Genomic DNA, 72,089 nt, shown 5'->3' with positions numbered 1-72,089 from the left:
GTGTCCCAGCCTATCTGCAAGAGCCTGCCCTGTCTATACCCCTGCCCCAACCCACAGGGTCATTCCAGGCTACATTCAACCTTTCCATCCAGGCAGGTCTACCCCCCCACATCCCCCACTCGAGCCAGGACCCACATCTTACACACCGGTGCGTTCTGTCTGTGCGCCTGACTTCATTCCAAGTAGGCCGCTTCCAACCTTTCGCCCATCCCACCCACACATCCTTTTGCCCCAACCTGCTCTGTGCGTTTCAGACATAGAACAAACAAAAGAAGCCCACGTGCGTGCTCAGATCTCATGGCAAATACACAAACAACATGGGAGATCAGACAAGTGTCTCCTCTCCAAAACCTTACCAGTCCTGTGGAAATGTTTACCAATGAGAATTACCTAGATGAACCCCAGGACATAAAGATTTAAAAGAACAATCATAAGCTTCATCAAAGAATTCAAGGAATGAAAGAAGACAAAAAGAAATGGGTCAGTGAAACCCAAGAGAACTTAAGGAGGATAAATGCCTAAGCGCTGTCCAAGAAAACAATGTGGCTAGCAGGATGGCTCGGTCATTTAGAGCACTTGCTCTTCCAGAGGACCTGGGTTCAATTCTCAGCACCCACATGATGGCTCACAATCATCCTTCCCGTCACAGAGAATCCAACGTACTCTTCTGACTTCAGAGGGCAAGAGGCGTGCATATGTACGCTGTAAAAACACTCATAAAATAAATCTAAAAAATGAAAACACACACGCACATGCACACATGCGCACACATACGCAACACACACAAACTCACTCCACCCAGCAGCTGACTCATTCAGATACAGACACCTCTGATGGAGTTTGGGGGCTCTTATGGAAGAATAGAAGGAAGGATTCCTGGCCCCAAAGAGGATAGGAACTACCCAGGAAGACCAACAGAGTCAACTAACCCTGGATGGACTCTTGGGGCTCTCAGGGTCCAAACCGCCAACCAAAGAGCATACACAGGCTGGACCTAGGCCTCCCTGCTTGTACATATGTATCAGACATGCAGCTTGGTCTTCATGTGAGTCCCGAACAACTAGAAGGGGGTGGGGGCTGTAGGCATAAATATTTCGCACCTATTCTAATAAACGTTCAGCCTCTCCTCTTGCCCACCACCCGCCAGAAACAGTGGAAGGGAAAAGGATATGGGGGAAGTGGACCTGTTCAGCGATTGTTCTTTGGGGGGCGAGCTCAGTCTTCTTCGTCAGCAGTTCAATCCTGTAGCAAACACCAAATACCGATCAACAGCTGCACTCCAGGCCTCTCACGCACAAACCAGCAGCTGTAGCTCAATCCTGAAGAAACCACAAGGCTCGCCCACCGGCTCAAGGCCACTGAAGCCTCAAGAAACCTTGGGAACCGCACAAGCAGTTCTTTGGTGAGTTTCTCTCAATGGCCACAGTTGGAGCTCAACGATACTGTGTAAGGCGAACCAATACGAACTGTAGTGAATGAAGAAGACTGAAGTGGAGCGAAGCAAACCAGTGCTCCAGCTTCCACTGCCTGTGGGGTCAGATTTATACTCCTTCCTCACGAGTCCTTTCACCTGTGTCTGCTTAAGCAGGACATCTTTACACCTGCGTGCCCCAGCAGACCATCGTTTGACATAACTGGCTTTACAAAGAAATTAGAAGTTTCCACCTTAAGGGGTTGGGGATTTAGCTCAGTGGTAGAGCGCTTGCCTAGCAAGCGCAAGGCCCTGGGTTCGGTCCCCAGCTCCGGAAAAAAAGAAAAAGAAAAAAAAGAAGTTTCCACCTCAGGGGGCTATCCCAGAAGCTTTTGCCTGTGCATGGCATATGTCCTCTAGCTGGACTAGCTTGTCTAGCCTCAATGGGAGAGGAAGAGCTGCAGAGACTTGAAGTGTCAAGATGGGAAGGAGAGATACCCATACCCAGGATGGCCCCCACCTGCTAAAAGGAGAAGAGGAAGAGGGCAGAGGGGAGGGATTGTGGAGGGGGTGACCAGGAAGGGGCAGTGAGCAGGATATAAAGTGAGTTAGAAAACAAATTAAATTAAATTAAAAAAAATACAAGCATAAGGCTGATGACAAACCTAAGAAATGACACGTACAACCTAGAAATTGTATTAAAGAAATAAAAACATTGAAGAAAACTCCAGTTTAAATTGGAATTGGAAAACCCAGCATAGAAAACCCAGAGGAGGGAAATGTCAGGGCGGGAAGGTGGGAAGGGGTGGGTGGTTGGGTGGGAGAAAGGGGATAGCATTTCAAATATCCAATAAAAATATCCAATAAAAAAAAAAAAAAAAAAAAACATGGTAGAGCGCTTGCCTAGGAAGCGCAAGGCCCTGGGTTCGGTCCCCAGCTCCGAAAAAAAGAACCAAAAAAACAAAAACAAAAAAAACAAAAAACAACAACAAACAAAAAAAAACTCAAAGGAAAGTCTTAAAAGTAGAATGGATCAAGCATGAGATAGGTTAGGAGGACTTGAAGATAAAGGAGAGGATCTAGATCAAGTTAACAAGAATATGAAACACATACACACGCAAACTCACACACATACTCACATACATATATACACACACATATACACTCACAAATACACACATATACACAGATACACACACATACACACTCACACACATATATACACACAAATATACACACACATACACACACACTCACACACATACACACAACTCATATACACACACATACACACATACACATATACACACACATATACACACACTCACATACATACACACATATACATATACACACACTCACACACATATACACTCACAAATACACACACACATACAGATACACACACATACACACACACTCACACACATACACACATACTCACATACACACACATATACATACAACTCACACACACATACACACATTCACACACATACTCACATACACACACATATACATACAACTCACACACACACACGCCCTCACACACACATTCACACACATACACACATACACACACATGCACTCACACATACATACATACACATGCACTCACACACACACATACTCACACACACATATACATGACAGGTAGTAAGAAGCACACACAAGTCTAAGAACCCATAAAAAGACAAAACCTTCTAATTGTAGGCGTAGGTGAGGGAGAAGCATCCCAAGTCAATGGCATAGACCTGCTCTTCAACAAAATCATAGAAGAAGACTTTCTCAAGCTAAGATACACCAATATAATCACAAGAAGCATAGAGAACACCAAATAGACAAGACAAGAAGATGAAATCCCCATGACACATCACAGCTAAAACAACAAATATGCAGAAAAAAGAAAGTTTGTTGAGAGCTGCAAGAGATAAAATACAAATTATATAAAAAGAAAACTCATCGGGTCTGGAGAGATGGCTCAGCGGTTAAGAGCACTGACTACTCTTCCAGAGGTCCTGAGTTCAAATCCCAGCAACCACATGGTGGCTCACAACCATCTGTAATGGGATCCGATGCCCTCTTCTGGTGTGTCTGAAGGCAGCTACAGTGTACTCATATACAATAAAATAAAATCTTAAAAAAAATAAAATAAAATAAATTTATAAAAAAGAAAACTCATCAGAATAATGAGTTTGGTCAGGGTTGTTCAAGAGACTCCCAAAACCTTATTGCCCACATCAATTGCCAATAAAGAAATGCCTCACAGAGCCAGTGGTGGTGGTGCAAACCTTTAATCCCAACACTGGGGAGGCAGAGGCAGGCAGATCTCTGAATTCAAGGCCAGCCTGGTCTACAGAATCAGTTCCAGGACAGCCAGGGATACACAGAGAAACCCTGTCTCAAAAAAAAAAAAAGAAAAGAAAAAGAAAAAAGAAAAACAGAAAGAAAGAAAGAGACCCTGTTTTAAAAAATCAAAGAACAGGGGGTTGGGGATTTAGCTCAGTGGTAGAGCGCTTGCCTAGGAAGCGCAAGGCCCTGGGTTCGGTCCCCAGCTCCGAAAAAAAAGAACCAAAAAAAAAAAAAAATCAAAGAACAATAATATTAATAATAAACAGAAAAGAGAAAATGCCTCACACAGACTTGCCTACAGGTCAATCTGATGGAGAATTTTTTTCTCAGTTAAGGTTCCCTCTCCCCAGTTGACTGTAGTTTGTGTCAATTTGACAAAAACGAACCAGCACAGAGAATAAACAAAAGCAAGCATGGCCAGGCTAAAAGCAGTGAATGTGGCGGGTAAATCACGACAGCTGCTGGTGTTGTCTCCAGCATCGCAGAGCAATACTCATGGAATCGCTGGTGTTGGAGGATAGCTGCTACTGCGTGCTGAGCTCCGTGAAAGGCCGAGTCACAGAATGCTGTCTACAACATGACCCCTGCGTCTCGGGCTGGAGGAACAGGCATTTAAGGAGATATTCCAAAGATACCAAGAAAGTGAAATGCTAGCAGATCTCTAGGGTGAAGTATGGTGGTTTGAAGTAAGACTACCCATCATAGGGAATGGCCCTACTTGAATGAATTAGAAGGATTAGGAGGCTTGGCCTTGTTTTGGAGGAAATATATGGAGGAATATCCCACTGGGGGCTGGGATTTGAGGTTTCAAAAACCCATGGGAGGCCTAAGCGCTCTCTCTCCCTCTCCCTCCCCCTGTCCCTCTCCCCCTCTCCCCTTCCCCTCCCCTCTCCCATGCATGTGTCTGTTAAGTTCACTAAACTTTCTGTCAACTTCACACAACCCTAAGAGAAAAGTTCAGTCGAGAGCATGCCTCCATCAGATTGGCTGATAGGCCAGTGTATTTAACAAGCATTTTCATGTTAAATAGTTGATTCTAGAGACTTCAGCTCACTATGTGTGTTGTCATCTTTGGGCAGGTGTATAAGAAATTACACAGCTGAGCAAGCCATGAGGAGCACGCCTGAAAATGGTGTTCTCCCTGGCCTATGCTTCAGCTCCTGCCTCCAGTTTTCCTGCCTTGGACTGACCCACTTTATGGTAGAGCTAAGCTGATAGAAACCCTTTCCTCCATAACTTGTTTTTGGTTATGGTGTTTATCACAGCCTTAGAAAACCAAACTAGAGGTTGGTGCATGATGGCACACGCCTTTATTCCCAGGACTCTAAAGTAGAGGCTGAGGGTTGGGGATTTAGCTCAGCGGTAGAGCGCTTGCCTAGCAAGCTCAAGGCCCTGGGTTCGGTCCCCAGCTCCGAAAAAAAGAAAAAACACAAAAAACAAACAAACAAATAAAGTAGAGGCTGACAGATCTCTATGAGTTCAAGGGTAGCCTACTCTACACAGCCAGTCACAGCTAGTCTGTCTGAAAAAAAAAAAAGAAAAGAAAACTAAATTAGAACAGCATGGTTACCAGCACACTTTAGCTGCATATTGTGTGACTGAGTGTGGGTCTCCATTCTCCTCAGAATCATTGGCCACCTGTCCTTGAGGACAAAGGGAGAAGAGTCCACTTTAGGAGTGCCCTTGACTGGAGAGATGGCTCAGTGGTTAAGAGCGCTGACTTCTCTTTCAGAGGTCCTGAGTTCAAATCCCAGCAACCACATGGTGGCTCACAACCATCTATAATGAGATCTGATGCCCTCTTCAGGTGTGTCTGAAGACAGCTGTGGTGTACTCATATATAATAAATAAATAAATCTTTAAAAAAAAAAAAAAAAAAAAAAAAGGAGTGCCCTTGAGTACGAATGGTAATAATGACATACCAAGACCAGCTTCAGGGTGACAGATTAACTTTACTTGAGGCGAATCAAAGGTTTGCCATTTGGGGGATGAGGGGCTAGGAATATCCAGGGTGGGCAAAAGGTCATTGGCCAAAACCTCAAGTACTGAGATGCCTCATTAGCGGTGAGGCATTCCAAGACTCTCAGGTGCAGGCCGAACGAGTTCTTATCAGGAGAAAGGAAGTTGAACCTGTAACCTTAACAAAGGATATCTGACATTCCACAGGTATAGGGTGGGGCATCTGGGATCTCTAGGAAGCCTCACTGACAAAGGGAGTCCACTTTTTTGCACCAGGGTCAGGGCCTTCATGTAAGGTCAGACTTCGACCTTAGCAGCAGGACAATTGTTTTCTAACTTCCATGTGTACGCTGTGGCATGGGTATACATGCATATGTATATGTGCACACATATACACACGCTCACAGATTTAAATAGGTAAGAACAAGATATTATGGACGTCAGACTAAAGTTGATATAAATACTGGCTCTGACCCTAGGCCCATTATAGAAGTGAGAACTGGAATATTTAGGAACATTTCTTTCATTTTTTTTTTTTTGTTCTTTTTTTCGGAGCTGGGGACCGAACCCAGGGCCTTGCGCTTCCTAGGTAAGCGCTCTACCACTGAGCTAAATCCCCAGCCCCCATTTCTTCCACTTTTTGATAAAAAATTATTTTTGCCTAAGTTAGCCAATGTTTTCTTCCATGTGTAACATAAGATTTGTTAATAGTAGCTAATTTTGCATCTTAATAATTAAAAAAGATATTAAGAACTGTGTAAACTCAGCTAGAAGAGGAATTAATGTATCCACAGGTAAAGAAAGAGATGTGGCTCACTCTCTGGGAGTAAGGCTACTGTGGTTTTGTTTGAATTAAATGAAATATGCAGCATGTGGCAGAGTTGAGAGTTTTTTTTTTCTTTACCCAGAAGCCAATTAAGGAGGATTTTAAAAGATATAGATGAGTGTCAGGTTAGTTCTGTGGCACTGAACTTACTATCATGAGATATACAATGCCTGGTGTCCTACAGTCGATGTGATCAGCACTATTCCATTATTAGTACAGAGTGACATCACTCCTCCTCTACTAGCTTTTCTCTTTTTTAAAAAGAGGGAACCTTGGCAAACCCAAAACCGAAGGAGTTTTATAAAGTAACTGGCCATGATTCTTCAAAGCTGTCAAGATCCTGGGACAAAGAAAATACTGAGGAACAGAGGAACAGAAGGGATAGCACCATTACCGAAAGGTATGTAATTGCGGTTCCTCTGCCTGGCCAGGTCGGTGGGCCCAGAGCCCAGCTGATGTGGAACCTGTCCCCTCTGCCAGAGCTCCATTTTCCTTCCTGTCTGCCCCTTCACCAGGGCAGGATCTGCGGGCCTGCTCCCCTCCCTCATCCCACAGCCTGCTTGTTTCCCAGGAGGTCTACGGTAACCAAGGACACAGAGGTCTGCTGTGACCTTCTGGTCTGCACCTTCATCTGCAGCTGGGGCAGATCCTGCCCCTGGAACCCAAAGCCTGCCTTTCTCCCAGGAGGTCTGCCCTAAGCAGGAACACAGGACCACCCCCCCCCCCAACCAGAGACAGCACTATCTGCCTCCCAGGAGACCAGCTCTAACCCAGGTCACAAAGCTCCACCTGCCTCCAGTCTGAGACACCCATGCCAGTTAACACCAGAGATAACCAGCCGGTGAGAGGCAAGTACAAGAACATAAGCAACAGAAACCAATGCCACTTGGCATCATCAGAACCCAGTTCTCCCACCATAGCATGCCCTGGATACCCTAACACACCTGAAAAGCAAGATTCAGACCTAAAATCCCATTTTATGAAGACAATAGAGGCCTTTAAGGAGAGTGTAAATAACTCCCTTAAAGGAATACAGGCAAACACAGTAGAAGTCCTTAAAGAGGCAACAAATAAAACCCTTAAAGAAATACACGAGGGCTGGAGAGATGGCTCAGTGGTTAAGAGCACCAACTGCTCTTCCCGAGGTCCTGAGTTCAAATCCCAGCAACCACATGGTGGCTCACAACCATCTGAAATGAGATCTGATGCCCTCTTCTGGTGTGTCTGAAGATAGCGACAGCGTAATCATAATATATAATAAATAAATAAAATTTAAAAAAAAAGAAATACACGAAAACACAATCAAGCAGGTGAAGGAATTAAACAAAATGGTCCAAGACCTAAAAATAGAAATAGAAACAATAAAGAAATCACAAATGGAGGCAATCCTGGAGATAGACAACTGAGGAAAGAGATCAGGAGCTACAGAGACAAGCATCGCCAACATCATACAAGAGATAGAAGAGAGAATCTCAGGCATAGAAGATACTATAGGCAATACTGACACATCAGTCAAAGAAAATACAAAGGATAAAAGCTCCTAACCTGGGGTTGGGGATTTAGCTCAGCGGTAGAGCGCTTGCCTAGCAAGCGCAAGGCCCTGGGTTCCGTCCCCAGCTCCGGAAAAAAAAAAAAAAAAAAAAAAAAAAAAAAAAAAAAAAAAAAGCTCCTAACCTAAATCATCCAGGAAATTCAGGACACAATGAAAAGACCAAATCTAAGAATAACAGAAAGAGAAGAGTGATAAGATTCCCACCTCAAAGGACCAGAAAACATCTTCAACAAAAATCATAAAAGAGGGGCTGGGGATTTAGCTCAGTGGTTAGAGTGCTTACCTAGGAAGCGCAAGGCCCTGGGTTTGGTCCCCAGCTCCGAAAAAAAAGAACCAAAAAAAAAAAAAAATCATAAAAGAAAACTTCCTTACTCTAAAGAAAGAGTTGACCATAAATGTACAAGAAGCCTACATAACTCCAAACAGATGGGACCAGAAAAGAAAAATTTCCTGTCACATAATAATCAAAACACCAAGTGCACAGAACAAGAAAGAATATTAAAAGCTGTAAGGGAAAAGGGCTAGGTAATATGTAAAGGCAGACTTAACAGAATTACTCCTGACTTCTCATCAGAGACTCTAAAAACCAGAAGATTCTGGAAAGAATTCATCCAGACCCTAAATGCCAGCCCAGGCTACTATACACAGCAAAACTCTTAATCATCATACATGGATAAACCAAGATATTCCATGACAAACCAAATTTAAACAATATCTTTCTACTAATCCAGACCTATAGAGGATACTGGAAGGGAAACTCCAGCACAAGGAGGATAAATACACCCCAGAAAACACAAGAAATTAAACATCTCACAGAAAACCCAAAAGAAGAGAAACACACACACACACACACACACACACACACACACACACACAGCACCACCTCTAACAACAAAAATAACATCAACTAACAATCATCGGTCTTTAATATCTTACATCATCAATATATTCAACTCCCCAATAAAAAGGTACAGACTAACAGACTGGATACCTAAACAGTATCCAGCATTTTGCTGCATATAAGAAACACACCTCACTGACAAAGACAGACACAACCTCAGAGTAAAGGGCTGGAAAAAAAGTTTTCCAAGCAAATGATCCCAAGAACAAGCTGGAGTAGCCATTCTAATATTTAATGAGGAAGACTTTTAACCAAAAAGTTATCAAAGAGATGGGAAAGAACCCTTCATATTTATCAAAGAAAAAATCCACCGAGAATTAGTCTCAATTCTGAACATTTATGCACCAAATACAATGACACCACATTCATAAAAGAAACTTTACTAAAGCTCAAAACACACATCAAACCTCACACATTAATAGGGGGAGTCTTCAACTCCCCACTCTCACCAATGGACAGGTCATTGAAACAGAAACTAAATAGAGACACAGTGAAACTAACAGAAGTTACAAACCAAATGGATTTAACATTTAGCTACAGAACATTTCACCCCAAAACAAAATAATATGCCTTCTTTTCAGCACCTCATGGTACCTTCTTCAAAACTGACCATATAATTGGACAGAAAACAAGACCCAACAGATCAAGAATATTGAAATAATCCCATGCATTCTATCAGATCACTATGGACTAAGGCTGGTCCTCAATAACAACAAAAACTACAGAAAGCCCACATATTCATGGAAACTGAGCAACTCTCTACTCAATGATAACTTAGTCAGGGAAGAAATTAAAGACTATAGAATTCAATGAAAATGAAGACACAAAATACCCAAACTTATGGAACACAATGAAAGCAGTGTTAAGAGGATAATTCATAGGACTGAGTGCCTTCATAAAGAAATTGGAGAGATACCCTACTAGCAACTTAACAACACAACTGAACAGAAAGAAGCAAACACACCCAAGAGGAGAAAATAGTCAAATACAGGCTGAAAGCAGCCACTTAGAAACAAAGAAAACATCACAAAGAATCAACAAAGCCAAAAGCTAGTTCTTTGAGAAAATTAACAAGATAGATAAACCCTTAGGCAAACTAACTAAAGGGCACAGAGACAGTATCCAAATGAACAAAATCAGAAACGAAAGGGAAGAGATAACAGAAACGGAGGAAATTTTAAAAAACCATCAGATCTTTCTACAAAAGCCTATACTCAACAAAACTGGAAAATCTAGCTGAAATGGATGATTTTCTAGACAGACACCAGGTACCAAAGTTAAGTCAAGATCAGGTAAATTATTTAAACAGTCCTGTAACTGCTAAGGAAATAGAAGTAGTCATTAAAAACCTCCCAACCAAAAAACCCAGGTGAGGGGCAGGGCATGGTGGGAGGCACTGGAGAGATGGCCCAGAGGTTAAGAACACTGACTGCTCTTCCAGAGGTTCTGAGTTCAATTCCCAGCAACCACATGGTGGCTCACAACCATCTACAGTGAGATCTGATGCCCTCTTCTGGCCTGCAGGCATACATGCAGGCAAAATACTGTATACATAATAAATAAATCTTAAAGGGGGTGGGGATCAGAATTCTACCAGACCTTCAGAGAAGAGCTAATACCAATACTCCTCAAACTATTCCATAAAGTAGAAGCAGAAGGAACACTATCTAATTCATGCTATGAAGCCTCAGTCATTCTGATACCTAAACCACACAAAGACTCAACAAAGAAAGAGAATTTCAGGCCAATTTCAGTTATAAATATTGATGCAAAAATACCCAATAAAATTTCCACAAACTGAATCCAAAAACACATCAAAACATTCACCATGATCAAGTAGGCTTCATCCCAGGGATGCAAGGATGGTTCAGTATATGACAGTTCATTGACATAATGCACAAACTCAAGAAAAAAGTCATGTGATCATCTCATTGGATGCTGAGAAAGCTTTGACAAAATACAACACTCCTCCATGTTAAAAGTTTTAGAGGGTTGGGGATTTAGCTCAGTGGTACAGCGCTTGCCTAGGAAGCGCAAGGCCCTGGATTCGGTCCCCAGCTCCAAAAAAAAGAACCAAAAAAAAAAAAAAAGTTTTAGAGAGATCAATCAGAATTCATGGCATATACCTAAGCATAATAAAAGCAATATATAGCAAACCAACTGCCAACATGAAATTCAATGGAGAGAAACCAGAAGCAGTACCACTAAAACCAGAAACAAGACAAGGCTGTGCACTCTCACCCTATATATTCAATATAGTACTTGGAAGTTCTAGCCAGAGCAATCAGACAACGAAAGGAAACCAATGGTATACAAATTGGGAAGGAAGAAGTCAAAGTATCACCATTTGTAGATGACATAATAGTATACATAAGCAACCCCTAAAATTCCACCAGAAAACTCCTAAACCTGATACACAACCTCAGCGAAGTGGCGGGATACAAAATCAATTCAAACAAATCAGTAGCCCTCCTTATACAAATGATCAACAGGATGAGAAAGAAATTAGGGGAACAAGACCCTTTGAAATAGCCACAAATAACATAAAAATTTTGGTGTGACTTACCAAGCAAAAGATCTGTGTGACAAGAACTTCAAATCCCTGAAGAAAGAAATCAAGGAAGATGGAAAGATCTCCCATGTTCAATGGATTGGCGGGATTAACGTGTAAAAATGGCCATCTTTCCAAAAGCAATCTACAGATTCAATGCAATCCCCATCAAAATTCCAACTCAATTCTTCACAGACTAGGAAAGGGCAATTCTCAACTTCATATGGAAAAGCAAAAAACCAAGGATAGCTAAAGCAATGAAGAACTTCTGAGGGAATCACTATCCCTGACCTCAAGCTGTGCTACAAAGTAACAATGATACACACACACACACACACACACACACACACACACACACACACACGGTATTGGTACAGAGACAAACAGGTCAATTAATGGAATAGAATTGAAGAACCAGAAATGAACCCACACACCTATGGACACTTGATTTTGATAAAGAAGCAAAAAACACACAGTGGAAAAAAGTAAGCTTCTTCAGTTAGTGGTGCTGGTCTTTTTCTTTTTCTTTTTCTTTTCTTTCTTTTTTTTTCCGGAGCTGAGGACCGAACACAGGGCCTTGCACTTGCAGTGGTGCTGGTCTAACTGGAGGTCACCCTGTAGAACACAAATTGACCAATTCTTTTCACCTTGTATAAAGCTCAAGTCCAAGTGGATCAGGACCTCAACATAAAAGCAGATACACTGGATCAAATAGAAGAGGAAGTGGGATAGATCCTGAAACTCATTGGCGCAGCAGGAATTTTTCTGAACAGAACACCAATGGCTCAGGCTCTAAGATCAACGATTAATAAATGGGACCTCGGGGCTGGAGAGTTGGCTCAGCGGTTAACAGCGGTTAAGAGAGTCCTGAGTTCAAATCCCAGCAACCACATGGTGGCTCACAACCATCTGTAATGGGATCTGATGCTGTCTTCTGGTGTGTCTGAAGACAGCTACAGTGTCCTCATATATAATAAATAAATAAAGTCTTTAAAAAAAAAGATAAATGGGACCTCAAAAAATTGAAAAGCTCTGGGTTCGGTCCCCAGCTCTGTAAGACAAAGGAAACTGTCAATAGGACAAATTGGCATCCTACAGATTGTGAAAAAATTCACATGAAGCCTGCATGGGTCTGACCTAAGTCCTCTGCATATGTTATGGTTGTGCCACTTGGTGTTCTTGTGGGACCCCTAATGGCGGGAATGGGGTCTGACTCTCTTCCCTGCTTTTGGGACCTTTTCTGTCCTACTGGGTTGAACTGTCCAGCCTTCGTATAATGGAATGTGTCTAGTCTTTTCTTTTTTTTTAATTTTTTTTTCTTTTTTATCGGAGCTGGGGACCGAACCCAGGACCTTGCGCTTGCTAGGCAAGCGCTCTACCACTGAGCTAAATCCCCAACCCCAATTATTTATTTTTTGTATGAGTGCTCTACCTGCATGGACACCTGCAGGCCAGAAGAGGGCATCCGATCTCATTACAGATGGTTCTGAGCCACCGTGTGGTTGCTGAGAATTGAACTCAGAACCTCTGGAAGAGCAGGCAGTGCTCTTAACCACTGAGCCATCTCTCCAGCCCCGAATATGTCTAGTCTTATTGCAACTTGATAGGCCCCCTGGGAGGCCTACCCTTTTCTGACCGGAAACAGAGGAGTAGTGGATCCCAGAAGTGGGAAGAAGGAGAAGGAACTGGGAAGAGAGGAGGGAAGGGAAACTGGAGTTGAGTTGTAATACATTCTTAAGAATAAATAAGTAAAAGAAAGAAAAATAAATATTTAAAAACTAAAACAAAGCAAGATACTTCATCGAGGTACTGTGGATGAAGTTCTGTTGCTTGCCTAGCATGCTCAAAGTCTCTCGGCTCAATCCCCAACACCATATAAAGTGGTCACGGTGACAAACATACACAATCTGGCAGAAGACTATAGCAGGGGTATCAGAAGGTTAAGATCATTTCAGGGTACATGGTGAATTAGAGGTCAGCTTTGGCTATACAGGATCCTGTTTCAAAAAGAAAATAAATTTTGTTTAGATGCCAAAAATCTAGATGCCTCAAGGTGCCTTCTAGGAAAGGCTATCAATCCACGTGAACCTGGAAGCATGATCCACATTCTTCTGGGCCCAAATTTGTTCCTTACTTTTGTTTAGATTAACTCCTTTGAAATTTCCCTTTATTCTATTTAAATATTAATATTTTATTCAAACCTTGTTATGCCTTTTGTTTGCCATATTTATAAAGAGCATGCTTTCTTTTTAAAAAAAATTTATGTGTCTACTAGGCGACAATGTGAAAACTTTTTTCTTTTCTTTCTGTTTGGCAAAAATAAAGTAGCTGCGTCTGGTGGTTTGAATGGGAATGGCCCTCATAGACTCCTGTTTGAATGCTTGGACCACAGAGAATGTCACTGTTAGTAGGTGTGGCCTTGTTGGAGTGGGTGTGGCCGTGTTATAGTGGGTGTGGCCTTGCTGGAGGAAGTGTGTCACTGTGGGGTTGGTCTTTGAGGTCTCCTTTGCCTAAACTCTGCCCAGTGTGGAATCAGAGACTCCTTCTGCTTGCCAGTGGTCTCCCGCTGCCTTTGGATCATGTCTCAGCTCCCTCTCCAGCACTGTGTGTGTCTGGATGCTGCCATGCTTCCTGCCATGACAATAAGAGATTAAACCTCTGAAACGGTAAGCAGCCCCAATTAAATGTCCTTTATTAGAGTTGCCTTGGTCATGGTGTCTCTTCACAGCAATGAAACCCTAACTAAAACTCCTGTACCCAGACTGACCTCAAACTCACTGTGTAGCCTCAAATCACACCGATCCTCCTGCCTCAGCGTCATAAGCACTGGGATTACAGGCACGAGCCATCCACCACTCCTGGATCTGAAATGCATTTCTTTGGTTCTTTTTTTTCGGAGCTGGGGACCGAACCCAGGGCCTTGCGCTTCCTAAGTAAGCGCTCTACCACTGAGCTAAATCCCCAGCCCCCCCCCCCTTTTTTTTTTAAGGAGAAGACTTTGCAGTCCAGTCCAGGTTATTTATTTCCTTTGTATACATTAGGCCATGAATTCGTATGGCATGGGCTCCAGCAGCTCAGGCTCCTTCCCATTAGTCCTCACAAAGTGGGCTTCTCTGGGTGGCGCAGGCTGGCGCTTCAGCTGAACCCAGGTGCCCTTCTCTTTGGCTTCCTTTTTCTTTTGATCGTTCTCCTTCACCCGATTCAGGAAGCTGTCTCTGCTCTTCGAGTGCTTGATGTACTCAATCCGCACATTGATCCTCTTGGCCAGAATCTTGCCTTTAACTTGCTTGTTTACAATGATGCCCACGGCATGCTGGGTGACATTGTATACTCTTCTGGTTTTGCCGTGGTAACACTTATGGGGCATTCCTTTTTGAACAGTGCCCATTCCCTTGATGTCTACAATATCATCCTTCTTGTAGATTCGCATGTATGTGGCCAAAGGAACGACTCCATGTTTCCTAAAAGGTCTAGAGAACATATACCGAGTACCCCTCCTCTTTCCTTTTGTGTTTGTCATTTTGGCGAGTTCCTGGAAGATGGCTGTCCCGGCGGAAAGGAAGCTGAAATGCATTTCTTATGGTTGGTCGTCATCAAAAGGCATACAACCAGGTGAGGAGCAGCCATCACTGTGAAATAGCTCTGTGCAGTCTGCTCCTTCATCCGTCTTACTGAAGGAACAGACTACAAAGAACTAAAATGGCCTCAAGAATCCTATTGTAAAAACAAGTTATATAGGGCTGGAAAGATGACTCATCAGTTAAGAGCGCTTGAAGGGGGGCTGGAGAGATGGCTCAGCGGTTAAGAGCACCCGACTGCTCTTCCAGAGGTCATGAGTTCAATTCCCAGCAACCACATGGTGGCTCACAACCATCTGTAAAGAGATCCGATGCCCTCTTCTGGTGTATCTGAAGACAGCTACAGTGTACTTATATATAATAAATGAATAAATTAAAAAAAAAAAAAAAAGAGCGCTTGAAGGAACCTGAGTTCTGTTCCCAGCCCCCATATCTGATGACTCACAGTTGCTTGTAACTCAGGCTCCCGGGGATCCAGTGTCTTTGGCCTCTGTGGGTTCTGAGTTCATTCGAACCTATCCACATGCAGACATATCCACCCACACATGATTAAAAATAATAAATATAGTGGGGCTGGAGAGATGGCTCAGTGGTTGAGAGCACTGACTGCTCTTTCAGAGGTCCTGAGTTTAAATCCCAGCAACCACACGGTGTTTGAGATCTGATGATGCCCTCTTCTGGTGTGTCTAAAGACAGTTACGGTGTACTTATATATAATAAATAAATAAATCTTTTTAAAAAAATAAATACAGCCAGACATAATGGTGCACATATTTAGTCTAAGCATTTGGGAGAGGCAGGTAGATCTCTCTGACTTAAAGCCCAGCCTGGTCTACATAGCTAGTCCCAGGCCAGCCTGGGATACATAGTGAGATCTTGTCTTAAATTTTTTTAAAGATTTATTTGTTTATTTATTATGTATATGAGTACACTGTTGCTGTCTTCAGACACACCAGAAGAGGGCATCAGATCCCATTACAGATGGTTGTGAGCCACCATGTGGTTGCTGGGATTTGAACTCAGGACCTCTGGAAGGGCAGCCAGTGCTCTTAACCACTGAGCCATCTCTCCAGCCCTTGTCTCAAATTTTAATTAATTCTTTCTGGTTGTGTTTTTTTCTTGAAACAGGGTTTCTGTATGTAAAAGAGCCCTGGCTATCCTGGACTCACTCTGTAGACCAGGCTGGCCTCAAACTTCATAGAGATCCGTGTACCTCTGCTTCCCAGGTGCTGGGATTAAAGGCATGTACCACGATGCCCAGCAAAAAGTTTTTTTTAGAGTTTAAAATAAAATAATCTAGGGGTTGGGGATTTAGCTCAGTGGTAGCTAGGCAAGTGCAAGGGCCTGGGTTCGGTCCCCAGCTCCGAAAAAAGAAAAAAGAAAAAAAAGAAAAAAAAAAGAAAAGAAAATAATCAAACAGCAGTTATTGCAGGATATTTGATCACACTGTGAACACTGAGATTGTGTTATTTACAGAAAAAAACTGCAGACTCTAAGTGGACTCTGGCTTAGGTCTTGCATTTATAGATCCATAGATCCTCTCCTTTCCTCTCTTGGTACCTGTATAGATGTCCACCCTATGCCTTCCCCTATTTCTCCCCACAGTGATTTCTGGCAACAAGAAGCCACCATTTCAGGAAACCTGCTTTCACTTTCCTTGTCTACCTATGCCCCTCTAAGTCTCCTTCAGTGCATGGCTCTGCTTGCTGTGCAAGTATGAAAACTGGAGTTCAGATACTCAGAGCCCTAGTTAAAAAAAAAAAAAAAAAAAAAAAAAGGACACGAAATGTGGTGCCAGGAACAGGCAATCCCAGAACAGACAAATAGATGGGACAGATAGGACAAGACAGTCCTCTGCTCCTCAAGGGCCAACTAGCTGGGTACACACAGAGGTGAACCAGAGACTGCCCTATATAAGGTAGAATGAGAGACACCCTTGTTGTTGTAAAATTATAAAAAATAAAAGCTGTCTTTTATTCCGCTCTAGGTCTGGAACTGTAATGCCCAAAGATATCTGCTGGATATCTTAATTCTCAGTCAGCAAAGCCTCTCACCCGCTCTGCTCCATCCCATATCACATTGCTGAAGGCCTCTCTCTGAGCCTGGTAGCAAACTCTCTACCTATCTAGTTCCCAAGGCAGGTTTCCATGCCAGAAATACACATCCCAACTCTGTGGCAACCCACACACTCTCCCAAACTCAATTCTCCACAAGAAAGAACACACAACACAATAACTCTGATCCAATTGATAAGATATAATTGCCCACCTAGACATACAAAGTCCTATACACATCCATCCCTTAAGAACATTCATAACAACCTGTAAAGGTGCAGCGTGGAGTCTTAACGTCAGCCTCCATGTTCTCTCTCAGTACCTTCTCCCAGTCTCCTCCTCCTCCTTCAAACTTTTCTCCCGCCCATCCTTCCTTCTCGTCCAATGACAGGCCTCCTTCTATCTTGTGCCTGCCTCACCTGTGACATCATCCCACACACCCTGATTGTCCCCTGACTTCCTCATGTATGTGCATCTTGTGTTCATTCATATTCTCTTTCTCTCTCTCTTCTCTCTCTCTCTCTCTCTCTTTCTCTCTCTCTCTCTCTCTCTCTCTCATGCAAAGAAATACTAATTCTCTTTGTTCTCTATGAAAATTATCTTGGATATTTTCTGTTCTACATCATTTACATTTCCATACAAATATGAGATATTCACTTCAAATATTCACTTTCAATTTTCTTTTATTTAAAGATTTATTTTAGTCATAGACATGCATGGTACCTGTGTGTGGTTATATGCCCATGCATGCAGGTGCCCTGAGAGGACAAAGGTGCCAGATCCCCTTGGAGTTAGAGTTACAGACAGTTGTGTGCTGAGAACCCAACTTGGGTCCTCTGCAAGATCAGCACGCGCTGTGAACGAACTGCGGAGTCACTCCTCCAGACCTTCTCTGTTTATTTACGATTTATCTTTATTGTGGTGAGACGGCCCAGCAGTTAAGAGTATTTGCTGCTCTTCCAGACAACCCAGGTAAGCTGGCGGTACAGACACCTCTGCGGGCTAAACACCCGTATACATAGATGTTTTTAAGTTACTTAATGATTTTTTTGAGGTTATAATGTAATTGCATCATTTCCATCTTCCCTTTCCTCATGCCAAGTCTCCCATATGCCTCTTGTCTTAGTTACTTTTCTTTTTTTTTTTTTTTTTTGGTTCTTTTTTTTTCCGGAGCTGGGGATCGAACCCAGGGCCTTGCACTTCCTAGGCAAGGGCTCTACCACTGAGCTAAATCCCCAACCCCTTAGTTACTTTTCTAAAGCTGTAGAGAGGCATCGGAATTTAGAGCATCATGGACTCTAACTCTGGCAGCAGCAACAGCTGAAAGCTCAGATCTTAATCCTCTGAGGAGGCCATATCTCTTTTTTTTTTTTTTTTTTTTTTTGAGGCCATATCTCTTAATGCTTCCCAAATGATTCACCAACTGGGAGTCAAGTGTACTCAAACATATGAGCCTATGGGAACCATACTTTTTCAAATCACCACCCCTCTTTGCTTTCTTTCAAATTTATGACCTTTGTAACATTAATTGTTGCTACATGTATAAATGTGTGGATATATATATATATATATATATGTATATATATATATATATCATATGTTTTTTGTGTGTGTGTGTGTGTGTATAAACTTGTATGGTTTCAGGGATGACCATTTGGTATGGGACAACCAATTGGTTTGCCCTTCCTTCGGGAAGATTCGTCTTCCCACCCAGCATCCCTTAGTCCCCTGTAGTTGTGTGGAGTCGAAGGCTTGTGGCCTTTCCCTCCTCCCCTTCAGAGAGTCTGTTGCTGTTCTTGTTCAGCTCTTGTTTAGGAACTCATGTTAGTAAGACTTTATGGGTACGACCTTTCACATTCCTAGAAGACACAGACTCAGGACGAATTCTGTGTTGCTCCGGCTCTTAGAATCTTTCCCGCCCACTTTCACAGTGATTCCTGAGCCCTGGGTGCTGCACGTCTTGTGTTCTAGATGTCCCACTAGAGTTGGCTCCACAACTGTGCATTTTGATTGGTTGTAGTTTTCTGTAATGGTCTCCATCCATTGAAAAGAGAAGTTTCCTTTTTTTTTTTTTGTTCTTTTTTTTTTTTTTTTTTTCGGAGCTGGGGACCGAACCCAGGGCCTTGCGCTTCCTAGGCAAGCGCTCTACCACTGAGCTAAATCCCCAACCCCGAGACGTTTTCTTATTAATGGATGAGGACTACACTCACCTGTGGGCATAAGGACAATTATTTAGAATGCACTTAGGGCTTATGGTGGTTTAATCAAGTGTTGGATGTAGATCTCCTCCAGGATCCATGACTTCATTAGCCCCATGTATTTGGCTAGGTTTCCAGTAATAGGCAAGATTCCCTTTTTGTTGACCAGGTCTTAAGTACAATTAGAGAGCTGTTGGTTACTGCCATGATGTGTGTGCCACTGCTGCACCCTTTCAGCTATTGTAACCTGTTGTGGTGGTTCACAGGTCGCACACCGTAGAACTGCCAATTGTTTCCCTCCATTAGGAGCTTGAATGGTGAGTTCTAGTACCATGGTTGATGGTCCTCAGATGTGGGTCTCCCTGCTCTCGTAGATTGTCACTCAATATGTGGGCAAAGGGAACAGAGACAGCGAATGGGGTGTTTGGAAGCCCTGTGAGGACCAGCTGCCAGGAGGCAGATCAATTTTATTTAGGGTGATTCAAGGTCTATAAAGTTTTAGGGTAAGAACATCCAGGATGGGCAAATGTCATTGGCTGGGGGCTTAGGGCACCAAAATGTCTCATTAGCATGGGGAAACATTTCAGGAATCTCAGGTGCTAGCTGAACAGGTTTTATCTACAGGAGAAAGGAAATTGATCCTGTAGTCTAATTGTGGCTACACGACATTCCTCAGGTAGAGACATATATGTGGGGGTTTTGAATTCCCCCAGACAAGACGAAAGAGAAGGCCTGCTAGTAAAGGAACTCCCTCATTACACACGGAGCCGTAGAAGGCTATCCAATCATGGCAGACTTCAACATTAATTGGCAGGGTTTTCCCACACTCAGAGAGGAAGTGTTGATGTCAGTTCCAGCTCAGCGTGCTCTGAGCCCTGTCTCTGAAATACATGGTGACTTCAGCAACAGGAGCCTCTCAGAGGCAGCCAAGTACAATGGCTATAGGCATAACGTTTTGGCAGTCTCTTGAGCAAGCCTGTTTTGGTTTGGGGGCGGCTAGTTTTTGGCTCTTGAGGGAAGCACTTCTGCTCAGATGGGACATTTTCACTTAAACTAAACATGTGTATTTATACACCGACTTAAGTATATTACAGGTCGTTTCAGTAGGTGATTACTATGATGCCTTATGACTTTTCAGATGTCTTTACTCTTATTTTACCCTCGTTCTGTATTTACGTCCCTCTTCCCTCCTTTTTTTTTTTTCCTTTTTCTTTTTTTTCAGAGCTGGGGACCGAACGCAGGGCCTTGCGCTTCCTAGGCAAGCGCTCTACCACTGAGCTAAATCCCCAACCCCCCCTCTTCCCTCCTAATTAGAGGCTCCTCGATCCCCCTGTCCAGTCACTGTGCTCTGCTGCGTTCCTCTCTGTTGCTCTCCGTCCTTTCAACCTTGGCAATTGCCCCTTGTTACTTTCCTGTTTCCTGCAGTTACTCCGGGGCAATGCAGTCACATCTGAAGATTTGGAGATTAGGAGTCTCCAAAGAGAGGGAGCATGCAATCAGTTTCCCTTCTCTATGGGCTGATTAAGCGTGTTGTTTAATTTTCAAGTATTTGGGGATTTCTTCAATGTCTTTCAGTTATCGTACTCAGTTGTAGTTAAAATTTACTTCAAGACCACGATTGAAATTCTACCTAACTATGAGAAGGAGGTGTATTCTTCATTTCCCCCATGTGATAGTATGTATATGTGAGAAGATTGAATTAGCTATAAGTTTCAGTCAAGCCTTTTGTAGCATTACTGATTTGTTAAAAATTATTTGCTTGGGGTTGGGGATTTAGCTTAGTGGTAGAGTACTTGCCTAGCAAGCGCAAGGCCCTGGGTTCAGTCCTCAGCTCCAAAAAAAAAAAAAAAAATTATTTGCTTGCATGAGTGTATGATATGTGGGAGCTGGCATGCACATGTCAGGGTGTGTGGAGGGCAGAGGACGATGTCTGCAGTCAGTTCTCACTCACTACCTAATGTAAGGCAGTGTCTCACTGTTTGGGTTCCACTGTGGATGCTGTACCCTGGATTCCACAGTTATGGCCTGCATGCTTCTCGGCAGTTCCATTTCTGCCTCCCATCCCCCTGGAAGAAGGGTGGGATTACAGATGCATGCGGTCATACCCCTGCTCTTCTCTTCTTTCAATGCGGGTGCCAGACAGAGATCAAACCAGCTCACGGGGTTTCCATGGCGAGCACTTGTACCCACGGAGCCCTCTCAACAGCCCCTGGTTTTGTTATCTCAACTATAATTGTTAAGTTTTGTTTCTTCTTTCATTTGCCAGTTTTGGTTTTTGTGCGTAAATCTGTCGTTTTAATTCACACACACAGTAACTGCATTCTCGTTACAAACCGACCACTTACCCTAATAAAATGTCTGCCTACAATAATTTCTTTGTCTTGAAGTCTGTTGTTCATATCAGATTTATTAATGGTTTTTAATACACCGTTTGGTTTGATGTTTAGATAATGAAATATCCTAGCCTTGAAAAGAATTGTTGCTTACCGAAGTTTTTGTAAGATTAGTGTTTCTGTGGTAGAGTTTTCCATCCCTATGGCTACAAATTGTCATTTATTTGATAAGTACATCTTGAATTTTTCAGCGAGCATACAAACTAATATTTTATTGTCCTACTTTCTTTTTTTTTTTTTTTTTTTTTTTTTGGAGCTGAGGACCGAACCCAGGGCCTTGCACTTGCTAGGCAAGTGCTCTACCAGTGAGCTAAATCCCCAACCCCATTGTCCTACTTTCATTCACATAGATCATTGTAATTTAAGAAGTATCTTAAGGGCTGGAGAGATGGCTCAGTGGTTGGGAGCACTGACTGCTCTTCCAGAGGTCCTGAGTTCAAATCCCAGCAACCACATGGTGGCTCACAGCCGTCTATAATGGGATCCGATGTGCTCTTCTGGTGTGTCTGAAGACAGCTGCAGTGTACTTATATATGATGGATGAATAAATCTTTTTAAAAAAAAGTATCTTAAAACAATATATAATTGTTTTTAAATCAAATTTGATAAACTTTTTTTTTCTTCTTTTTTCTTTTTTTTGGAGCTGGGGACCGAACCCAGGGCCTTGTGCTTGCTAGGCAAGTGCTCTACCAGTGAGCTAAATCCCCAACCCCTAAACTTTTCTTTTGATTAGCATATCTAACATACTTAAGGTTTCCCTTATCCTTCCTGAACTGTGCCAGGGATTGGCACATCCAAAGCAGGTGGTCTACCACTAAGCTATATTACTGTCACGGCCCTGAACTTACATTTAAAATAAATTCATGTTAGATGGTGGTGAACAGGCCTTTAATTCCAGCACTCTGGAGTCAGAATCAGATGAATCTCTTGAGTTTGAGGCCAGCCTGGTCTACAGTTCCAGGACAGCCAGAGCTACAAAGAGAAACTCTGTCTCAAAAATAAACAAGGGGCTGGAGAGATAGCTCAGTAGTTAAGAGCACTGACTGCTCTTCCAAAGGTCCTGAGTTCAAATCCCAGTAACCACATGGTGGCTCACAACCATCTGTAATGAGATCGGATACCCTCTTCTGGTGTGTCTGAAGACAGCTACAGTGTACTTATATAATAAATAAATCTTAAAAAAATAAGCAAACAAAATAATTTTGTGTGGGTACACTTAGCCTCCTATCTTGCGGACTGTTGGATTTGTTTCCCTGTGTGCACATGTGCGTGCATGCATGTATATGAATGCAGGAGCCACTGAAGGCCAGATGAAGATCTCTTGGAGCTGGAACGAGATACACCAGGCCCCCAACACAGGTGCTGGAAACTAAATGCGGGTCTTCTGAATGCATTGTCCTCTTAATTGCCAAACTATCCATGTAGGCTCCACTGTTTGGCTTTTATTTCTTTCATATGTTTTGTTCTTATCTTTCCCCTCCCCTATCTTTTAATTATTTGGGCATACTAAATATTCAAATTCCTTATCAGATGATGAGGAATCTATATAGAGTCTTTATTTTATAAGATTAATGTTTTTTTTCCAGGATTTACAAAGTTCATCATCATGTTGTGTGTAGGGGCTGGGAAGGGTTAGACAGTGTTTCTCTGTGTCCTAGAACTCACTCTGTAGACCAGGCTGGCTTTGAACTCAGAGATCACATGCCTCTGCTTCTTGAGTACTGGGATTAAAGGCATTTGTCGCCACTGTCCAGTCAAAGTTCTTCTTTAGGCTACTCTATGTCTAAATAATAAGACCTCGTGTTTAATTATTTTTTTAAAAAAATTTTGTAAAAGTGTATTTTAGATTGATTTTTTTTTTCCTTTTTAGGTATATAACTATGCTGTCTTCAGACACATCAGAAGAGGGCATCAGATCCCATTACAGATGGTTATGAGCCACCATGTGGTTGCTGGGAACTGAACTCAGGACCTCTGGAAGAACAGTCAGTGCTCTTAACCGCTGAGCCATCTCTCCAGTCCTTATGTTTATGAAACTTACACACCAGTCTGTTTTCATGTTTGCGTCCTATGCTGTGGTTTACACAGTTCATCTCCACATTCGGCATGACCCCTGCAGTGTGTTGTCATTTTCTAAAGTTTGTTCTGTTTTCAGTGTGTGTGTGTGTGTGTGTGTGTGTGTGTGTGTGTGATATGCACATGTGCACAGGTACTTATAGTGCACAGAAGAGAACGTTAAACACCTAACGGTGGAGTTTCAGTTGCTTGTAGGTCAATTGAGCTGAGTTCTGGACACCAAACTCAGGTCCTCTGGAGAGCAGTGCATACTTCTTTTTTTTTTTTTTTTAAAGATTTATTTATTCATTTATTATATATAAGTACACTGTAGCTGTCTTCAGATACACCAGAAGAGGGCATCGGATCTCTTTACAGATGGTTGTGAGCCACCATGTGGTTGCTGGGAATTGAACTCAGGACCTCTGGAAGAGCAGTCAGTGCTCTTAACCACTGAGCCATCTCTCCAGCCCGCAGTGCATACTTCTAACCACTGAGCCATCTCTCCTACCCTGTGGGTAGTTTTGTTTTTGTTTTTTTTGTTTGTTTGTTTGTTTTTTCTTTCTTTTTTTTTTTTTTCGGAGCTGGGGGCTGAACCCAGGGCCTTTGCGCTTGCTAGGCAAGCGCTCTACCACTAAGCTAAATCCCCAACCCTTGTTTTTGTTTTTTAATCTGAGTATCTTCTGAGAGAAGTTTAAAAATGAGGAAAGTACTATTTTACATCATCATATTTATCTCTTCTGGTATTTTAATCCTTTCTTCATTTATTTTTCTTTAATCAGGTATAATTTTTTTCAGCCTAAAATTGTTTTAAAAATTCTTAGTAGACCCTATGTATTGATATTGGTAATGAAATGCTCTGAGCTTCATTTGTTTGAAAATGGCTTCATTTCCCTACATTCTTTTTTTTTTTTTCCTATTTTCTTTTTTTCGGAGCTGGGGACCGAACCAAGGATCTTGCGCTTGCTAGGCAAGCGCTCTAACACTGAGCCAAATCCCCAACCCCTTTCCTCTACATCCTTGATGATTAATATACAGTTTAATGTTTTCCTTTTTTAAAATTTGCTTTTTCTATATGTCTCTTCCCCACGCTGTGCACGCGCGCGCGTGTGTGTGTGTGTGTGTGTGTGTACATACATTTGGATACCCAGAGAAGCCAGAATAGGACATCAGATCCCCTGAATCTGGATTTACAGGTGGATTTGAATTACCAAATCCTCTGGAAACAGAAGGGCAAGCACTTCCAGCTCCAGGATTTCTTTTTCTCCTGTCACTGTCCACGTGCGATCCTGGGTGCTCTGACTCACAGTTTCTCATGAGATGTTAGAGGACATTTTTCCCACTATTCCCCCACAGAATGCATATTTCTTCCTCTGGCTGCTTTTCAACTGCTTTCTTGTGACTCCATTTCAGTAGCTCACTACCATGTCCCTGGCATGTTTGAGTTCACTTTTTCTTTTTAGGGCCTCCGGGGATGCTTAGATCTGTGGGTTTATGTTTTGAAAATTTGGGGTGTGTGGGGTGGGGTGGTGGTGACGTTTATTCATGCTGTGACCATCATTTAAGTGCTTTCCTACCAAATACATCTCACCTGCTATCCTCAGAGCTGAACTTCAGGTGCAGTAGCTGACCCGATCCTGTCAGCAGGTCACTGACAGGCCATGTGTAGCATTTGTATAGGATGGTCCTATAGACTCCTATATATTTGAAGGTTGGTGGACTGTTTAGGAACAATTAGGAGTGTGGCCTTGTTGTAACTGGGTGTCTTAGTCAGGAGGATTTCTATTCCTGTACAAACATTATGCCCAAAAAGCAAGTTGGAGAGGAAAGGGTTTATTCAGCTTACACAATCACCTTGCTGTACGTCACCAAAGGAAGTCATGACTGGAACTCACACAGGGCAGGAAGCAGGAGCTGATGCAGAGGCCATGAAGAGATATTATTTACTGGTTTGCTTTGCTTCCCCTGGCTTACTCAGCTTGCTTTCTTATAGAACCCAAGACTACCAAGCCCAGGGATGGCACAACCCACAATGGGTTGGTTCCTCCCTCCTTGATCACTAGTTGAGAAAATGCCTTATAGCTGGGTCCCGTGGAGGCATTTCCTTGACTGAGGCTCCTTTCTCTGTGGTAACTTCAAGCAGCTTGTCAGGTTGACACACAGAACCAGCCAGCACGTTGGGATTACGCTTTTGTCTCTCTGTCTCTGTGTCTCTGTCTCTGTCCCTCCTGCTTCCCACCATGATAATGAACTAACCTGAAACTGAAGGCAAGTTGTCTTTTATAAGTTACTGTGGATGGACATGGTGGTATGAATGCCTTTAATCTCCACCCTTGGGAGACAGAGGCAGGATGGTTTCTGAGTCTGAGGGCAGTCTACAAAGCAAGTTCCAGGACAGCCACAGCTAGAGAGGGAAACCCCGTCTCAAAAAGAAAAAAAAAAAAAAAGTTGTCTTGGTCATGGTGTCTCCTAATAGCTACAGGACAGTGGCTATGTTAACAATTCAGGCTTTTTGTCATTTTGGATCCAAGGCCATATGTTCTGTTTAATGATTTTCTTGTCGTGTTTTATCAAACCTATCTAGTGAAATCTTTAATTCATACATTTTGGTTTTGGTTGCTAGAATTTCCATGAAATTTTTTTATATTTTTGATCTTTTAAAATATTTTATTTATTGTATATGAGTACACTGTAGCTGTCTTCAGACACACCAGAAGAGGGCATCGGATCCCATTACAGATGGTTGTGAGCCACCATGTGGTTGCTGGGAATTGAACTCAGGACCTCTGGAAAAGAGGTCAGTGCTTTTAACCACTGAGTCATCTCTCCAGCCCTATTTTTGATCTTTTAATTCTCTCCCATGTTTTCTCTCACAATATTGTCTCTCCCTTACAATAGCTGTGACTAGAATAGTAGGTTTTTCTGGTGTTAAGACAGGGTTTCAAAGGCTGGCCTTTGATTTTACTGTGACTGGGAAAGACCCTAACCTTGAACTTCTGATCGTTCCTCCTCCCCATCCGGAGGATCAGGGTGCAGATTTGTGCACCCTGCTGACTTGTGTGGTGCTGGGGACAGAATGGAGGACTTTGTACACAGTGAGTACTGTCAGCTGAGCCACATCCCCAGCTCCTCCATCATCTTTTTTTTAAAGATTTTATTTATTCATTTTATATATGACGAGTACACTGTAGCTGTCTTCAGACACACCAGAAGAGGGCATCAGATCCCATTACAGATGGTTGTGAGCCACCATGTGGTTGCTGGGATTTGAACTCATGACCTTTAGAAGAGCAGTCAGTGCTCTTAACCGCTGAGCCATCTCTCCAGCCCGCTCCTCCATCATCTTAATGTGTTTCTATTGAGTGATTTTCTTCTTGGCTATAGATACTTCCTTTTCATATCTATAATTTTGAAATTATATTACACTGTGACATGTGAAGTTTTTTTTTTAATTTTTTTTATTTATTCATTTATTATATATAAGTACACTGTAGCTGTCTTCAGATACACCAGAAGAGGGCATCAGATCTCTTTACAGATGGTTGTGAGCCACCATGTGGTTGCTGGGAATTGAACTCATGACCTCTGGAAGAGCAGTCGGGTGCTCTTAACCGCTGAGCCATCTCTCCAGCCCGTGAAGTTTTTTTTAACTAATCATTCCACTAGTTTACATCTCATGATATCGCACTTCCAGATTACGCCCTCCGTCAACACCCCCCCCCCCCCAGGATTTTTTGTTTGCCTTTTGGTTTTCTGAGATGGTTTCTCTATGTAAATTTAAGTGCTTGTTTGTGTGTATGCAAGTGAGTGAAGGCACTGAGGTAGGGCAAAATAACTAAGTTATAGGACTTCTGTGGTGCCCAATGTGGATACTGGGAACCAAACTGGGGCTTCTGTAAAAGCACAAGCACTCTTCTACTGAGCCATCCTCCAGCCCATTTTTATCTAGTTATTAAAAAAACAAACAAACAAACAAAAAACAACAAAAAAAACCCCAAAAACAGCCTCTTTGGGACTGGAGAGATGGCTCAGTGGTAAGAGCACTGACTGCTCTCCCAGAGGTCCTGAGTTCAATTCCCAGCAACCACATGGTGGCTCACAACCATCTGTAATGGGATCCGATGCCCTCTTCTGGTGTGTCTGAAGACAGCTACAGTGTACTGACATACATTCAATCATTTTTTTAAAAATAAGTTTATATGAGACTTTTAAGCTATGTTAGAGTGGATGTAGAAAGAAAAATCTTTCATTACATCCTCCACAGGTTCTAGAGCCTAGGGTTCAGCAGGGATCTGTACCAAAGAGGGTTTATAAGGGTATGTGTGTGTGGTGACTTGGAATGGAGGTAGCAATCAGGATGTAGAGTGAGTGAATGTATGCATAAATGGAGGATAGCCCAGTAGTGGTCGGCGCCTTTAGAGGTTTGGTTTGCTGCACACACACACACTGGGTAGTGCAGAGCTGCCTAATGTTAGGACTAGATTAGTCCTTCCCATAAAGTGAGGTCGTGGAGGCATCAGTCCGGTGGAGTAAAGACCATCTACCAGCCCTAAATGAGACAGGGTAGTTCAGCTCTTCTTCCTTGGACCGGCCTGCTGGGAGTCTCAAATGTACAGTTTGGCCAAAGACTTGAGGTTCCCAAGCTGATTTCCTTAATACCTCCCTTCTTGGTTACCTGCTCCACAGGTTCTAGAGCCCAGGTACCCCGAATAGAGTCCATCTTGTGCCTTGCAGTCAGCTGTGCTCAGAGCATGGCTGTCAACAGTCCAGAAACGGGAATAACCCCAAGGCTTATGGGCCACCTTGCCAGCTTTTGAGCGCCATGGTTCTGCATTACCAGTATAACTAATACTTTAAATGATGTTGTAGTATGGTTTAGGGATGATGTGATAGTAATATACTAAACCATAACTTGTAGAGATGGTCATGTGACTAGTCACTTTTCAGGGCTGGGGATTGAAATCAGGGCTTCCCTCACGCTGGCCACTCCCCCTCCAAGCCTACCTTCATCTTAGTCTGTTCAAATTGTACCTCTTTAAGCTTACAGAGTACACTAAGGTATTGTGACAAAGTAGTGTTTTTTTGTTTTTGGTTCTTTTCGGAGCTGGGGACCGAACCCGCTTCCTAGGCAAGCGCTCTACCACTGAGCTAAATCCCCAACCCCGTGACAAAGTAGTGTTAACTATCCCAGGCACCCAGAAGCATATGGGACATTAAGAAACTCCTTTTTTGATCATCGCCCAGCCTACAATACAGACACAACCAGACACATGCATCTTGCTTATCCTCAGGCTTAGGACACCCATCTTGATATGTATATTTTAACACACATGGTATTGGCTTTCCTGTTTCTAAGGCCTACACAGGTGTTCCAAAACCATCTAGCCGTTCTCAGCAGACGCAGCAATAAGGGAACCAGTCACATTTATACAACCTCTAGCCTCCAGGCTGCATAGAATGAAAACTTACTGGTTATCTACCTCAACTGTACTCACCCCCGGAGAAAATGCTGAAGTAAACACTGCCATCTACTCCTGTCTGGGACTGGGTTGAGGGGCACAGGATTACTGAACACCCCATTTGTAAAAGCCTGGTCCTGCTCCAACAGCTGTAGCAGAGACTCATGCGTGCACAAGTGACAAGGTCTGGATGCTCATATGGGCCTGAGTCAGCAAGCCAGCTGGCGCCTGGTGTCAGCTGCTTCCTGGACAGTCTTTAACCTTCTGCTGAATGGAGGTAACCCTGCCAGCCCCCAGCCCCACACCTTATTAACTCCATGGTAGAAGCCAGATGTCTAATTCCATTCCTCTGAGGCTCCTTTTGATGAAGTTTAACCCAAGTGCTGTTTTAAGAGGTGGAGATTCGGGGGTTGGGGATTTAGCTCAGTGGTAGAGCGCTTGGCTAGGAAGCACAAGGCCCTGGGTTCGGTCCCCAGCTCCGAAAAAAAAGAACCCCCCCCAAAAAAAAGTTTAAAAGAGGTGGAGACTCATAACCTTCCTGACAATGGCTCAGATCTCACAATTTAAAATGACTTGGTTTGTAATCAATCTGCACCTCTATTGTTTGTTCACTCCACACTGCGGTGCATTTCCACCTCATTAGATGTTTTCCACTTAGAGCTATCAATGTGTCCCGCCATCCTATGGTAGTATAGTGGAATGTCCGATATCCTAACTGTATATGAAAGCATAAGTAAGTTTGTAGTAAATTTAAAATAGAAACAGCAGACCAAGGTTAGCCTGGTGTACAGTAGTAAGAGTCTCTAAAACAAAATTCCATAAAACATGAAAATTTAATTCTCCAGCTGTTCTCACTTAATGGTTTGTAATCTGGGGTTCGTGTAAGTCCCAGAAGCCATGGGATTCACTTGCAGGTCAATGACTTACTTACCTATGGTGCAGGAGAGAGCCAAACCACTTGGAACTCAGAAGCACCAGGTGTCTCCATTCTATCCTTTTTAAGTGCTTGGGCGCAAACCATCCCCCCCCCCTCCCCCAGCTAGGAGGCATTCGATTCTACCTGAGCAACACCCCACCCCCTTTTAAGACTACAGAATAAAATTGTACTTGAGTGACAGGCATGATGGCTCATGCCTGTGAATGCTATTAGCTTACACGAAGTCACTTCCTTTCATGGCATGGTGCTGTATGCCTAAACCCAGTACTGGGAGTTCCCTGGCTAGTCCACCTAGTGCAAGCTTCTAGTTCAAAGTAATAAAGGAATCTACCTCCTTCTCTGGCCTCTGCATGCAGATGTGCACACACAGCTGCTTTAAATACTAGCATCTGGAGTGAAAGTTCATGCTCTTGTTCACAAAACTCCCATCTTCTATTATGCTGCCAAGACCCTAGTCTTTTCCCTAGAAACCTTGTACCTAACATCAAGCTTCAGACTATTATTATTTTTTTTGGTTCTTTATTTTTCGGAGCTGGGGACCAAACCCAGGGCCTTGCGCTTCCTAGGTAAGCGCTCTACCACTGAGCTAAATCCCCAGCCCCCAGACTATTATTGTATGACGTTTACACACGAATCAACTTACCCAACTCTTGCCCACAATAGCTCCAACATGTTTTATAGCCACCACTCTTGCCTGACCTCAGATATTTTGTGATTTTACTAAGACAGCAAGCAAAGCTACTCTTAATAAAAACCATGTTATATGATGCATAGTGTATCTGTGTGCTGTGTACCCTCAAGAACCCATTCCCCAAAGCATTTTAGCCATTAAATTCAAGCTCAAAATAAACCATAAGTCAATCAGCTCAAACAAAATTGTAAGCGTTACCATTTTAGTAAACTATAATCTTGCTCCAGGATGTAACTTCTCTGCTTAATCCAAACAGCAATATTCCTGGGCTGGGTTAAACAGCCTTTCACAAGATCCTACTGATAACTATTTTGATTCAGCATTCCTTTGCAACTACATTTTAGTCCCAGTCTGCAGTTTTAAGACACAAAATCTCCCATTAATACCTAAGAATTGAAGATATTTCAAACACTTAAAATCCCATTCTTCAATCTGGTAAGATCCTAAATTTTTACAAGATTTATCTGGAGGTATGCTAGCTACAAGGGGCCTAAGGCATCTGTTCCTACACAGTTAGGGATTACAGGAAGCTAGGAGCCTTTTTTTTTTTTTTTCTATTTTTCGGAGCTGGGGACCGAACCCAGGGCCTTGCGTTTGCTAGGCCACCGCTCTACCACTGAGCTAAATCCCCAACCCTGGAGCCTTCTTTCTTAAGGGCTAAGTCATTTTCCACTCCCTTAATCCCAGCACTCACAGGTAAAACTGAGAAGCTAGTCCAGTCTACAAAGTGAGTTCCAGGATAGCCGGGGATATAGAGGTAGTTGGATAGGTGTGCTGGGCTTGGTGGTACATGCCTTTAATCCCAGCAGTTAGTAGGCAGACAGGATGTACTCTGGATTTGACACGATTCTGGTCTAGACAGCAAGTTCCAGTTAGGTAGTGTTAGACAGATCAGATCTCAAAAACAAAAAGCCCTCACACTCCAAAAATTTTTAAAGGGGGGTGTGGGGTGTGAGAGGTTTTGGAAATTGGATAAGAATATTAGCAGATACAATTTAGGGCATTTGTCTCTCAAACTACCAAACACCTAAGCATTATATTAGTCACAAATAACAGTACACACAAGACTTATTAGATACTCACGTTTATGTATTTATACTAAAGCTGCAGTACCTGCATTCACTGCCTGCCTTATTTCTGTAATAATAAAAATTACCATTATTATTGGACCCGAGAACACTTAAACAGTCCTCAAAACACTGAGTGAATTGGGCCTCCTTTGTTAAGCAAAGGACTTGAAAATCATATTTAAATTATGAACAGGCAGTCCTCATCCATGGCACACATGTGATTTCTTCTCTCATTCTACACTTTGAAGAGAACTTGTTGCCCTTGAAAGACCTGGATTTGACTTCCAAAATTAACATGGCAGTTGACTAAAATCTACAAAGCTCCAGATCCAAGAGATTCAGGGATTCTGACCCACCACCCCCAGCCTGTATTCAAGCACAAATTAATGGCACTTACTGCCCTTTATCTTATAGCTAAGAAAACTTAAGATTAAAACTGATCTAGAATTTGAATAACAGTATCTCAACACCCAAGTGGAAATTTAGTTCAACTTGTTACTGTTACATTTAAACTAATGTGACTCCTGTACATCTGTTACAGTCAACAAACCCCTGTCTTGCTTTTAGAGACCAACTGGCTTTTCATCAAAATGCATCCTGGAGATAATAATAAACAATACAGTGGAAGTGAAAACTACCTCATAAAAATGGTCTAAATGGAGTCTAGTTATGAAAAACATCAGCCTGCGCTTTTCTGAAGTACATTTACTCTGTTTGGCTGTCTAGAAAGACACTGTCATCTTGAGCTACATAGAAGTCCGGAAAACCCACTTGAAGGCAACAGCAAAGTCCCCACCCAGGTCTGAATCCCAGCACTGTATCAAGGTAGCCTTAGCAGAATTTCTGCACATGGATCCTAAAGTAGTAAGTAGCACTTATCAAACACCCGTGTGTACTAAATAACATCCAGTGCTAAGAAAGCACACAGTAAGCCCTGCATGTAATAGAAGCAAACCACACGCTTTGCAAAATACCCAGAACATGTGGGAAGGAGGTTAGCTATTTAATACCTCAGCCCCAAAGAGAAACTTTCATTCCGTATCTACCAACGTATTTGAGAAACACATTTAATGTTATCTTGAAGCGAGAACAGTATTGCACCAGGCACTAAATAAACTACAGGACTTTAATTACAACAGTTAAAAAGAAAACCAGCACTTCTTTGTAAAACAAGTTGCATCAGCAATTTTTCTTGCTTGTTTATTTAAACAGTTCTCAAAACATTTGAGTGAATTGGGCTTCCTTTGGTAAGCAAAGGACCTGAAAATCATATTTAAAAAATGAACAGGCAGTCTTCATCCATGACACAGGTGTGGTGATCCCTTCTCTCATTCCATACTTTGAAGCACCCAGTATTTTCATAGTCTAAAGGCTAGAAGAACAAGAGTACATTTGTGGTGGAATGTATTGTCACTTGCTGATTAGTTGAAATACCATTATCTCCTTGTAACAGCCTTAAGAAACAGCCTTTTAAAGGCATGTATCTATCTGTAGCTCTTATCCCCTGCTATATATAATACAGATTACATAAAGGCCGACAAATCCACATTAATGTAAGCATTAAGCATTAGCTGTATGGAAAGATTCTTGTTCTAATACTAGCAGTACAGAGTTACAGCGTATTTTTAACACTTAATTGCAGGTATATCGAATATGGCAAGTTTCATGGACTCCTGAAAGAAAATTTTTATTTATTTATTTTTTACTGATAACTTAAGAATGGTTCTTGTTAAGCATTGATATTTAGAAAGAAAAGTAAAAATCAAACTTGTTTATTGTTGCTTTTTGCCATCTGGTAGCATTTTACACACAGGCTTCGATCTTCAGAATACCCTGGATTCAGTAGAAAAACCTTTTAAATGAAGTTTTGTACAATAGAAACTTCTCAGCAGTCAAAATTTGGACTGTAAAAAAATACATGCAAAACATACTTTTCTGAAAACACTTAACTTTGAACAAAGCACCGAACTACACAAATGCAGAATGAAAACAGCATTTCAACTCCACCAAAAGTAGTCATCATAAAAGGTGTAAAAGTCACCTAACTTCACTAGGCACTGTTCACTTTTTAAACAGGAGACAATAGAAAATATTGTCCACAAACAACATCCCAGCTCTATGGCAGGTCTCAGAAAGTCTTCAACTTCATGCTTTAATAGCGACCTGGAATGAAAACAAACCATGTATTAAATGGGAGGCTTTTTTTAAGCATATATTTAAACCATTCATGTATCACAGATTAAACTGTGGGCCACCATCACCAGTTAGAATGGAACAACATGGACTTGCAAATTCTAACAATCACAGCAAATCACATTACACCAGATAAAGACCCATATCAAGGTAACTTACGAGGTGAGTAGGATCTTGATCGAGAACGAGACCTGTATCCTCCACGACTGTAGTAAGGAGAAGGTGACCGCCTTCTGTAAAAAAATTAGGATTGCATCTACATCTATAGGACATTGGGCTAAGAACATAAAGCCAAACTTTTGCCAGTTCCCAAGCTAGAAGGCTCTTAATCAACCTTTAAAATGTAGTATATTAGGTCCAAATATCAAATAATCATTATAATTAAAGTATGTTTACTCTTTAAAATGCTGTTCTACAACAAAAAACACCATTCATTCAAGCCATTTTCATGAACACTCAAAAGAAAATCCACTAATGGATAAGCTTTAGTTTTCCTGTTTTCATTTTCATGTGTAAATTAAAAACAAAAGAAAACTTAAGAGCACATGGACTGAACAAGCAGTCTCCGTGTGATTCAAAGCTTATAAAATGCACGATCTAAAAAATGGTGTTATCAACTTATTATCCTATAAGCTCAATTAACTTGTAATTTCTATAAATGCCTTTTCATTGTCTACTGAAATCTATTTTTCCAAACTTGAAGGAATCAAATCCTGGTCAGAGAGACAGCTAACAGTGAAGAGCAATGGTTAGTCTAGCAGATTCCCAGCACCTACAAGGTGGCTCTCAAAATGTGAAGCCCTCTTCTGTCCTCCAAGGATACATCATCTAAGCATGAATGTGGAGAAAATAAATACAGGCAAGATATGCAAATGAATTAATCTTTAAAAAGCCAGTTATGATAGGGCACAAGTCTTTAATCCCAGCACTTAGGAAATTTTACAACAGAAGCAGACAGAACTCTTGAGTTCTAGGATCCTCTCCCTCACCTATCTCAAAACAAAATCTGTTGTACCACTTAGAGGCAGTTGTCTAAGTATCAGGCAAACATCTTTACAAGTATTCTACTTTACCCAGATTTTAAAACCCTTTGGCACACCTGTAAATCTGATCTCTATCTTGAGCTGCTCTCCATCCACCTCCTCCTCCACCTCCTCCTCTGTAAAGACAGAAAAAGGAGCCAATTGTTTAGTTAGAACAATCACCACAAATAACAGAGAAAACCCAGTTCTCACAGTTAACATGTTAAAGAACAGTCCCCCGTCCCACTAACCACAGCAATGATAATGGGGATGGGGAGATGCCATTTTGATAGAGGTCTGGACTTTAAATATTAGAGACTTATGCATAGAAAACACTATATGAACAACTGTCCATTTCTTGATCATGAAAATACAAAAACAAAAAACAAACAAAAAACCCCATGCATACCACACCTCGAGGAAGCCAAGAGGTGTGACCCACACTGAATTATACAAGTTTACACTAAAGCTTTAGAACTGTTTGGTGACTGATGCCATACAGACACAAAATTAAGTTTCACCTTTGTATTGGCAAAGTTTTCTTCATCTTTAAAAAAATTAACCAGGCATCCAACTATTAAAATTTGCCCTAAATCCCAGCTATTTCTTACATTCTAAAAGCATGGATCTTTTTGTGTGGATTGACTTCTATACAGCTTACCTGTATGATCTGCTGTAATAGTCCCGGTCATCATAACCCCGATCATATCCTCGGTCATAATAGTCCCGGCGTCGTGAACTGCCACTGTGAATGACAACGTATCTTTTAGCAGCCCTTTCTTGCTAAAACTGGTCCTCATAGATAGAAAGAGAACTCAACTCAACCTAGTACCTTGGATATGATTAAACAAATGTGTCTTTGGACTTCCTGTACAAAAACTGAAGATATCTACTAATAGACCTCTTTAAGTATGTATGCTAACCAGAAAATATTTCTATATATTAATTTATCAGTATCAATACCATGTTTTCTTTTTTCCTTGTTACACTTTATCATTTGTAAGTGTATATCCATATGCAATGTTTTTGATTTTAGGAGCACACAAATCTGACTTTGTATTAAAATTCAGCCAACAGTTGGGTACAGTGGCACACATTTCTTTAATTCTAAACCAAAGAGGCATAGGGGAAGGTAGATTCCTGTGAGTTTGAGACCAGCCAGGGTTGTATGCTGAGGATCCTTCCTTTGTTTTGTTTTACTGTTGATGTTCTGAGACAGTTTTCACTGTGTAGCCCTGGCTGCCCTGAAACTCACTCTGTAGACCACATTGGCCTTCAATTCACAGATCTGCTTGCCCCTGCCTCCCATGTGCTGGATTTAAAGGTTAGCAACACCACTGATATCTGACCTTAAAAAAAAAATTTAAAAAAATAATTTGAAGCTGAGACTTAAAGATATTCTCTAGCATCTGCAATTTAACCCCTTCTCCCACCTCACGCATTTTAAAATACATTTAGAGGTTCTAAAGATGGATGAAAGGGTAAACTGTTTGCTGCTCAAGTATGAGGTCTAAAATAGGTCAATGTAATTAAGTACCCGCAAAGTCACAGCCTCACTGCAGACAGTCAGTAAACTATAGATTCATTGAAACATTGTTTCAAATTTGAAACTGGGACCCATGATTTAGAGCAGCCCAATGTTAAGCAAAGCTTCTTTTGAAACTGGAAGTAAATTAAGTGTGTATGGAGTGTTCAACCATAAATGGGACATCAATATCAATCTATTCCCCACCCAGACACACACCAGGGAAACAGGAGGAAGATTCTAAAGCTACAGATAGAGAATTAGCACACTGTAAGGAAGCAGCTAGCTGTAGCTGTAGGTGCTGGCGGCTGGTGGGGAAGAGCCAGTCTTCTAGGAAGGTGTGAAGCACGGTAGGCTGAGCAGGGTCCAATAGATGCACACACCCATGAGGCATAAGGAAGTGCTATATTATATTATATTATATAATATATTATATTATACTAGACTCAGTGTGTTTTAAAGGGGAAGAAAAGAGAGGACAGGAGAGTAGGAGGTGTATACCTGGGGGAAGACAACATGAACAGCGAGGTTGAAAAGGAAACAATCTCCAGAAACCACATGAACCACTAAGGAAGAAAGGGGCTCCACAAAGTTGCCCCCTGAACCTTACATGTGATTGTGCATATAAACAACATTAAAGAATTTCTTTTAAAAAGGCCTCGAGAGATTGGTGGGGGTGGGGGAGTGGAGCAGGACAGAGGAAGATACCCAATCCACACATCTAGATCATTCAAGTACCCACCCATTCTCACACACAAAAAGTTTAACTTACTAAGTGGGTCTCCCCATATAAATTCCTGGTGTTGGGGTATGGGGCCTTTTTGTTATAGAGAAATCGACCCTAATCCGACGTCCATCAAGCTCCATTCCATTGGCACGTTCTTTAGCCTTCAAAAGATAAAAAAGTTACACACATCCTGGACAATGTATCTAATTATCTTATAGCTATTTTTGGCCAGGGGACCAACCCCACCCACAATTTATAATGAGTTTACAAAGTGTTTACCTAACTACAGATTTAGACGGCCTTAGCATGACTAACCTGTCTGTGACATCCTAAGTGCTGAAACTATACACACATGAAGCACACTGACATCTATGAAGCCCCAGAGCCCAAACGTTCCCCCACTTCACACTCAGCTGTTGGGAAATAGAAGAAAAATTGTCACTGACATTTTATCATTCAAAATGCCTGCTATGGAAACCAAAAGCCTCAATAAAAAAGGCTTGATTGGCTTTTCAAATTGTATCAAAAGCTTATTTCTTGGTTTCGACAATAAATGACAGACTCGTTATTAGCTATTTCTCTTTACACTAAAATGAGCATGGACTAGAGAGACGGCTCTGCAGTTCACTGTTGGCTGCTTTTCCAGAGGACGTGGAATTCAATCCCCACAGAGGCATGCTACGGTCTGTAGCTCCACTTCCAGGAGCCCCAATACCCTCTGATGGCTTCCAGAGACACTGCATACACAATGCAAAGAGATACTCATGGACATATAAATTTAGGGTCTAAAATGTAAAGTAGCACATTTCTAAACAGGTAATCACAATCTCACTTTCTATTGAGTCAGGCAAGAAATTCAAATGATGAATTCACTTATTTGCTAACAAGTACCTTTAAAACAGAAGGGGAGGGAAAAAAACCAAGCCATGATACTTCATGGCTTATGTACCAACACAGGATTACAGAAACAGCAAGTCAAATACATTAGCAGGTTAGAGCCAGACCCTTAATGAAGCTTAGCTTCTGACTCAAATCTACAGTTGTGTGCCTTAAATCTTAATTTATATACTATAAAATAGAAATTGCTTTGTCAATCACTTGGTTATCAGAAGTTAACAGGATTGGTGTTTTAAAATAAAGTGCAAAGAATTTACTTACTTCCTTGGCATCATCTACATTTTCAAAATATACAAAGGCAAATCCTCTTGACCGTCTAGACTGCTGGTCATACACAATAGACACATCAGCAATGGGGCCATACTTAGAGAACACTTCTCTTAGATCTCTTTCTGTGGTGTACAAGCTCAATCCAAACACTCCAAGACAACAGTTGGGGTCAGGATTTGCCTAGAAAACAGAAATGCGAGATTTTTTAACCTGTGAAAATTTAACATAAGTCTAACTAGTATAGGAAAATGATAAATGATTAGATCAAGCACCATTGTATCTTACAAAACATTGTGTGTGCAATAACCACAAAAAAGGGGAGGAAATCCCACAAGAGAACTAAATTCAACCTTAAAACAGGGAGGGTTATTAAACCTAACAATCTGCTTTTGGGGTTTGAAGTTCAGCTGAGTATTTATTCTAAGAAAAAATTACAATAAGCAGACGGAAATCAGAACAGCACAATCCCAAACCAAGGGATGGGGGATTGGGGGGGGGGTGGCTTTTAAAGACCATTTTGTTCAGTCAGGGACTCACACAACTCAGGTTGGCCAAAACTCACTACACAATCTTGAATCAACAGTAAGCCACCGCACAACTCAATTCCCATCAATGAAATCACAGCTCAATGAATAAAAGCCCTTGCTTTGAACCTTCTAAGCCTGACAAACCAACCCATTCAAGCTTGTTCTGACTTCAATATGTACAATACACACACCCCCAGTTGTACACATATAAAATAAAGATGAGTAAAAATAAAACTTGGTTGAGCTGGGTACAGTTATAAACACTTTTATTCCAGCACTGAGCAAGAAGTCAAGTAGATCTTTAGAGGCCAACCTGGTTAACTCTTGAATTTCAGGACATGAGAATAACATTAACACTGTGAACCCTCCTCTTAAAATGGAGCAAGAAATAAGGATGAAGCTTCATAAATTAATTCATATGCTTTTCCCTTCCTTCTGAATGTCTAGCAGCTGAAGTCAGAAAGGGGAATTATACTGTATATTAAGTGATCATAGATGAAACCCACCATAAAATATAACAAATTAAACCCCCAGATTATATTCCAGCCAAATGAGTGTCAAAAGGTTCCAGCAGTTTTATAATCTGACTTACTAGGGAAAGTACACCCCAATGCAGACACTCAGCTGTTAAAGCTCCACTGTCAAAACAAAGATCAGCTGGTTCAATGCTCCAAAAGAGTCTTAAGAGACTGGGAGCTGCACCTCAGCGTAGCACTTCAGAAATCTTACCCGGTTCCCAACATGACGCCTTCGAGTAGACATGGGAGAATGGCTGTGGCTGTGGCGTCTGCGATAGTCTCGGCTGTAAGACCTGCTCCGGGATCGTCTATGAGAGCGAGATCGTGATCGTGACCTTGTATAATGCCTTCTAGAACTTCTTCTGGATCTAGACCTGCAAGGCAGAAGTCTTTGGAGTTATGACTAAATAACTATGACAGAAGGCCCTTTTCTCTTTCTCTCCAGCCTAGAGTGAAATGTTGGCCACAACCCACAACAAACCCACCCCTAAGAGCCTTTTAACTTTACAAAGCACTCAAAGTCACAACAAACTCCCTCAAAACATTTCTTCAATATAAAAGGAAAAATCTTCATGTTAATTAAAAATACTTAGAATTCTTTTGCAAACTAGACATGGCACAATCCTTTGGTTCCTGCACACCCTTACCTCTCTCAAAGCTATCTATTCCCTTTATTCCGTATTTCCTACTATGCCCACTAAGAATTTAGGCCATCACAATTAGTTTCTTAAAACATTCATGGGTTATATCTAGGGTATTTACCTCTGTATTATTAAACCAGAACACATTGAGGGGTGGGTGCTGGTGCTACAAGCAGCTCAAATTCAAAAGGTTAGGTCAGCAAAAAAATAGGGGAAACACCTGAACCCTGACTCCAGAAGCCCAGGTTATTTCAGTCTTCTGGCCTCCATTGCTAATACCAACATATAACAGATCTTCACTAGTTTATCAATTACCCCATATCAGCAGAGTTAACAGAAGAGATCTCAAAATGGCCTTTTTTACCTAGATTCAGATCTGGATCTTGACTTTGATCTAGAACGTCTTGAATCTTCCTTGGAGCGAGACCTTGCAGGTGTGTGCCGTGCAGATTTCCCCGATCCATGAGCACTTCCACTTCGGGAAGCAGAACGGGATTCCTATACGCAGACGTCAAAAGTTTTAATTTGTATACTGTTTTGGAAATTTTAAAAACAAATAAGCTTCTGTGAGATAAATGGCCAAGGAGAGCAATCCTCTTCCAAAGATAAGAAAACATACGTGAGGGCAGGAATTGAGTATACCTGGTATAATGGTTTCATTGCTTCAACTGACATGAATCAATTGGTTCTTCCACCTTTCTGGAGTAGGGATAAGAAGTATCTAACTTCACTCCCTTAAAAGGTGTCCAAGTCAGACTGTTACTACAAACGATACTACAAAGACTGGGAACGAACTTAACTATGAAGTTTATTCTAGCAATTCAGTAGCAACGAAAACAAATACCCTACAAAACTAATAAAATTTCAAATTAAAGTTTGTTGAATGAAGGCGAAAGCAGTAAGGATAATCTTGAGTTTCAAGCTCTGAAGGTAGAACTAACTAGGTTCTTGTTTTTAATGTCTGTGGGGCCCTCCAACAGAACTCAAGAACAACCAAAAGGAGCTAAGAACAGAGGAAGGCAGTAAACAGTTTCAAGAGTAGAGAAGGTAGCAAAGATTGAGTTTTATTGACTAAACTGACAAGAGCCAAGGCAGAATACAACAGGTAAATGAGAAAAAATAGAAATGACTTGTCAAAGGCACATTCAAACCAAGAATAAAACCAAAGCTCATTGTCTAGGAGCCCAGAAGAAAAATCCTTAAGATGCCTAGGCAAATATCATGTACTTGCTTTTCTGTCAAAACTCCAAAGAACCGCTAGTTAACCAACACAAATGAAGTCTCAAAAAAGCACAAAGAAATGGCTAAACAGGTAACCATTTCATAAGCCAAAGGCTTGTGTCTATTGTAGAAAAACACATATATAGCAATAGAATGCAAGAAAAATTCTACAAAGACATTAAAAATAAAAACTAAATAGGTAGACAGTACCAACTCTCCTAGACAGCTAAGTTTTACCATAACTAAACTTTTTAAGGCAAAACTAAAAGAAAGGACATGAATCTAAACAGACACTTACAAATAAAAGTAACCATAAAAGCTCTCCCTTGACAGAATGTGGCCATTCTCAAAAGGATAAAGATAGAATACAGAATAAGGGAGGCAATTTAAAACACCCCCCCCCCGCCCCCGTGCTCAGGAGATAAAAGTATGCGTATTTTGTATACAACATAGAAAAGGGACCTCAAGTAAAACAGTTATAGATAACTAGGCCAGACAACTAGGCCCCAAATCATCTAGAAAATACCCGAGTGATGATAAAACATAGTGTGATGTGACATGTCATAGGGTCATAGGTAGTATCACCTCTCAGACCTTCCTTAATCTCTAATTGTATAAGAGAACAGCTGCCTTTAATACCAAGATACAGTTTAACATCCATTGCGCTGGTGGGAGACTACTCCAATTACCCAGCCCCTGGATTTCTCTATCAAATGCTCAAGCAAACACATTCAGCAAGGCAATTTACCTCACTCTCTCAGATTAAAAAATACTGAGAGTAGCTTTCTCCATCTTTACTATAGAAAAAAAGCTAATCAAAATGCTTTCTATTTCAATCCTGTAAGAACATAATATACTGCCACATAGCATAAAACAAAAGGGAAATTTGGCCAACAGAAATTTGCCTAGGAATAAAGGGGTAGAAAATAAAAATTTCCAGTATGAAAACTAGCCATAGTAAGGTTTCTCTTAAAACTCTAATAGGCTAAAGGGGTCTAAACAGATGGTTTACAATGATCCTCCCAAGGCTCCATTCAGTCTCCCTATCTAATAGCTATATCACAGATGTACTTTTTGAGCAACTATTTCTTAGATCAAAAATGAGGGGAAGTAAGCACCAGAATACAAGATTTCACTTGTCTGTGCATATTGCCACCTTGTTGGACTAAGGACAAAAAACCCCAAAAAACAAAAAAAAAACCAAACTTTTAAACTTTCCCATCAGAGTCTAAAGATGTTAAATCCTTCCAGTTATGCCGAGCACCTTTAATTGGTGTAAAAAATATAAAGATTTTTGTGAAGAAACAAGACTCTGATTAGCTAAATCCAAAGCTCTATGGTAATCATAAACCTTAAAGCACAAACAACTCTATAAAACCAGCCAGGAAAACCCTTTATACATAATACTGAAATTCAACGTCATGAGAAAGCTATATATATATATATATATATTAAAAAACAAACAAAAACCCAAAAAAAACAAAAACTGTGAAGAATTAACTCTCTAGAGAGCCAATGTTGAAAGGAAAGAGACCATGAACATAAAGCATAACTAAAACAATGCCAGAAATTTCCAGGAAAAAAAAAGTTCTCATATGAATCTTAGCCATCATTTTAACTAGTGCACAACCTATCAGGAACAGGTCAAGTTTAAGACAAAATCTCAAGCAGCGTGTAGCTCTCAGAGATTAGCAGTTCAGAATCCAAAGCCCTAGATACAGCTTCTAGTTTGTTAGTCATGCTAGTCCTATGCTAGTTAACTTCACAAACTTAGTATTTTCTATGATTTCTTTGCAAAGTAATCTTCCCTGATTGCAAACCCTATTTCAGCCCTGATTTTAATTTCAGTTTTCCCTGTAAACAGGACTTAAAAGCATCATCCTCAATGGTCTGTAGGAGACACAAGATCCAAAAAAGAAATTAAAAAACAGATGGGAAAATGAATACGCTAACATTATTTTCACTTTAAGTGTATTCAACTTGGGCTATGGGGTAAAATTCCAAATTCACATAAATTTGTGTAAATAAAGTTAAACCACTAATAAGTTTTACAAAGCAACAAACTGTCTCCTATAAGTGAGTGTTGTGTTCTCTTTGCAAGATACAGAGATAATATAAAAATAACTGACAAGGTACACAACATGCATCCTCCACACCATTTAAGTCATTTTTTCCAATAGCTCTAAATACCTGACAACACTCGGAAAAAAATTAAAGTTGATATAGCTTTAAGATGATAACTTAATATTCTGCATGGTGAAGACAACTATTGGTAGTTTGCGGGTTATGTGTGCTTGGTGTTAACGTTATAATCAATCAAAATATAGAATGACAGGAACTTTTTACTTTTTCAGTTGGAGTAGCTAGAAGAAAATGTTTACTGTAGGATCATTATAATAAACCAAGGATAAGAGAAAAGGCACAAAGTACCAGCTCTATCATAGTTTTTGAATCAGCTCTCATTTCACTTGTATGACCCATTTCTTTTAAGGGAAGCTACTATATACTTCAGCAAAAACCCTAATTCAGTTGGAACAGGCATTAAACTGAAACAATGTAAAGAATCATCCTTATTTGGCACACGTAGATCTCAACATTGGACTTAAGTGGTTGTAGCTTTCCACAAATATGTGAAAATCTAATGGTTTCCTCACGATAGAAGCAATTATGGTGGATGCTTTGCTTACATTTGGGGGATTTAGTCCCATTATCACCCTGGTAACAAACCTCAATTTTTCCAGTAGAAAATATTCTACTATACACTATCAGTGCATTTTGAGAGTCCAAAGGGCATTAAAGTAAGAGACCACCAGTTCCAACTCACTCATGCCCCAGAACCAGTAGAGTTTAATAGATGAAAAGCCTAAGGCAAAACAGAAGGCCAATTACCCAGAATGGATAGCACACTGCTGCAGCCTATTTGACTAAAAATAGTTATTGTTAAAGAATTGCATTTCCATCATTTGACTAAGCAGTTAAAATTAGAATTATTACCTAATTTAAACGATTCCCTTGGAAGTCACTTCTTTACCCTGTATATACTTTCTTCTATTAAACAAATAATGCATGCATGTTTAGCAAAATATACAGGGACACATAAACAGACTAGTAATTACTTAGCGTAGTGCTTTCTGATTCCAGATTACTTCTTATCTTAACTTCATTTTTATTTCTTTTCTTCATTCTTCCGTTTCAAATTCTGACTTCTTTCATCTTCCCCACTTCACACAAATTGCTCAATATTCTACAAGTGGGACTTCTGGTCTGATAATTAGCATGCATTCTTTCTTTTATTTTTTCAAATTTCAGCTTCACTTATTCCTGAGCTTCAAATACTCATTTATAAAACTTGTCAAATGACGACTTCCGCATTTTCCTTCTTCAACATTAACCTTAATAGAAAAAGAACAGGATGAAGAATATTTTAAAACTCCAGGATAAAATCCAGTGCCAAAACTGAAACTAGAAAAAAAATCCCTTTTTGTAGTTTTGGATTTAAAAAAAAAAAAAAAAAACTAGATATGCAGCTCAAAAAACTGAAACTACATAGTTTCCTGTTAAACTGTAATCATTTGTTTATTCCAAATAAATTTATCATGCTTAACATGAATGTGAAGTGCGTCACTGAACATTTACTGTTCATTTAACATTTTTACAAACTGTAATCACATCTCACACTTCTTATTGTATTAAAGAGAAAATTCTAAGTGCCCAAAGCACATCTCTAGTCAAAAAAATGACACATTTCACAAAAGTGCAAGAAAAGAAGCATGGACAACTCATCTGCATAATAATGACAAAGGCTGGGGTTGAGGAGATTTACAATATTGTGACTTGTCTAGATAAGGAAATGTATTTAATGCCACATTACTGTGTATTTAAAAACAGCATTGTTAGACAATGTCAGCAAACCTGACTATTTGGATCTGTTCAACCCACCCTTGGGAAATCTGCATTAGCGAAACTGTACCCTAAGAGTAGTTTAATTACTAAATTTAAAACTAAAATCCTGATACTAAATAAAATTAATCAACATGCCAACGACTATAAAGAAAAACAGCAAGCTCAATTCCAACAGTGGTTATGCCCAAAGAATTCTGCAAGTTTTCCCCTCTATTAACAAAACATTAGTCTTCTGGATGTCCAAAGGAGAGATGATACTTGAAAGGATGGTTGAGAAAATTACAGTTAACCTCAAATTATTAAAAAGGCCCACTTTAGCATATTATTGAATTTTAATACAATCTGGGACACTAAGCAAAATACTGTCCATGTAAACCAGCCTAATTCCCCTTATTACCCTGTTACATATTTCTGCATGCTTACTATTTCCTCCTGTATTCTCTTCTGGTAAAAATGAAATTTCTTAAAAAAAAAAAAAAAAAAAAGGGGGGGGGGACAAGTCTTTATTTTTGGTATAGGCAACCATGGCTATAGTAGATAGTAACTTTTCTAAGAAAAAGCTTATCGATTATCGTTTAATCTGGAAACATTTTAATGGCTTTTATTTAAGGGAGTCACAATAATTCATTTCCTTGTAACATCCATCACTAAAATGCAATGGGAAATATTTACTGGAAGCACGAATGTAATCATGGAATCAGAATGCCCAAGCACGTTTCCTTAGTGCCTGGTCTCCCTAAAGGCTATTTATGTACATGTACAGGGCTTAGATTCAGAAAACACTAAAGCTCTAGGTGCCGTGACTTCTCAACATTGAGGCCATTTGGCATTGCCTCATTACCACCTTCCAAGTCTCCCTTCTCTTATACTCAAAAGAACAAAATCACTGCTAAACAATATTTGCATTTAGAATTATTTGAACTTAGCTAAGCTGAAGCAGCCACTTCATAAAACCACAAGTTCAACTACTGGGCTAACATACATACATTTGGTTGAAAAAGAATCCATCCTACTTAGAACACTTTACTTGGGGGAGTAGTTTAATAATAAAATGAGATGAACAAAGAAAAACTCCACCTTGCTACAGAAAGAAAAGATCAGCACAGAAATGAATTAAGGGCTTTTTTTGAGTCAGTGTCTCATGTAGCCCAGAATGGCTTCAAAGTCACTACACAGCTTTGCATGACCTGATCCTTCTGCCTCCACCTCCCAACTGGGGTAATTAGAGGCAGTATTTTCTACTTTTATTCTGCAAGTATTAGAAAGATGGAGGAGAAAAATCCTCAAATGCTTAAGTAGTTTCTTTAAAAGAAAAAAGAGGGAGGAGACCTGACACACCTATACTAGCTATAAAGTATGATTTTTATAAATGTGCAAAAATACCAAAACCTTAAACTTATGTTGATAACAATCATTTCCCTCAAAAGCACATATATAAATCTTTTTGGTTAGAAAGTTCTTATCCACTATCTAAGCACAAAAATTTTAATGCAGAAGAGGGCCCCATCCAAAAACACCACATGAAAATCTATGCCAATAAGTAACCTAAAAATAGCCCCTAAAACCCAATTCAAAGCAATGATTTGGGGATTATAACTTGTTAGTCAATTTTTACTGAAACTTAAAAAACAACGAAAACACCTAATTCTATATGGCCCACATCCTACAATAATAAATAACCTATGTAAAAGTACTAATTTCTAAAATAATCACCATTAAAAATCACTTATTAGAAAACAATAGCTTCATATAAATACTAATCAATACAATGCTGGACACATACACCATAGCCCTCATCAATGACTTGGCCAAATTATAAACTCAAGGTTAAAAGTATTTATCTTTAGCTTATAGGTTTGTGGTTTTACTGAAAAGGAGAACGTCTGTACAAACGACAAATTCCTCTTTGAGTTTTCAACAAAACCAGCAGTACTTACCTTGTAAAATCATTTTAACTTCACCTTGAAAGTATCACTTTCTATTTTGACAATAGTCATATTAACAAGCATTCTTAAGCCAAAGAAAACAATTTTACAGTTTCAAGAGACTTATACCTATCTAGTCATCGATGAAAAAAGTATGCAATTTTTTAAGCTTGCCATTAATTCAACCCTTTCTTTGTTAACAAAAACTATGTGAAGACTACTATTACTTTAGAAATAAATGGTTTAGTTTTAAAAGTGAGAATTTAGAATTAGGGGATAAAACCAAGGAAAACACCAAAGGCATCACAGGATAGAGAAAAATTGCAGAATCTGAAAGCAATTTGATAGGGTGGTATCCAGAAGCTAATCCTTGATTCAGATGGCTTATGTTCCAAAATACTATGTTTCTAAGTAAACAGCAACTATCCTACCAGAATATTTGCTAATTCCAAACTTCTTTAGCCTCTTGGCCACTATAGTTATAAAATAGCCTAACAAAAAAAATTTTAATTATCTAGCTTGTACAATCCTTAGTTTCTGGGTTCTAAGGGCAAAGACTCACCTGTATAATCTCAAAGACGTTAGAATTTTAAGCTAAGTGGATGATCAAAATGCATAAAAGCCTCACACCTTATACTAGGTTTTCAAATATTAACACCAATATACTTTACACTTTTAAAGAGTGGTAGTGTTTTTCCTTCAAAGAAAAGGTGCTTTACAAATGAATAACTTTTGAAAAGTACTAGAAGAGATTTTATTGCACCAACTTTAAAATGTTAAAAACAAACCAATAAATCCTACAGATAGCAAAGAAATGAGAACAGATAGCAACAGAGCTAAATGCTAACATCCATCCAATAAATTTTGTGACCAAGCCAAACACTATTTCACACACTCAATTATAATCTGCATAGGAAACAACTTTGAAAGCATCAAGGGTTTGAGGGAATCCAGAAGTGTGGGAGTGTCCACAGGAAGAGAAATAGTCATGTACATTAACTCCAAGTTTAAGGGTCTAGAAGTCAATGAAACTCATTTTCAGGATCCAAAGATGGGTGGTTATACCAGGCATATCCAAGACTATTACTTTGAACATGATTTTTTTTACACTTATAAGAGGTGAGCCAATCAGACCTGGCCATGTTACTTTGCATTTACTGCTGTGACTGGTAAAATCCAAGGGGGGCTTGAGCTACCTTGTATTATGTTTGAGTGTGAGCCTTCATGGCAGGCAAGCATTCTGAGTTACACAACCAGTCCTTAAACTACCCCTTATTCCTTTAGAGGAAAATGTTTAGTCTTGCTAAATAATTTACCCGGGTATCTTGAACTCTGGATCCTATCCAGGATAGTAGCTAGGATTTACAAACCTGCAACACTCTGCCCTGCTTACCACCCTAAAGTATTTTTAAGCCTTGCCTCTAAACTTTTTTTTGGCAAGCCTTCTTGAAAAGTTCAGCTAAACGTTTCAGTTTTCCACTCATCCTAAGATCCCAATTGCAAAGCCAAAAAAAAAAAAAAGTAATTATAGAGCTGGAGCATTGGCTCAGCAGTTAAGAGCACCTACTGCTTTTTAAGAGAACCCCATTTTGTGCCCCAGCACATGTATCAGGTAGCTCAAAATTTGTACACATGGGCCAAGTTGGGGTGGGGGGAGATCATACACATACATTAAAAAAAAAAAGTTTATCTTTGCCCAAGGGGTTAATGACTCATGTCTTTAATCCCAGCACTCGGAAGTCACAGGCAGGAGGATCTCATGAGTTTGACAGGCAGAGCTACAGTCTCTAAAAAACAAACAAACCAAGAAAAACAAATAAATAAAAACTGAGGTTTAAGTATTGTGCAACTTTCAAGTTAGAAATAAATCAGAAAGTCGATTTTTAATACTTTTCTCTCCAACTAAGTAGTCAGGTTAGCAGGATGTGGCGATTCACACTTTAAACCACAGCATTAGGGAGACAGCAGCAGGCAGGTGCCTGAGGTTAATACTAGCCTAGTCTACAAAAGTCAAGTTCCAAGACAGTCAGGGACATGAGTAACCCTACTTCAAATAAATATTGAAAAATCACCAGAAAGTGCATCTTACTAGTAGAAATAAAAACCCTCAGATTAACAGGATTAATTCCTCAGTTCTTTGAAAATGGTACCCACGGGGCTGGGGATTTAGCTCAGTGGTAGAGCGCTTACCTAGGAAGGGCAAGGCCCTGGGTTCGGTCCCCAGCTCCGAAAAAAAAAAGAACCAAAAAAAAAAAAAGAAAAGAAAAAAGAAAATGGTACCCACTTTCATTCAATTGCTTTTTTTCCTTGAGTAATGTGTACCACACCTAATACTATGAAAATTTTCCACGGGTGTGATGATGCATACCTATCTAGTTTCAAAACAACAAAAAACTATTTGCTTTTAATTCTAAACAGACTAATTTCAACTTTGGGAGGCAGGATCAACATCAACGTGTGGGCTACATAAGTTCAAGCAAAACAAATGTAAAAGTTTGGGAATGTAGTTTAGTAGTACAGGCTTGCCCATCACTGAACTTGAGACTAGGTTCCATCTCCATTATCAGGAAAACAAAATTCTGTCCCCCACCCCCATCGGTTTCTTTTCTTAGGAAAGGCTAAAATGAGAAGGCTCAAACTGGTTGACACTGCACTTTAAATTATTAAATTATCTTAGGATAAGGAACTCATCTCGGTATTTAAAAATCAGATCTGTTCAAATTACTGGTTTTTTTTTGGTTCCAAGTTCACTATGGAAGAGTCCCAGAATACTTTCTACCAAACAAAGGCCTTTTAGAGATTACTAATAAAAAAAAAAAAAAAGTGACCAAAAGGTAAACTATGATCTAGTGGTTGAGTTCCTGTGAGCTTTTTGTGAAAACAGAAGGAGCAAAACATTCTTATGACGATGCTTCTAAGCAGTTTTCACACTGCAATTACTCGTTCACTGAGCCCTGTACTTCCGCATCTTCACGTGACAGTTTTTAATCTAATACTCTACAGTCACGCCACATGCGCTTTGTTAAGCTTTGGTACTGGGTCAAACCCAGGCCCGTTATATACAATCTAATCAACCTCCATCGATTTTCACCCTCTGGGAGGTGGAAACCTGAGAATTAAAAACACGTCGATTTCAGAGTTTAATAGCGCCATAAATCGTCGCCACGGGTTTCTCCTTTACAGGGGAGGGAGAATCCATACAAAAACGCCTAATGACCTTGAGTTCTAGTTCAGTAAGATCTCAACAATGAGAGAAACGCTGCAGCACAAAGCTCTCCAGCTAACGGGCCCCCAATTTCCCTCAGCTGCTTCCGTCTCCAGATGTTCCAAGAGCACCCTAGAGCTGTCCCTTCCCGGGACAAGGCGGCCCTCCACTAACCGAATTCACCAGCCTCCTTGGGCTCCGGGTCACACGTGGCCTTTCTCCGCTTCACCCTGGAGCCCGGGAGAGGCGGCAAAGCCTGGCTGCAGGAAGCGGCGGCGGCTCCGCCATTTTGTGCCTCTGGCAGCTCGCCCGGCCCGCGAGCCCAAGATGGCTGCGGCGCGGCTTCGCAGGAGAGCAACGGCGAAATAAGATACCGTTCCCATCCCCCACGCCGAGGGACGCCGCGGCCATTTTTAATCTCCCCCCACTCCGTAATGGGGGGGAAAAAAACGGTCGTGGCGGGTACGAGGCACGTATCCCACCGGCGGCCTCCCTCGGACCAGAGGCGTCTTCCTCCAGGCCCTTCGGCGCCCCGGCTCCCTCCTGACGTCAGGCTCCCTACAGCCGGGCGGAGTGGGCCCAGAGGCCTAGAAGGAGAAGCAGGGTGGGACCGCGGCGCCCGCGCACCCCCGCGCTTACCCGCTCGCCGTAGTTCTGCTCGCCGCTGTCGCTCATGACTCCGGGTTGCTGTCACCGCTGCTGGTCTTTACTGAAGCTGTCAAGCTCCCGCCTTCCTGACAGAGGCTCCGCCGCAGCCTCGCGCGACGCCACGCTAAGAGAGTAGTCCAAAGTCGACTCGCTCCGCACCACCTCCGCACCGGTCTAACGCTACCGGATGTGACGCCACGCTCTTTAACTTGGCCCCACCCACTCCCCCGAAGGCGCGCTTTCCTGGCTCCGCCTACTTCACCAAGCCTCCGAACCGCTTTCTCCTGCAGAGGCGCTTCCCAAGCCGGACGTGACGTCTACCTTGCCTCCCTGAGCTGACCCGCCCCTAGTACCGGGCCACAGCGTGGCGGGAAAGTGTGTTCCTGCCTTTGGGCGTGTGTAGTGATCTCTTTGGGACACCGTGATGTCGATAGCCTTGCCACAGTCGCTTCTGGAACTTCTAGGGGACCGTCCTGGGTGCGAGAAGGGAAGAGATGGTTGCACTTTTCTCCATGCCTTTGTTCTGCCTTACTAGTTTCCTTTCCTTTTGTTCTTTCTCTTGATGTAGGAGAGAACACAGCCACACACTGGATCCTCACCTCCCATTTATCTAGACTTAATTCTAGATCTTCCTAAATAAAACCTTCATTTAAAACTTGTCGGGGCTGGGGATTTAGCTCAGTGGTAGAGCGCTTACCTAGGAAGCGCAAGGCCCTGGGTTCGGTCCCCAGCTCCGAAAAAAAGAACAAAAAAAAAAAAAAAAAAAAAAAAACTTGTCAAATTTAAACCGGGCATAGTGGTGCATGCCTTTAATCCCAGCATGAAACAGGCAGAGACAAGTAGATCTCTCAGTTTGAGGACAGCTTGGTCTACACAGAGAAAACCCGGCCCACAACAAACAAAAAATTGACACAAAGCCTCACTGTTGCCTGGGTTGACCTTGAACCCACCATGTAGCCTAGGCTGATGTTAGGAAAGCATTAGCTTTTCTGGGTCAGCCTCCCAGATCCTGGGGTTACAGTTATAAACCATCGATCCTGACTTTGATCTACTATAGTTTACTATGGCCTCACGTGGTAATGCAAGCCTTTAAGGCTCTGAGTGGTACCTTGTCTCAAACACACACACACACACACACACACACACACACACACCCATCAAGTAAATAAATGTTTAAAAAAAAAAAAAAAACTAGGGCTGGAGAGATGGCTCAGCGGTTAAGAGCACCCGACTGCTCTTCCAGAGGTCATGAGTTCAATTCCCAGCAACCACATGGTGGCTCACAACCATCTGTAAAGAGATCCGATGCCCTCTTCTGGTGTGTCTGAAGACAGCTACAGTGTACTTATATATAATAAATAAATAAATCTTAAAAAAAAAAAAAAACTAGAGAGGGAGAAGACAGAACACTCCATAATCTCAGCCTAGTACACTAAGGGTTGATTACTTTATGCGTCAGGCTAGCCCCCGAAAGTGTTTTCCTAGGTGTCTATATATTGTCACCCACTCCTGCTACTGCTACATTTTCTTTGAGAAAGGCAGGTAATATCAAAACCCCATCTGAGTGGAAGAAAACAGGCAGGACATATCAGGCTCTTACAGAAGTGGTATTTAGTTTAACAGAAAATTATAGAAAGTGAGTTTTTAGTTTCAGACCCCAGGGCAAGGGACTGAAGTGCATATTTTACATATCAAAGTAGACCTAGCCTCCAGGTTCTCCCAGCATCCCCCAGTCCCTAACTGGCATACCATGAACTTCTCTCTTCTCTTCTCTGAGAAATCAGTTTCTCTCTTTCCCCATCCTCATGGCGACTCCCCTGGCCTCAATCCTTGGGAAATCTATTGGGAGCAGCTTCCCAATAAACCTGCCTTTAATATAATCTAGTCTGGGGCTGGAGAGATAGCTCAGCAGTTAAAAGGACTGACTGTGCTTCCAGAGGTCCTGAGTTCAAATCCCAGCAACCACACAGTGGCTCACACCATCTGTAATGGGATCTGATATCCTCTTCTTGTGTGTCTGAAGACAACTACAGTGTACTCATGTAAATAAATAAAATCATATATATATGTATATGTATATATATGTATATGTATATATATATACATATATATATATATATACATATATGGTTTGAATTGGCTCATTTCACCAGCAGAGAAGTATCCAATGGGTATGGTGGCACAAACTTATAGGTCAGCATTTGGGAGACAGGCAGGTTGAGTTTCATGGTAGCCTGACAGGATCCAGCTTCTTTTCTTTCCCCGTCTTTCTTTTTTAGAGCTTTGATCTCCTTTTCATTACTAGGGGCATGAATTCTTACTGTTTTTATGTATGTTGCGAGTGTCTGTGCATGAATTTGAAGTGCTCTTCCTCATTAGCCGTCTACCTAGTGTTGTGCTTTATAAAAAAGAATGAGGGGTTGGGGATTTAGCTCAGTGGTAGAGCACTTGCCTAGCAAGCGCAAGGCCCTGGGTTCGGTCCCCAGCTCCGAAAAAAAGAAAAGAAAAAAAAAAAAAAAGAATGAATGAGGGCTGGAGAGATGGCTCAGCAGTTAAGAGCACCCGACTGCTCTTCCAGAGGTCATGAGTTCAATTCCCAGCAACCACATGGTGGCTCACAACCATCTGTAAAGAGATCCGATGCCCTCATCTGGTGTATCTGAAGACAGCTACAGTGTACTTACACATAATAAATGAATAAATCTTTAAAAAAGAAAAAAGAATGAATGAATCAAAAATATGTTTGATAGAGGCACGGTATGGGGAAGTGGGAGGAGGTGCCTCTGGGGGCCCACGCTAAGGCATCCTTTCCCCCTAAGGGACCAGTCACAGGACAGCATAGTATAGAATAGAGTTTATTCAGGGCATGGGAAGGGGAGTTAAGGAGGGAGTAAAGCAGAGAGAGAGAGAAAGAGAGAAAGGGAGAGAGAGAGAGAGAGAGAGAGAGAGAGAGAGAGAGAGAGAGAGGAGAGACTGGTTGGAACATGTGGAGAGAGAACAGGGAGGAGAATGGGGAGAGAAGGGACAGACAGGGTGAGAGTAAGAGATTAAGAGGATAAGAGAGTAGGAGGGAGAGGAGGGGGCAAGCAGCCCCTTTTATAGTGAGTCCGCACGCCTGGTTGTTGCTGGGTAACTGTGGGATGGAGCCTAGAAGGGATGCTAACGCCTAGTTTTTTGTTTGGTGTTTTGGAGATCTCCAAGTGCTGAAAGTAAAGGCTCACACCGGCAGTGCCAGGCCTTTGTGCTTTCTTTAATCCACAGGCACTGTATGCACATTGTAAACATGTAAACAAGCAGGCAAAGCACTCATACACAGACAAATATTAAAAAATAAATAAACAAGCATATGTATGCAACAACTATTTTGTGGAGTTCATCCTTGCTGGGACAAAATACCTTACAAAGGCAACATAAGGAAGGCAAGGTAGCCGTGTGGTGGCTCAAATTCAAAGGTGAACAACACCAAGGTGTGAGAGTCATGGTGGCAGGAGCTGAAGAGGCCTGATCACGTTTCCTTGTTACCAGGAAGCTGAGAGATAAACACTCAGGTCATTTTCTGGGCCCGAGCACTTGGATTTAGAGCTGGTCTTTCCACTTTAACTCAATGCAGAAACTTCTCCTAGCTGTGCAGACACTTGACTGAAGGGAGAGTCTAAGTCCCAAGTTGACAATCAAAGGGTCATTACAATAACTACCTTCTCTTTTCCCAACTCTAGCCTTGCCTCTAGATTGCATGCTATACAATCAGGTGGTGAGGGAAGCTGCCTTCTTTTGCAAGGATAAACAGTCAGGAACGAGGAATATCAGTTGGTGAGCCCAGAGAAAGACCAAGGGCTTGGTTTGCCATCTGTTTTGTGTTGCGTTTTATAAAAAAAGAAAGAAAGAATCAGAAATATGTTTGGTAGAGGTGCCACATGGTGAGATGGAAGGGGTGCCTCTGGGGGCCCATGCTGAGGTATCCCTTCCCTCTGAGGTACCAGTCACAGGACGACAGCTATAGTATAGAATAGAGGTTATTTAGGGTATGGGCAGGGGAGTTGAAGGAGTAGAAACAGAGAAAGGTGGGGGGCAGAGAGAAGAGGAGTAGAGGCCGGCCATGAACAGGTGGAGAGAGGGTGGGGAGAGGAATGGGAAGAAAAGGGACAGAGAGGGAAGAGGGTAAGAGAGAGAGAGGAGGAGGCAAACAGCCCCTTTTAGAGTGAGTCAGGCATACCTGGCTGTTGCCAGGTAACTGTGGGGCACCTAGAAGGAATGCTAACATTCCTCTGTTTTGGTTTAATTAAAAAGGGTGAAACTAGAAAGAGGTGATGGTGAAGGAAGAATAGGGTCATTGTGATCTTCAGCTACTTCCTGCCGACTTGGGGGCAGTGTGTCTCTGGGAACCTAAGAAAATTGGTATGGGGCATGTTGGTCCACTCTTAGGAGAGTTGGCTGTTTTCTTGCTGTCCAGGGCCTGTGGGACCACCTGTGGACAGACAGGAAGGAGCAGGTCCCGTAGGAGTGTCTGTGAAAGACGATTGGAGCACCTACGGGTTGCTTCTCTAGAGCTGTCCTGGACGTAGATTTTGAGTAAATGCCTGGACTTAACAAGATGCACACACACACACACACACACACACACACACACACACACACACACACACACACACACACACAGTGCTTCTCTACAAATAGAGAAGAAAGCTCGGTCTTAGCGCCATCTTCTTTGAGACTCCTGCGCCATGAGAGCGAAGGGCGGAAGAAGAGAATGCGCAGGCTGAAGCGCAAGAGAAGAAAGATGAGGCAGAGGTCCAAGTAAACCATTTTGTGCACCCACGAAGCCTGCGGGAGCAGAAGTAAGGGATGCTGGAGCCCGGAACGCCGGAACAAGTAGTTGGACTGTATGCTGCTGTCGGTAATAAGTCTCAGTAGACCTGGAATGTCACCTCGCCGAGGTCAGCTGGGAAAATGACTACCTTCCTCACAACCAAAACAGTCCCGCTGGCCCTCTGCCCTGGACCTTTGGCATTCTGGACTAGTTCTGTTCTCTCTTGTGGCCAAGTGTAACTCGTGTACAATAAACCCTCTTGCTGTCAGCTGAAGAATCAAAAAAAAAAAAAAAATAGAGAAGAAAACTAAGTACATTTGGGAGAAATTTTTTTTCCTTAGGTGTACCTCTGAAACCCTTAGGTCTTGGTGGCTGGGGTGAGGGGAGTCCCAATCCCAGGGCACAGGGGAGGAATCCTGCCCTCTGGAATATGTAGCAAGTGGGAACTAAGGTTATTGATTGACAGGTCTACTTATCTGGATGGAGTCTATTTGGTCCATGAGAGGGAGATCTGAGTGGTTGCCTGTAGCTTATAAGTCTACAAAAGATATAAATTTGTTAATAACATGAACAGTCTTTCAGATGAGCTTACGGAAGGAAAAAACCTTTTGTGGAGCAGAAGGAGCAAGAAGGGCTTTTTCCTTCTGTCTAGGAGACTGAATATACTACATCTCAAAGACAATTAAAGGAAACGCAGAAATGTGACTACTTTGTGAATGTGATAGTTAATCATATAGTTTAGCACGAAAAGTCCATTGTCAAAAGACAACCAAAGTAAACTTATATTTGAACATGATAGCTTATAGTGTAGATTTATTGTGAGAAGCACTTTAAGTCTACAGTTAGAAGACAACCAAAGAAAATTAAAATTTGAACTTGTGATTGTATGGTGGAATGTTTTATTAGAGTTATGATAATACCAATATAACATTATACCAATTAATGTTAGGACAGTGGCATAGCAAGGAGAGGAAATATGAAGCATTTAGTCACTGGAAACTGAGTTTAGATGAGGAGGTAACAAAAGGTTACATCTGTGAAAGTTCACATATGAACTCGTGCCTCCTTTATCGTGAAGTCTGTGAGGAAGGCAAGCCTGTCTTTTTGATAAGAAATCTGGCAGTCTTAGCTAGTTAACAACTTGACTAATGAGATAATAAGGTGGCAGATTACCTTGGGTAAGGAGCTAGGTCTGTTTTCTAGCTGTCAAGCTATAGTTAGCTTAGCTGTCAATGTAGTCAGAAACCTGGGAAGAGTAAATTATAATCTACGAGTCATGTATTAATTAAAATGGCAGAGGTTGATCTATAGTCCACTACCTAAACAGTGCCCAGGCCCCTGTGGTCTCTATGGCAACTTGGGTAGAATCACACTAGCCATCAGACCCATAACTACTTCCTGTGGGAGTAGTTATGTATGAAATAAGAAATGACTTAGTGACACAGTGACTTAGGCAATATGAGACATTTAACTCTCTGGTTATCCTGTTTGTCCACAGTGTAGATGAAGCCCTGGCAGTGGGCAAGGCAATGAGGTAGTGTTTCTCAGTGGTTATATCATACCACAATCCAGGCAGTCTTGTCACTGTGCCTATATCTTCTTGGAGACCTTGAGGGGGGACAGAGGTGGGGGTCAGGGGTAAGCTGTTAGGCTTTTAGAGTCTCTGTAATGATAAGTTTAAACATTTAATGTTACATTTAGCAGATTTCTGACAAGCTTGAGAACAGTATCTTTTATATCTGAGTTAGACAACCTGTGTTTGTTTAATTACTTGTTCGCGAATATGTCTAGCAAATAAAGAGAGAACATTGTAACTTAATGACAGTAACAAAAACAAAGCTAAACATATATTTAAGGCATTTAAGAAATCATTACTTACCAAGGCAGGATAAAATAAAAACCTTATTTTAATTGCTAAGTGACTTTGACAGACTGTACTCCTAAAGGCATCGACCTAGGGACTGCCCATAACAAAGATGGCGGATGGTCCTGGGCCTGTCCTTAATTAAGAAGGCGCTGAAATGGCAGCCAGCCACGTGACCACCCTTAGCTAAGATGGCATATAAGTTACAGCCCTGCCTGGAGGAAAGTCATATAACAGCAGAAACATGGCAGAGACAAACATTCAGACCAATACAAGAGGAGCAGTGGGGTGGGGGGTGGGGGGTGGGGAGCGCTCGGTGTGAGCTGGAAGCAAGCTGGTGTGGGGCAAGAGCTAGTTCCTCAGGTGGGAGAGCAAGTGCGCTCGAGGTGGCCTCTCTCGCCTGTGCCAGGAGCGAGAGAGAATGTGGAGAGCTGAGGATAGTCAGGTACCCAGAGCAAGAGAGTGAGGGGCAGCTTGGCAGAGAAGAGTCCTGGGCAGAGCGTGAGAGCACAGGGGGCGAGGCGTATGGCCTCGAGAACTCAGCAGTGGCAGAATCAAGGGGGTGGGGAACCAAGAGCAAGAGCAAGTGGCGAGACAATGAGCGGGGAGGGCCTGGATTGCTGGGAGTGGTAAAAGTGCCTTTAAGCAGCCATGTAGACTTATTGGTTGGTGGGTATAGGGGCCAAGTTTAGCCTGTGAATTAGACTGGAGGTGTCCGTAGGGACACAGCTGCGAGGATCTTCCCTTGGGTGAGGGACATTATTAAAATATTCCTACCGGCATCCCAAGAACAAATAATAACAAGGCAAGCGGCCAAGACTATCTAGGCTTGCCTCTTTCTTTTCTGTCACCGCCATGCCATCCAGACTGAGGAAGACCCGGAAACTCCGGGGCCACGTGAGCCACGGCCACGGTCGCATCGGTAAGCACCGCAAGCACCCAGGAGGCCGCGGGAATGCTGGAGGCCTGCATCACCACAGGATCAACTTTGACAAATATCATCCAGGTTACTTCGTTAAAGTTGGCATGAGGCAGTGCCACTTGAAGAGGAACCAGAGCTTCTGCCCAACTGTCAACCTGGATAAATTATGGACGTTGGTCAGCGAGCAGACACGGGTCAATGCAGCAAAAAACAAGACTGGAGTTGCTCCCATCATTGACGTTGTTCGATCAGGCTACTACAAAGTTCTGGGGAAGGGGAAGCTCCCTAAGCAACCTGTCATCGTGAAGGCCAAGTTCTTCAGCAGAAGAGCTGAAGAGAAGATAAAGGGTGTGGGAGGTGCCTGTTCTGGTGGCTTAAAGCCACTTCAGAGGTTAATTAAATGCAAACATTAAAAAAAAAAAAAAAAAGACTATCTAGGCTTACCGGGTCGGTACACGGAAGCTAGTGGTTGAGTGGGCCCTGGGCCCATGGGAAAATGGTTTATCTAAGCTTAGGGTTTTTGTTCAGCAGGGAGAGAAAGCCACTTGAATGGGAGGTGGTTTTTTGAAGGCACAGTACGGTGTGGGGGATGAGGTGAAAGAGCGTACCCCTAAAAGGGGAACATGTCTCTCGCTCCAATTGTGGGATGGGGTGCCCCCAGGAAACACGAGTAGCCATTCTTGATGTAACAGCAAGAGGTAGCTTTTATTAATGAGATCCCGGGTCTTAGCGGGATCCCGGGTCGACACGTATCTCACACAGGAGACAGAGGAATCGACCCCGAGCCTCCAGACTCGGGGGTTTATATAGGGGAGGTTAGGGGCATTCACGCGGTTGCACATGATTGGTCAATTCAAATGGTGCACAGTTACTTTCGGCGCGAAATGACATCAGCAAGGAGTATGTGTTATCTAGCAGCTCGGCAGGCAGGTAGGGTGGCTCATCTCACTCAGGGGGGTGAAGGAAGGGGAGGGGGTGGCTACAGATGATCAATGTCCTCGGGGCTGATAGCTGGTTTGGCAAGTCCTATCTCTGGCTCTCCCTCAGGCACGTCCGGCCCTGCACATCCGGACTCTGACAACGAGCAACCTTTATGAAACTCTAGTTCTACAGAGGGTGCCTCTGCGGGCCCATGCTGGGGCATCCATTGCCCCTGAGAACCAGCCACAGGACGGGTATAGTATATAATAGAGTTTGTTTAGAACATGGGGAGGGGAGTTGAGGGCGTAGAGACAAAGGCAGAGGGGGGAAGGGGAGGGGAAAGGAGGGGAGGGAAGAGAAGAGAAGTAGAGACTAGTCATGAACACATGGAGAGAGGTGTGGGGGAAGGAAATGGGGAGAGAAGAGACAGAGACGGAAGAGAGGAAGAGGGGAAGAGAGAGAAGGGACAAAGAGCCCCTTTTAGAGTGAGTCAGCACACCTGACTGTTGCAAGGAAACTGTGGGGCGGAGCCTAGAAGGAATGCTAACACTTTATTTCTTTTTTCCTTTTTTTTTTTTTTTTTTTTTTTTTTGGAGCTGGGGACCGAACCCAGCTTGCTTGCTAGGCAAGTGCTCTACCACTGAGCTAAATCCCCAGCCCCAACACTTTATTTCTATTTGGCAAAGAGGCCTAGCTACCCAGTGCTTCATGTTTTCCAGATCTTCAGCTCTACCCGTCCGTTGTACATTCATTGTTTCTACAAAGATTTCCTATATGCTGGTACATCTGGATGCTAGGTTACTATGAGGGAAGGAAACACAGTGCCCTCAGGAGGAGCAAACACTCTAGGGAAAGAGGAGGCAGACAGTAAATACATAAATAAAATATACATGCTTGTCACATGTTGGCAATACAGGCTTATGAAGAAAAAAGTGGAGTATAAGGGGTAAAAAGAGACACCTTTAATTTATAAATATATTTTCCTTGAAAATATTTAAGTTCCGTTTCGTATTATAACCACAGTTCACTTATGATAAGAACAAGGCCTAAAATTCCGGTGCTTGGGAGGTAAAGGAGGATCCGAAATTCAAGGTCATTTTCAACTACTTATCAAATTCCAGGTCACCTCGGGCTACGAGACCTTGTCTCAAAACAAACTAACTGTTGAACACCATGGTTCAAGCCTTTAATCCCAGCATTCAGGAGGCAAAGGCAGGCTTCTATGAGTTCAAAGCCAGCCACATAGCAAGTTCCATGAAGAAAATTGCAGCGTCAGAATGATTAAGTAAATACCAGTAATCAGGGAACCTGGAGTGGGGGGCATCGAAAGGGTGTATGTAGTCATCCCTTACATTCCTTAAGGAGGGATGTGCAGGGTGGTATTCATGTGGGTTCCCTCACAGGTGGGGAAGTGGAGATGCTGACTCTGTTCTCTGCCTCTGATCCTCTTCTCCTACCTGGACTGCCTGGTTAGAGGACATAACTTGTCCTGCTGGGACTAGATGTCCCAGGTCGGGTGGTGCTCAAACAGGGCTCCCAAGGAGAAGAGGAGGGAGCAGTGGGGGGAGGGGGAGGGATTTGAAAGGTTGGTATTGGGAGTGGGGGCTGTCATCAGGATGTAAAGTGAATAAAAAAAATAAATTATTGAAAATAAAACGTCTCATGGAAACAGAAAATTGCCGTTCCTGTTGGGCTGCTCAAAGGACAGCTGCACTGCCTCATCTGCGCCCTCTTCAGGTTGGCTCTGGCAAGGGCTGCCCCCAACCTTTCCCAAACACTCCAGTCCGGGCTCTGTGCTTCTCCCCAGGATCCACCTTTCCTTAGTACTGCAGGGTCGTTTGTTTGTTTGTTTGTTTGTTTGTTTGTTTGTTTGTTTGACACAGAGCCCCTCTATGTAGTCCAGCCTGGCCTCTCAAATTCATAGATCCTCTTGCCTTTGCCTTCAGGGTGTCGGGTTAAAGGGTCGTGCCAAAACACCCATCCTTTTTTTTTGAAGTGGTGGGTGGTGGGTTAGAGGGGAGGTTGAACCTTTATCAAAATAGACTGAGAAAAAATCTTTGCTTACACAACTGTGCCTGGGTCTTTGCGCTCCTCAAGCACCAACTGAGATGGAGTGTTAATTCAGAGCAAACAGGCGGTGAGGTCTGAATTGAACCTCTCCCAGGACATCTTGAATGAAAAATCACAGAAGCAGTGATCGATGCAAAAGCAAGCGGAGTTTAATTCCGACACATCAGGGTCATCCCACTTCAAGGGGAGGACACCCCTGAGCAGACTCTAACAGGGAGTTCTAGACCTTGCAAGCAATTGGGGCAGAATTCAAACAACGGTAACTAGGCAGGGTACTATTGATGGGGCGAATCGACCTTCAAAGTGTCTTGTGATGAGTGGACCACTCTGGACTTTCCAGGGTGGACAGTTAGGAGTCACCTGGCTTGTTTGACCATTTGGCTTGCAGTTACTCCAGGAACTAAGCTAGCCCTACCTCCCTGGAAGGTTGTGCTTGGAGGTTTGTGGTGGAATTTTCCCACGGGCCTGGCTTTTTCAAGGCCATTCAATTATGTGTATGCAGATCTCTTTCTGGGGCATAGGATACACATGTACCCTGCCCACTGCGACCACTGATCGCACGAATCATTACGGGAATACTACAGAGTCAGAGTGAGTAAAGGAGTTAGCAGGAACAAGAAAGTTTCACAAGGGAGAAGGCCCGGAAAAGGGGTGTGATGCTCTATTGGGTGAAAAAAAAAAATATATATATATATAAACGCTAAGGCAGGCTAGCACAGGCAGATGGCCTCAGCTGAGACCACATTCTTTCCTTTTAACCAGGGCTCTCTCCTCCCACCTCACTAAATCCCCATAGCTGGCTGTTGTCACGCATGCCCTCAGGCTTCCAAATTCCCTTGGCTAGCTGGGATGTACCCTTGTACACTACACCCTTCCACTGTACCTTTCTCTGGAACTCAGTTGAGTCGCCACATGAAGGAAAGCACCACACAATCTGAGTTTACAATCAACAGGTAACACAATTGTTGGGCCCAGGATCTAACATCTTAATTTTACAAAGTATTCTGTGTTGGAAGTCCTCTGGTGGAAGATCCGCTAGGATTTATTTTACCACTAGAAACAACTGCCTCTGGCTTCCTATATTTTGTCTGCCTCCCTGCTCTCCCTCATCCCCTCCTCTCTTCTCTTCCTTCTTCCGACCTGGAAGTCCTGTCTACTCGCCCAGTGATTGGTCTCTTGTAATGTTTATTTATTGTGTGAAGCTCGGACTACAATGCTCCCACCAGCTTAAAGATCTCATGCTAGGAGAGAAACTGCACATCCTCATCTGGTCCAGCTCTCCGTCAACTCTTTTCTTGTCTGAGAACATGGCCAGCAGGAAAATTGTAGGGAGCCGTATTGGATTTGGGCCTGGCCGTTTTGTGACTGTATAGCTCAAAGTGGCTACGTGACTCTTGGCCACACATACTCCTCTGAGACAACTGCCATAAAGCCTCGAGATTGTGGGACAAAAGCCTCTCCCATGAATTTACGGCACAGGGAGGTAACGTTCACAGGATGCTTCAGCCTAAGCAAAAATCAGTTATCTCCTGAGTCAACACCCGGTGTCTCCACTGCCTGACCTCATCGTCTACCGCCTGACCTCTTTGCCTCCAGCTATCACTGCCTATATCCTCTTCTCCCCCTCCTCTGTGTTTCACAAAGGTCACTCCCACTACCTGAAAGCCTTAAAAGCTGTAACATTCATCCCAATAAACGAGACCTTGACAATAGAATCTTGCTTGGTCTCCTTCTTCTCTCGCCCCCCATTTGGCCCAAGGGTAACGCCCCTTCAGAACCCTGAATAACTGGGCCCGCTGGACGGGTCAGAAAATGGTCACAGCATTTGGAACAACACGTTTAAAAAAAAAGTCGTTTTTTTTTTGTTTTTTTGTTTTTTTGTTTTTTTTTGTTTGTTTTTGTTTTTGTTTTTTTTTTTTGAGACAGGGTTCCTCTGTGTATCCCCAGCATTTTAAAATATATGTTAACTTTGCTCACTTTTCTGACATCTGGATTTTTTAAGTCCAGAAGCCCACAGGGTGAACAGAACACAGACGGCCCCCCTAGGAGTAAATAGAAGGGCATTTTGTGCTTCGTGTTTTTGCTGTGAGCAGGTTGTCTTGATTTACGTTGTAAGAGCTATCTCGGAAGAACAAAGAGAGCTGGTGGTTTGTCTTTCTCCACCGCTGTCTAACTTTTTGGTGCAAACTGAGCTCTTTGTGGGGCACCTTTGCTGGATAAGCTCCAGAAGCAAGCAGGAAAGTGAGACACAGCTACAGGCGAGGAGCCTCTCTCACCTGGACGACTTCCTGTGCCTTTTAACTTACATCTCCTTTCCACTCTGACCCAGAGCCTTGAACCATCTTTGTTAATCAAGTCGGGCCCCTCTTCCCAGCCTCTTAAGGATCCCTTTGAAAATATCAGCATGAAGTCGTGGTTAATGTCCTCCCAAGACCCCCTCCCCAGGAGAACGCCTAGTACACCAGCTTCCCTTGTTGCTCTTTTTCTTTCTTTCTTTTTTTAAAAAAGAGGCCAAGTTACCTGTATTGTTAATAATTTCTTGACACGGTAAAAGAATTTTACATTACAATCCAATTCAGGCAGAGGAACAATGAAACAAAAAGGAAAACTGAGAAACTCATGGTGGGCGGGAAGGGGTTCAGCTGGAAGGGATCTGGGAATGGGTAGGTGTACTGCCTGAGGAAAAATGTAGTCGGTTTGTTACTGAGCACTTCTCATGGGAAGAAAGCATCCTGTCTCCAGCTCTATAGAATTCTGGGAGTGAAAGTGATACACCCAGGAGGAAAGATGGTGGGAATTGGAAGACGGAGAGGAGTCAAAGCCAAAGAGACTCTGAGAGTCACTGGCAGGCTAACCGCAGAGACCAACAAAAGCTGGGGGCTGGTGGGGCTAACACAGACGCCATAACAAGTGTTATCTCTGGAAGATTCGAGCAGGGGCAACTCTTCTATGGGTTTGACCTTTGCAGCATATTTATATACACACGTGAACACACACACACACACACATCTGCACGTGTGTATGTGCACACACACATATACACATGAATTACTGCTTTCCCTAGAAGCACAATACTATAAGTACGAGAAACATTTCCTACAGGGAAAGCATACTGAGGAGCAGTGCCTTTGGGCCTCACAGCTGACCCCTCCCTAGCCAGTGCACATGCTAGCCTAGGAGAAGGGCAAGTGGGGGCCAGAGGACCAGCTTTTGCATAACACCAAAAAGAACATGAGTTGCAGAGGGAAGGCCTTCTTCACGAGCCTCTGCTTCTCCACTCTCATTCTCCTACAACTTACCCTGGCACCAAGGGCTACATTATCAGGAGAGGCTGGGCCTGGGACTTTTCCCCAGGTGGATGACTAAGACAACTATCACCTGCTGAGGCTTTGTATGTGACGGGGGGCTTTCGGGGGTGGTGGTGCTAAAAGGAAGGTATGTTCTATAATGGAGCAAGAAGCATGTATACATGTCCCTATGTGTGTGTGCATGTGTACACATGTGTATGTGAAAACCCCAGCTATAAAAACATCCACAAAGCTGTAGGGATGAAGCTGAAGGCCTAAGGTATCCCTCGTCATGGTCAGGCTCCAGGTGGGATGGATGTAGGAAATCCCTAAGGCATCACCAGGGCAGGCAGGGAGGACCCAAGAAACAAGAGACACTAGCCTTGTGGCAAGAAGAGATGTCCCTTCCACATCCACTCCCCCTATTCCTAAAAGACACCTAACACTTTCCCTCAGCTTTGAACCAACTAATCATCAAAAGGAAGAAAACACAAAATCTAAAACAGGGAAAGAGAGGGAAGGGAAGAAAAACTAAAATCCCACAATTCTTCTTGTGCCAGTATGCTGCACAAACCTGGAGTTCTCCAGAAAGTAGGACAGGCTGGGTGGGGGATGTTGGGGGAAGGAGAAAGAGTTCCCGAGGCCTGAAAAAAAGAGGTAAACATGTCACAGAGAATTTCATTAGACTATAACTAAAACCAGAGAGGCGTGATTACTATTTCCAGCCGGTTTCCCCATCACGATAGTCATATAACAAACCAAGGCAATGTCGGTCGTGAGCCAGACTCACAGAGTCCCTGGCCCCGGCCCTGGCCCCGGCCCTAGCCTCAGTACAGTGTCTCTGCATCGCTCCGCGGCCGTTTGAGCTTCTCAGTGTTTTTCAGGATCATGTCATGGAGAGTGACATACCGATTCCTCAGCTCTGAGATGACGAGGCGTAGGCTGGTGTCCTCTTTCTCGTCAATCTCTGTGACAGTGCGGCGATAGTCCTCTATATGGGGATAGTTAGCTATTTTAGAAACCGATTTGGCTTTTGTAATATCTAGAAATCTGGTCCAGATAAGGTACAGCTTCCCTCTCCACAGTTCTTAGCTCTGCAACTGTTTCCTCCTGAACCGACACCCTGAAGTTGCTCCCGTCTTCTGTGCTGAACCCACATTTTGACCGTTGTTACATTTCTCGACCAGCAGCCGAATCTCGGGTTTCACTTTCTCAATAATGTCCACAAGCTGCTAGTTGCTTTCCCACATTTCCAACATCCCATTGGGCAACATGAACACCTTGGTTCCTTGGAAGGCCTCTTCGCATTTCATCTAACCTGCGCTTCTTGTAAGTGGGACCATCTAGTCCGTGGCTATTGGTGAGGAGAATGGGGTCAGGGAGTGGGAGATTCATGTCTGAGTGGATCCAAGTTAGGTCATGGAGATTTAGGATTGGTTTCTACACAAAACTATCAAGTTCTAATGATTTTTTTTTGGGGGGGGGACATTTGCCACCAGGTCTTCTGCCTCACTTGTGATCTGCTCCCTGAAAAAATCAACGATGAGTTTCATTTCCTGATCCACCTTCAGCAACAAGGCCGTGACCCAGGCTGGGCCATGTCCACTCTGCTGGGTGCCGGAGGTGCTGTGGGCTCTGGGGAGGGCACCGGAGGGGCCTGAGTAATCTCTACTCCCCTCAGGACCCAGGCGCCCTTGATGACTTCCTCACTGCTTATTCATTCTCCCTCCTCAGTGCCAGCCAGTCACCCGCCTGCCTGCTGCCTGCTAGCTCTCTCTTGCCCTCCCCGCTCTTTTCCTTTTAAAATGTTTATTACATTCTGTGTGCGCATATGAATCAGAGGATTGTGTAGGCTTTGATCCTGGGACTAGGACTCAGGTCCTCAGGCTTAGCAGCAAGCAATTATCTACGGAGCCACTCTGTGGCTCATCCTTGGTGTCTTTTTCAAACACACGCTCCTTTAGAGCCTTTGTGCATGCTGCCCCAGTCTGGAAAGGTCTTCCCCTTGTCACCCACTCTGTTTTCTCCCTCTCAGCATTTAGGGCTCCACTCAAATATCACTGTTTCCACGAGGGCGTTTCCACGCCTGCATTTAAGCATGTGATTTTTGCTTTAGCCCTGTCACCAACTGGCTCCCTTCCCTACTTGACCTCTGACCCGTCTTTCCACACTAGAAAATAAGCTCTACATGGCCAGAGAGACAAGTTACTGATGTGCAGAAAGGAAACAAAACAGAGAAAAAAGGAAGGAAAAGCAGAATGGGAACTTTTCTTTTCTAAGATAACTCCACATTTTCATTTTGAAATTCCTGCTTCTCCTACCCTCTTCAATCTGGGGCGATGTCCCAATAATGATGTTTCATTTGTTTGTTTGTTGTACTTTTTTCTCTTGTTTTGTGTTGAGATAGGGTCTCTCAGATCGGCAATGTAGCAGAGGCTGGCATTGAACTTCTAACCTCTTGCTGCTTTCTGAGCACTGAGTTACAGGTGTGTAACGCCGTGCCCTACTTCCAACTTTTTTTCTTTTGAAACTTTACTTGAAATTTCTGAGAGATCCTTCGTGCAGATACATCAGTCCTGCCCTTTCCCCCTTGTATGTTTTTGAGACAGACAGACCTCTTGTAATCCAGGTTGACCTTAAACTTACTGTGTAAGGATGACTTTAAACTGATTCTCCTGCTTCCTCTGGTTAATTCTGGGATTACACACATGACCTTTCCATGCCCAGTTTTATGTGGTGCTGGGGACTAAACCCAGGGCTTTGTGTAAGCTAGGTGTCTTAGTCAGAGTTAACATTGCTGTGATGAAACACCATGACCAACTTGGGAGGAAAGTTTGTTTGGCTCACTGTTGATCATCAAAGGCAGGCAGAGCAGGAAACCAAACAGAACAGGAACCTAGAGTCAGGAACCGATGCAGAGGTCATGGGGTCTGCTTACTGGCTTGCTCAGCCTGCTTTCTCAGAATCACCAGTCCAGGGATGGCACCTCCTACAAGGTGCTGGACCCTCCCCCATCAATCACTAACTGAGAAAATGCCCTGCAGACTTGCCTACATCCTGATCTCATGGAAGCATTTTCTCAACTAAGGCTCAGTAAATGTATCTTTTATTCCCCTGATGTAATTGTTGTCTCTGTAACTTAAAGTCTCCATCTGCTAACCTAGGCCTAGTCCTGGAAACTTCTAGCCTTCGTACAGACTTATCTAGGCCTAGAATATTTTCAGACTCTGACACTTGCTGATGAATTAAGCTCACCTGTGGCTGGTTGGTTTTACAGCTGTCCTGGCTCAAACTCCAAGCTGACTGATTCAATCTGGCTTCTCTCTCTCAGACTCTACTGAATTGCTCTGCTTGGCCTCACCTAAAATTTGGCCACCTGCTTTAATCTTCTAGCACTTTCTCATTTCTCTGGCTCTTTGTAATTTCACCTATGTTTAGCTTGTTCTCTCTCTGCAATCTGTCTCTATAACTGTCCCAGTCATACTGCCTCCTGTTTGCCTGAACTTTTTCTGTACTGTAGTTTCCTTTTCCTCTCTGTTCTCCTAGAGTTGGGCATATCCTAGTCTGTCAAATCTTTCTCTGATTAGTTACTTTGTCTGCCACTCAATTAAACATTACTTTCTTTTCTCTCTCTCTCTTTTTTTTTTCCCGGAGATGGGGACCGAACCCAGGGCCTTGTGCTTGCTAGGCAAGTGCTCTACCACTGAGTTAAATCCCCAACCCCTAAGCATTACTTTCAAACACGGGTGCTTCCTTCTACCAGATAATTTTACCTGGGATTAAAGGTGTATACTAAGAGTGTGTCTGTATTCCAGCCAGAGGGATTAAAGGTGTGTGTCTTTTATTTTATTTATTTTAATACAGGTTCATGGTTTTTTTGTTTTTTTTTTTTTTTTAAGATTTATTTATTTATTATATATAAGTACACTGTAGCTGTCTTCAGATACACCAGAAGAGGGCATCAGATCTCTTTACAGATGGTTGTGAGCCACCATGTGGTTGCTGGGAATTGAACTCATGACCTCTGGAAGAGCAGTCGGGTGCTCTTAACCGCTGAGCCATCTCTCCAGCCCAGGTTCATGGTTTTTGTTGGTATGAATTTTTTATATTGATACAAAAATTGGGATTAATATTGTTACTCTTAGATAGCATTGTGCCTATGCAACTCATTCAAGAATACAAAGCTTAGACCCAGTCAGTCCTTTTGTAACAGCTATTACAAACTGTTTTCAAATGATTGAGCAATATGAATTAAGGGCCAGATAGCAAACTCATGGTTATGTTAAATTCTGATTAAATTATAAAACAGTGTTTTCAATATATTTCAATTAGAAATAGCTAAGAGTAGTCAAGGTTTAACAGTTCAGGTTACCTTATATATGTAGATAGTCTTCAAAAACATCAGAAATCCACAGAATGTGACATTTAATGTTATTTAATCATTTGACATTGGGACATGTCTGCTCCTACAGCACACCCTTCCTGGTTCAAAGAAGAAATTGAGCATCTTCACCTCCAGGCGAGGTTGCTTGTCATGGCAAGGCAGACCCTGGGCAGAAATTGCCCATTTCATCTGCAGACAAAATACTTTCCAGGAAAAGGACACATTATGCAGAATAGTCAACTGTTGGCTCTGCCAAGATAGGGTAAACAGTCCTTAATAATTCTGCTCTGCCAAGGTCTGTCAGATGATCCAGAAGGCTAAAGACTGATGCTCCAAGGTTTCGAGGAATTAGGGGGCTGTCCAGGTAGTCAGCTGTCTCTACAATTGTTTAAGTTTGAGAAGCTGTGTTTGGTGCTTCCTGTATACCCAGGTAATGTTTAAGTCATTCTCAGACTTCTGACAGGGTTGAAGACTACTTTTAGTCTCCTAATCAAACTCAAGTTGTTTAATATTGAGAGGGAGATTATAGAGTGGAAGACATGGTTTTCAGGTGGCATTACAGGCTGAAATCTAAACCTAATCCAGGGAAAGAATCATAATTCTTTCAGATAGAAATGATAGAGTGCTTTATCTAATTAACAAATACGATAGACTGGATGCTGGATGTCATTTGTATATCATACTGTGTAATTTACATGGTTATTATGGTTTTGTTCAATTTATGTATGGGAGAAAACATACATACATATATATATATATATATATATATATATATATATATAGAGAGAGAGAGAGAGAGAGAGAGACAGACAGACAGACAGACAGACAGACAGAAAAAGTAAGGTGTAGGGAAAGGTTGCTAAGGTCCTGTTAGTTCAATTAGTTCTTGATCTGTCAGTAAAGAAAGCAGCCATGGGCCGATTGCTGGGTGGAAGGTACAGGTGGGACTTCCAGATCCCAGGAGGAAAAGCCAGATGCAAGGAAGGAGAGGGAGAGGGGAGGTTTTTTTGTTTTTGGTTTTGTTTTGTTTTGTTTTTTTTTTTGCCATACTTGGGAGAGAGAAAAAGCCAGCAGCCATGTGAGGTCTCTGGAGGAGCTGGGGTCTGTGGCCACTGCTACAGGTGGGTGGTCAGGGATGTTTGACAAGGCCCAGATGGGATTAGCCTCCGAAATTTAGGGCAGGCAGAAGAGATGGAGATAATAAATTGGTAAGGGCACACTTTTCCAGGTAGGAGACAGTAATGCCCAGCAATTGTGCCAAGAAGGCAAGTTGAAATTGAACAACTGTGAGTCTGTGTCTTTTTATCTGTGGACTCAAGGGAAGCTGAGGGGGTGGGGGTGGGGGGGAGCTGGTAGTACTTCCTGGAGCTAAAGGACGTAGAACGTAAAACTGCCTGCAACAGATCTCTGTGAGCTTTCGATCTGCCTGGTCTACACAGCTAATTCCATGTTAGCCAGAGCTACATAATAAGACCCTGTCTCAAATAACCAACTAAAAAGAAAGCAGGCTGAGCAGGCCATGAGGAGCAAGCCAGGAAGCAGCATTTCTTCACGGTTCTGCTTCATTTCCTGCCTCCAGATTCCTGCTCTGGTTCCCCCTAGTGGTGCAATGTGACCTTCAGGGTTGTAAAATGAGCCAGCCTAGTGGCAGCTTCTAACTATGGTTAACTCCAATTCCAGGAGATCTAAACCCTCTTCTGGCCTTGTTTGAACATTCATACACATGATGTTTTATCACAGCAATAGAAACTCTTATCAAGTCAGGTGGTGATGGCATACAGCATTAACCTCAACACTTGGGAGGTAAGCTGATCTCTGTGAGCCCAAGACCAGCATAGTCTACAAAAAGTTCCAGGACAGCCAAGGCTACACGGAGAAACAAAAAACAAACAGAAGGGAGAAGGGGGGAGGAAGAGGGAAGGAGAAGGCAACAATGACAGAAGTTGGTACCAGGTTTTTGGAATATTACCATTACAGACTTGATCATGGTTTGGGAGTGATTATGGAAGGAATCGGAAGGTTTGGGCTAGAACTGTTGATTTCTCAGAGATTAGGGAATGTTTGTTATGGGAATCTAGAAGATAAGCTGAGAACAGTGCAGATGGTAGAAGTCTTGTAAAGTTTTAGAGGGAAGTTTGAGAGTCCCCTTGAGACTCTACTGAGGGTCATCTGACATTCTGAGTTAAGAATCTATGGTTTATAAAAGGGAGGTGGTGGCATATACCTTTAATCCCAGCACTCTGGAGGCCGAGGAAGGCAAATCTCAAGTTCAAGGCTGGCCTGGTCTACAACCAGAGCTAAACAGAGAAACCCAGTCTTGGGGGAAAAAAATTCTCTGTTTCTGTGATTAAGAAGAGACCAGCATCACTGAAATGCAATCTTTAAAAATGTTTCCTCAGAGTCAGCACACAGAGGCTGTGGTCCACAGGGGTCAAGGCTGTATTTTATGCTGGTAGCCAAACTTGGTATTGTGTAAGATTCTCCCAGGTGGTATTAACCCTGTGAGAGGACAGGAAAGGCCATTTTTTTTTTAAAGATTTATTCTTTTTTTATATATAAGTACACTGTAGCTGTCTTCAGATACACCAGAAGAGGGCATTAGATCTCTTTACAGATGGTTGTGAG

The 72,089-nt window shown here is 42.3% G+C and overlaps 2 protein-coding genes and 1 pseudogene across 4 annotated transcripts; 1 reads left to right on the top strand and 2 right to left on the bottom strand.

The window, feature by feature from the left end:
- Positions 1-33,161: 33,161 nt before the first annotated feature.
- On the bottom strand, positions 33,162-51,410 carry Tra2b (transformer 2 beta). Of its 3 annotated transcripts, XM_063270247.1 has the most exons (10): positions 50,736-51,177; positions 44,645-44,920; positions 40,672-40,805; positions 39,878-40,040; positions 38,613-38,801; positions 37,500-37,615; positions 35,864-35,947; positions 35,280-35,339; positions 34,340-34,413; positions 33,162-34,150 (listed from the first exon to the last, which is right to left on the bottom strand). In XM_063270247.1, exons 4-10 carry the CDS (start codon positions 39,908-39,910, stop codon positions 34,140-34,142), a joined length of 567 nt encoding a protein of 188 aa, XP_063126317.1. In that variant the 5' UTR covers positions 39,911-40,040; positions 40,672-40,805; positions 44,645-44,920; positions 50,736-51,177; the 3' UTR covers positions 33,162-34,139. The 3 variants fall into 3 exon arrangements, with proteins under 3 accessions (XP_063126317.1, XP_006248598.1, NP_476460.1); XM_006248536.5 differs by lacking the exons at positions 44,645-44,920; positions 50,736-51,177 and adding an exon at positions 51,201-51,410 and having other exon boundaries at positions 34,340-34,410; NM_057119.1 differs by lacking the exons at positions 44,645-44,920; positions 50,736-51,177 and adding an exon at positions 51,201-51,371 and having other exon boundaries at positions 33,164-34,150.
- Positions 51,411-57,556: 6,146 nt separating this feature from the next.
- On the top strand, positions 57,557-59,230 carry Rpl27al7 (ribosomal protein L27A like 7). The gene has a single exon (XM_039088951.2). It carries the CDS (start codon positions 58,736-58,738, stop codon positions 59,213-59,215), a length of 480 nt encoding a protein of 159 aa, XP_038944879.1. The 5' UTR covers positions 57,557-58,735; the 3' UTR covers positions 59,216-59,230.
- Positions 59,231-65,704: 6,474 nt separating this feature from the next.
- Positions 65,705-66,777, bottom strand: Psme3-ps4 (proteasome activator subunit 3, pseudogene 4; annotated as a pseudogene).
- Positions 66,778-72,089: the final 5,312 nt, after the last annotated feature.

This window comes from Rattus norvegicus, chromosome 11, assembly GCF_036323735.1.
Source record: "Rattus norvegicus strain BN/NHsdMcwi chromosome 11, GRCr8, whole genome shotgun sequence".
Taxonomy (NCBI): Eukaryota; Metazoa; Chordata; class Mammalia; order Rodentia; family Muridae; genus Rattus; species Rattus norvegicus.
Note: the sequence above shows the minus strand (reverse complement) of the source record. Positions and strands in the feature narration are given on the sequence as shown.

Coding starts and splice junctions, on each gene's coding strand:
- Tra2b (NM_057119.1), bottom strand. CDS start 51,236: ATGAGCGACAGCGGCGAGCAGAACTACGGCGAGCGG. Junction 40,041..40,671: donor AGATCCAGATCTGAATCTAG/GTAAAAAAGGCC, acceptor TCTGCCTTGCAG/GTCTAGATCCAGAAGAAGTT. Junction 35,340..35,863: donor TATTACAGCAGATCATACAG/GTAAGCTGTATA, acceptor CTGTCTTTACAG/AGGAGGAGGTGGAGGAGGAG.
- Rpl27al7 (XM_039088951.2), top strand. CDS start 58,736: ATGCCATCCAGACTGAGGAAGACCCGGAAACTCCGGGGCCACGTGAGC.